Source organism: Scylla paramamosain, chromosome 10 (genome assembly GCF_035594125.1).
Source record: "Scylla paramamosain isolate STU-SP2022 chromosome 10, ASM3559412v1, whole genome shotgun sequence".
Lineage (NCBI taxonomy): Eukaryota > Metazoa > Arthropoda > Malacostraca > Decapoda > Portunidae > Scylla > Scylla paramamosain.
The window spans coordinates 26589768-26661856 of NC_087160.1; the positions used below are offsets into that span (position 1 = coordinate 26589768).

The window sequence follows — 72089 nt, forward strand, 5'->3', positions numbered from 1 at the left end:
GCCAACAGCGGACGGGGAAGCTCCATCAGAAATAGTTTTTCCAAAAAGTTGTTCTACACAACAATAATTCGCCGGTGTCTGCTGGGATCTGCTTCTTATAACCACATTGAAAGGGTAATTTCTATACCAAACATAATGCACAAACTTACCAGCTACCACCATCTTACCATAAATTGTGAATACACGTTTTGTGTAACTCTGGGTATGCACGTGTGGAGGACTGCTGTTTGACAATATCCTCTTGATTAATGATCAGACCGCTTGAGAATGTGTAAATATTTTCACCGATATATGTATTCATGTATAAGGTTAACGATTAATGATTCATGGTACATATGTGTTATCGCGTGTGATTATTTTTTTTTTTTTTAGCTTTTTTCATCTCGGGTATCAGCATCTTAAGCGTCAGGTTGCAACTAGTGTTGCCTAACGCCTTACATTCGCTTTTTCCATTAACAGCTTTCCTAGCTGGATACACCATTACCTTCCTTCTCAACTATGAACATCTCGGTATGGGTACGCTGGGTCGTGTTACATCCTTGTGTTCTTTGCGCACGTCTTTGTGAGCTGTGTGCTAACCTGTCACGTAACACTGGCTGGTTGTTACGCCGTATAAGCATATGCGATATGTGAGTAGAATGCGATGGTGAAAATAAACACAGGAAGCACTATTTTGTTTAACTAACGTTTAATTTTGTCTCTTCTTCACAGAGTTGCCTTTTTCACTCACTGAGAAAGGCAACAGGCGGAACGTTAGATAAACCAAGTACTTCAGCTACATCCCGTGTCTCGTGCTTCCATTTTCCACTCAGTATCACAGTATCGATTTCTTTGTAGTATTTCAACATGTCATTGTAGGATCTTATCAAGAAAAAGATTGATACTTTTCGTTACGAAGGGGTTATAGTTCATTTAACCACTCATCTAACACAATTATATCTTATTTACTATATTATGAGTATCTGATAAGATGATTTAATTAACCTTGGGAGCTGTCTGTAATAAATAATGACTTAAATGCAGTGCTTATATTGTTATTTTATTTCTATTTATTTATATATTTATTTATTCTATTTTATTATATTTTATTTTATCTATTTTTATTTATTTATTTATTTTCATTTTTATTTATTTTTTTTTTCTTTTCTTTTTTTGTATTTACTATTTTGAGGTGGCATTGCTGGTGCAGAGTCTGATGAAACCTGCTGTTGTCAGTCACACGTCAACACATGAGTGCACTTTCTCAGAAGTGACTTATTATCACTGGACGATTTTCTACAACACCAGCGACCGTGTGATGTGTATCTATCCTGTAATCAACTTGTCCAGTCCCCGTCAAAACTACCAATATTAATCAAAACTTTTTTCTCGCAGCAAATGCATTGGTTACGTAATAACTGCTTAGTGTGTGTGTGTATATATATATATATATATATATATATATATATATATATATATATATATATATATATATATATATATATATATATATATATATATATATATATATATGCAGTAAACGACTCAAAATCCAGAAAAAAGCCTAGATTAACGACGAAAAGTGGTTTATTTCGTTATTACATACGTACTACATTACTGCAGCGCGAAATTATGCCTCTCTCGTACTTTGTTTATTTAATTATGAAACCTACAAACGTAAACTACCTTAATGTTGTGTGCATGAATTTACTTTACTGCCACGAGCATGTTTTTTTTTTTTTTTTCTTTTTGGTTAACGTGCTCTGACTGTATAATGCTGGCAGGACACACACACACACACACACACACACACACACACACACACACACACACACACACACACACACACACACACACACACACACACGAATCTGAAGTCTCCAAATACTTCTCAGTAATTTCCTTTGCGTCTCCATTTTCCATGACGCTCATTCTTTTTCAGCCTCTTCGAACTTTCCATGGCACACTCACTAGTCTCCTCTCGACCCAGATGTCCAGGCTATTTTTCAAGGTATTATCGATCGTTCATGCCTCGCACCCACACTTCAGCATCTTCGGTCGCATTTTCAAACATACTGGCACTGTATCTCAACTACCTTTAATAAGTTCTAGTGGATATTATTAGGGTTTTCGTTTGCTTTCATAGCGTTACAGTTTCAGAAGAATTGTGCACCATTAGCGAGAAAAGAAAAAAAAACATAATAATCTGACTAGTCATCTGTGGCCTTTGAAAATTTTACCAGCAAGACCCCAAAACGCTTCAAATTACGACTCCTTTTTGCATCGACTTGTTCCTGATTTCTCGATCTCTTGCTAACGTTGACACCACGTGAGTCTATTGTACTCCTGATCTCAGGATACCAGAATACTTAGTTTTCCAAATAGAAATATCCCGCACCACTTTACTTTAGTACAATCTGTGATTAAAAACAATCATTCTCATTTTGTTTGAGCTTCCTCTGGCTTAGTTCACTTAGATATTCAAATGAACGTACTCCGCGCTATCTCACTCTTGCATGATTTGTGGTTAAAAACGAGGGTCCTTATTTTTCTGGAATCAGAACATTTATGTTATCTTGTGAGATTCAGACCATTTGTATATAAGTGATATTTACGTAGGGCAAAAATACAATCAATAAAATAGCTGTTTTTACTGCTTTACTTGTTACTAGAACTTGACTGCGAATTTTTTTTTTTATGCGATATGGTGTTTTCAGTTATTAAACAGCGCCCTTAAAAGCTTAATGTAACACTGTAATAAAGAAATATTTTAAAGAATGTGTTTTCATTCACCATTTCAAACTGACAGTAATGTACGCTAAACAGATACTCATTGTGGAACCCAGATGCTTAAGTCGGTTCATGAAACATACAGGATACATACAGGATACAAAAAAAAAAAAAAAAAACACACGAGGAAACACTGCACCAGAAACAGTTATATCTTGCACTACCGTTGACAAGATCTGACGTCAGATACCTGTTGGAGGATACATTTTCCCACGCTCCAAGTTCAGTTAATAGTATTTCATGGTTATACTCAAGTCGGAGGAGCCCTAAAGATTCCAGTATCTGAACCGCGCAAGATAACGATTGAGTACACGTGCAGGGATCCCAACAGATGGCAGCACCTATACCAGAAAAGACTGTTTTATTCATACGTCTCCAATATTCATATCACACTTTGTCCTCTTACATTTCTCCTCCAAATTGTCATATTTCATTACATACACAATGCTTGCGGAACCATCTCCCTCTCTTTCCTTATCTCGTTATTTATCTGCAGATTTTCCCATAAGTCTGTAATGCACAGTAACATCAGCAGTTGGTCATGCATTGTTTCAACCCTGCCTCACTCTTCTATATCGCGTCCACATCTAACTGTCTTCTTTCCAATCCCTCTATGTGGCGGATACAGCTCACAAGGTACGTACGCCATACATCGCTGTCTTGCAGTACACAGCTGAGATGAGTAAATATTTCAATGAGGAAAATACGACAAATCTAAATCTTCATTTACAAATATTTGTTCATATAATCCGCTAAGTACATTACATTCTATTATGCATTTAAATCATGTAAACACTACTCTACTGGGAACAGTCACAACGCGCTAATTGAATAGATGCCGAAGCCGTGAAGTTAAATGTGGGAATGTTCTCGTGGAAATCCTGCGAGAGCTTCCATACATGCCGGTAACTCTTTGGCGGCGAGTACTAAGCAGAAATAAATAAAGGTAGAGATTGTGATGCCGCGTGGCGGTATAATACGCAGGCCTGTTTATAGCAGGAGCAGGAAGACAAAAGAGTACTTAGGCTAATATACGGGTCACTATTTCTTGCCATTTAGCACAGCAGAGACAGACTAAAGGTAATATACTCATAAGGGAAACGGCAGCTGCGTTACGCCACTCTGAAGCGTTGGATGAGAAGCTAAATTCTGTAGATTCGAATTACTGAAGTGACTTTATGCTCCATGGGGTTTCTTCTTTTCTCCTTCTTCTTCTTCTTCTTCTTCTTCTTCTTCTTCTCATCCTTCTCTTCCTCCTCCTCCTCCTCCTCCTCCTCCTCCTCCTCCTCCTCCTCCTCCTCCTCCTCCTCCTCCTCTTTCTTCTTTTCTTTTTGTCTTTCTTTCTCATTATTTCTTCATGTCTTGCAAAGAACATGAGAGGAAGATAATTTGCTTTGGAGAGTGTCAGTTGAAGGCATAAAGGAACTAGCAGGAGTCGTAAGTAGCTACTGTGGCTCAGTGCACAGAAGGTCCCGCGTTGTACTCGTAATCCCGTCCAAAGCGGAGTCTGCTGGATATTAACGAAGTTCAGAATATTATGGGCATTTAAGTTGCCCATTGAGTATATCCGTTTTCTATTGCTCTATTGCTCCCTTGACAGAACAGCTGTATGGGTCGGAGCTTTCCATTACGTACTTTAAACTCTTGTTCAAAGTTCAGTAATCCTCATCGGGGTTTCTTAGGAATGAGTGTGGCGCATCCTCTCAACAGGACACCCAGGGAAACAAGAGCCCTTATAGTGTGTTTACGTGGTTCTTTTCATTTGCATTTGCTCATTGCTCTCTGCATTTTGTCCGTCAGAAGATAAATCAATGTCTTTTTCCTCTTAGTAACAAAGTGAAATGAAAAGTAAATGAGTATATGGGATGATGCAGCGTTATGTTATCTGGAGTTATCGTGGTGCTTTGCCAGGTCACGTGAGGCAAGCCCGTGTATTGCAGGTCCTTCACTACCGCAGTTTCGTTAATATATTTCTCTTCTCCATTCAAGATAATGATCATTGCTTGTAACTGTGCAGAATGTCCGTTGCGCTACATGTACCTGATGTGCATGGCTGACGCATCTTTGTTACAGTGCAAGCAACACAAGAGGATTGAGCCTGAATACGATTGTACACTAGTATTCTGTTACGTCTCTATGTACAAGAAGGAAATAACGGTTTTTTACGTAAGAGGGGCTCTGTTCAAAGGCTAGAGAAGGGTAAAAAATGCCCATTTTGGTGCCGACACCTAAATAATAGAGCCAAAAAGGATTATCCAAAACAGAAGAATAGAGATGATAGGTGGAAATGGGTAGATATATTTACTGCCACGTGTAGCCCTGACGGTGACTTGCAGCTTCCCTTATTTGCTCATGTTCTCACGTATTGGTCAGCTTCATCACAGCGCAGAGAATGAAAACAATGTGCACTGCTAAATGATAATGATAATAATAATAATAATAATAATAATAATAATAATAATAATAATAATAATAATAGTTTTCAGTTCATCTTCTGCTCCCATTCTCTGTGTGTAGTGTTTATACGTACATACATAGCTTCGCTGCTATTCATCTTCCCATCTCATTCTCAGTTGGTCCCTTGATCTCGACCCAAGAGACACCTTCCAATCTATTGATAGATCCCCTGTCTCTTAACTAGACCACCAGACCAAACCTCTGCAGTATTTAGTAATCATGCAATATGCCAAATCCGGTCGTTGTATCTGTCTCCCGGCCACACGAATTTCATATCACGGCTAAACAAGGCCTCGAAATGCAAATGTACATAAAGCATTTTCGACTTAGAATTACCTGTATCTTCACCGCTACCATTATCCGCAGAAACTCGGGCTGCACCCTATAGCTTGTTCATGTTCTCGACTATTGTTTGTTTAATGGTGCATGTTTGGTTCAAAACAGACGTAGAATAAATTGTAACGTTATCTAGAGACTTCATTGTCCTTCACGCGTGCCCGCCATCACAACAACGCCTCAAGGTCGCAGAAGTGAAGGTTATGCTATTTACTATTTTATCCACCATCCGTTGTGTTCCTTCGTCAGTGCGCGCTCAGTCAGTGCAACCGAAGGATCGGTCGTCTTGTTCTCGTCCAGCTTTATAACCAACAGTACGACATTACGTAAGGAACTTTTCATCCATTTGGCTTCGTGGCGCAGTGTTCATTTGTTTATTTCCTGTCCCTATAGGTCCATTTTGTAGTTACAGTGATGCCAGATGTATGGAAATATCTTATTGTGTGAACATCGCAACACTGTTTTGCAAAAGAAAATGATAAATACTTTGAATGTGTAAAATATAATGCAAACAAAATTCAGAAACGTAACAGTCACAATTGATGGAAGTGGGAATTACAACAGGTGTATACTAGTGATGTATCGGATATCCGCCTCCTCATCCGCATCCGCTGAGCATGCACAATGAAAATACTATCCGCATTACTACCCGCATCCGTGTTTTAATATAATATAATAAATGATCCGCCTCCGCCTCTGTCTCCCCGTTGTGGTTGCCGATCTGTGTGTGTGTGTGTGTGTGTGTGTGTGTGTGTGTGTGTGTGTTTGTGTGTGTGTGTAAGGACGAGTTGAAGAGACCAAATGAGAGTGTGAAGGATGCTGAAAAAGTAAGAGAGAGAGAGAGAGAGAGAGAGAGAGAGAGAGAGAGAGAGAGAGAGAGAGAGAGAGAGAGAGAGAGAGAGAGAGAGAGAGAGAGAAATTCAGAAATGCTTTGCTTTTTCACCAATTTTCAAAGACCACATAGATGATTATTCGGGTTCTCAAGACTGTTTCTCCTGTTAATAATACAGAAATCTTGTTAATCTGTCACTAGAATCATAGACAAAAAAAAAAACTGAAAACTGTGCAATTTCAATCAAAGCCTATGGAATGTGGTGAAGGTGCGGCCAAAAGTGTTTCAGAATATGCCCCTAAATACTATGGAAAGAGTGAGGGAGAGAGAGCGGTATCATTACTTTGCCCCTTTATCTTGGACAGATAAGAGGAGAGGAGGTCATAGGGAGAGAGGTTTGAGATAAGACGAAAGAGGAAGGGAGAGGAAAGAAGCACGGGGAGGAAGGGACGTATTGTGGAATAGAAGACTGGAAGGGAGTTCGTAACGGGGGAAAGAAAGTACATGGGGCAAGGAAGTGGGGGAAGGGAGAAGAAGGAGGATGTGAGTACGGGGAGAAAGCAGATAGAATAAATATAACCAGGAAGGATGAGGAGTGAATGAAGGGAGAGAGAAAGTAGAGGAGATAAGTATTCTCTTTTCCTGTTCCTTATTCTTTTTTGTCCTTTCCCCATCTACCTCTTCCCACGTCTACTCCTTCCATCTCCTTGCCCCCTGTACTCCCCCTGTACTCATTATATCTAACTTCTTTTTATTTTATGAGAAATTTTATGAGGTTTTATGGGAAATGCATATCTGGCTCCGCCTCCGCATCCGCGGTGCTCTAAAATTTAGTATCCGAATGTGAAAATATAAGGCGATGTATTAAAAAATCATACGGGAAGCAGGCTGACTCCAGCTAAGGGGCCTTTGCAGGATGGGGTGGACTTACTCGTGAAAAAGACGCGGTTTAATAAGGAGAGGATGGAGGGGAGACGAAATCAATGAGGAATTCCCAATGAAACATTAATCTCATCAGGGAACAAGACGCAGGGGAACGAAGGAGGGTAGGCAGGGGCTGGGAAGGGAAGGGGAGGGGAGGGGAGCGGAGGGGAGGGAAGGGGAGGGGAGGGGAGAGAGTGTCGACAGGGACTCTGGCAGGAAAGGAGAATCGAAGTGTATGAGACATTTTCAGAACTTTTCACGTATTTTCCAGATTCTTGCATATTGAAGGGTTAAATGAATGAGGCTGAAATACGTAAGTAAAACAGGGAAGCATCATAATTCAAGGTTATCGGTGCTATAATCTCAGCCTTCCTCGATATTGTACGTATGGCCTTCCATGTCATTGTTTTTTTGTTTTTTTTTACACTCTATCCCTCCCTTGCGTTGAGGCGACTTAGAGTTCATGAATGAATCAATCAGTGCGCTCTCTCTCTCTCTCTCTCTCTCTCTCTCTCTCTCTCTCTCTCTCTCTCTCTCTCTCTCTCTCTCTCTCTCTCTCTCTCTCTCTCTCTCTCTCTCTATTTCAACACTGGGTTACACATAGAGACACGCATACGCCTTTTTTTTTTTCTTTTCCTTTAAGGTAGCTAACTTTGCTGATACATAATATCGTTGACACATATATTTCAGAACTTAATAGAGATACCAAGAAACTCCCCGAGGGCTGCATGGCCTGGCCGTTTTGTCGACGGGAACAGAACCTTAGCACAATACGCAAGTGCGAGTCCGGCACGTTTATTTTGGTCAGCCGTAGTCATCCAGTATATTATCACTTTCGCTTACAACAGAAATCCGTGTCCTGTTTATTCAATTTCAAACATTTCCCAGTTTTTTTTTTTTCTTTTCTTTTTATGTCTTATGGCATTCCTTCATACTCTTCGAATAGCGTGAGTTTTTTTTTTTTCCTCTCTCTCTCTCTTTTACTTCCTTTGCACGCAGATGTCACTCAGGACTCACTCAACCGCTGATATACTCAACATTTCACAGCGAAGGGAATAAACATTTTTCACTCAGGTACCAGGTAATAGTAGCGCGCCACAGGTAAGACGGTCACATTTTTCATTTCAGCGGATTGTTAGTAAAGGTGGTGAGATTTCCAGGTGTGATATCACAAGCAGCGGTGATTAAATCACTATCGTTACCAATAATTTCCGTACACTATGAAGGCTTTATCATGGTGACTATTACAACGTGGCGAGTCATAATCAAGTTCTTTGGCATTTATTCATTAAAACACACACACACACACACACACACACACACACACACAGAAAGAAAGAGAGAGAGAGAGAGAGAGAGAGAGAGAGAGAGAGAGAGAGAGAGAGAGAGAGAGAGACTTAGACTTAAATAGGAGGGAATATTGAAGTTTTGAACACAATATTCACACAGATACGTGTGTTAGGATCAACACAGACTTGTTGATCCTAACGAAATGGTCTCACTTAAATAATAGGCGACTAATTAAATCAAACACTGGTGTTGTCACGGCTCCTTATGGAAGCCGACGCGGAAGAGTGTCTGCCGTTTATTACCACTTTTGTGCGCGGGAATGGAGGGAATGGGTGCTGCGGTGTAAGAAAAAATGGTGAAAAACAATTAGACTGTTAGTTAGAAATGTAACGATAACGCGGGGAAAAATATCGACTTGTTATTTTATATTGATATGTCTCTCTTGCTTCTTTGCTTCTTTTTTTTTTCCCCCGAATCACGTAGGGAGCGAGATCAGCATGATGGACGTACCTTTATTTATTTTTTTTTTTTTTTTAGTTTTAACATATTTAGTATGTGTAGTTTTATTTACTTGTTTATTCCATTTTCTTTATTCACTGTATTCCAATTATATACTCTGTTTATACATTTATCTATTTACTTATTTATTTATTTCATTTTTTTTATTTACTTTATTTATCTATTTATTTTTTTTTTTTTTAGCCATCAGAATCGACTTTGTAATAATATGCAGGGAAACACTTTAATTTATGTTATACGTTGAACTGAACAGTGAAGCTTCCCCTGAGATGGTGAAAGTTTTCCGGTGTGCCTGAGTTCGGTAACTGATCATGTCCCGAGGGAGTGAGTTGCCTGCATGAAATTTAATATCTGAAAGGATTTTTGCAGCCGCCTGCGTGTGTTTACTCTTTTTTTTTTTTTTTTTTTTTTGGTATTGGACGCACCCATAATGGACGGTATTTACCTACAGAATGTAGGTCAGCTGAGGGAGACTTCAGATTTCGTGAAGTTAATGGATAGTTACAGTATACGAGTAGTCCCGTATTCCATCAGTGCAGGCCAGTGAGAAGCATGAAACTCGTCGAGGTATAGTGATTCTGTACATACATAAAGCACACAAAACAGAATGAATGTGACTTCTGTAATCCCCAAATATAGCTTCTGAATAAACTTTTTCTTCATTTAGAAGCATAAAAATGCACCTTCTGAAAATGTGAAGTGAACTGCCTCCACCAGGCTTTGATGCATGTACATATTCCCTGGGATGCCTTTAATTCGTATCCTTTTCATGGCAGTAAATACATAAACATCGATAATATTATTCAGCTAAAGAAAAACTTTATATCAGAAACTCTTATTTTCTTCCTTGCGTCAAAAGATGAAGGTTCAGTCAAGGGAATATGAAGGGACACGTAGAAGTGTTGGAACCGCTGTCTTTGGCACTTATGTGTGACAGGAATTTAAGTAGCGTGGCTATGTGAAAAAAAAAAATGTACCATACGAACACATCCACGGTTTTTTCTCAGTTGCTAAAGAAGAGAACAATATTACTAGTATCACGAAAGACATTATTTGTTCCCCTCTTTGAGAAACTAATTCAGAAGGCAGCTAGCAGAGACAGTGCACTGAATTGATTAATCATATACGAGTATAGAGAGAGAGAGAGAGAGAGAGAGAGAGAGAGAGAGAGAGAGAGAGAGAGAGAGAGAGAGAGGTTTCTCTATCGTTATCTTTATGTTTAATCGGCAAATCAAATTTTCTTTCCATCTCTTAAGTAATGCCGTAATCTGCTACTGATAGCGGTACTTATAGATTACGATTAAGGTCATTACTCTAATAAAAAAAGACAGACCCAGTATTATAAATAACGCCTTCATATTAATAATTGTCGTATCCAAATTGAATTGTAGAATTGGCACAGAAATAATAAAATAATAGTGACAACACGTAACTGAATCATTCACGTACTCAAAATGTCACTAAATGATTCGTAAAGACTCATGTAACCATCCCCGCAATGATGTCACCTTTGGGAAGTGTTGCCTTAACTCTCTCATTGCTAGATACATTTCTACCATAAGAAACTGCAACTTCCAAACACCTATTTTTGCACTACGTTGTTTTGGATAGTCTTGAAGATTAGAAAAGATAAAATTAGCTTCCTGTTCTCTCTTTTTTCCTTTTTGTACGTCCATACAAACCACTTTACTCTGTTCTCAATGGCCCGAATTGCTCTCTCACCATGACCATTTTCAAAGGCTACACAAATGATTAGCCGGGTTCTCAAGAGTGCTTCTTCTTGTTAATCTGTCGCTAGAACCATAAAAACCAGTGTAACTTCTACTAGAACTTTTTGAATGTAGTGTAAGTGCGGTGCAGAAGTGTTTCATAATATGGCCCAGTGTTTACAAAAGACGACCATATCAGTGAAAGGATTAATACCATGCAAGCTATTGACTTCAGTTCTCAAGCACACTCTTTTATTCCCTCGCCAGTCGCACCCTCCCTTCGTGCATAGTGGTGTCTGCATTGACTCCCCAAATCCATCTCGACTCTTCACATACCCACTATGCTACTGCCGCCAGCTAAGTACAGCATGGTTCATGGAGACTCAGCAAGACATCCTACTATCATCTCGCTAGATAGAGACGCACACAGAAGTACATGGTTTATTGGAGGTTCCTGACGGTGATGGTTTGATACCATCCCTCTTGAGGTTTAACACTGAATGCTTGTGTGTAGCCGGAAAGGCGTTTTCTTGTTGTTGTTGTTGTTGTTGTTGTTTGTTGTTGTTTGTTGTTGTTTGTTGTTGTTGTTGTTGTTGTTGTTGTTGTTGTTGTTGTTGTTGTTGTTGTTGTTGTTGTTGTTGTTGTTGTTGTTGTTGTTGTTGTTGTTGTTGTTGTTGTTGTTGTTGTTGTTGTTGTTGTTGTTGTTGTTGTTGTTGTTGTGTGTTGTTGTTGTTGTTGTTGTTGTTGTTGTTGTTGTTGTTGTTGTTGTTGTTGTTGTTGTTGTTGTTGTTGTTGTTGTTGTTGTTGTTGTTGTTGTTGTTGTTGTTGTTGTTGTTGTTGTTGTTGTTGTTGTTGTTGTTGTTGTTGTTGTTGTTGTTGTTGTTGTTGTTGTTGTTGTTGTTGTTGTTGTTGTTGTTTTTTTTCCTTTTCGCATGAAGAAAACCGGATAAATGTCCTTCTTTTTCCCACAAAAAAGTCAAACAGATAAGGGTTTTCGACTTTCTACCTTTATTCATTATATACTTTCTTGATAATTTTCATCACTATTTTTTTTTGTGTCCCTTTTCTAAATTCTCTCATAAGGAACGCTAAGCGTTGTTCTCTCTCTCTCTCTCTCTCTCTCTCTCTCTCTCTCTCTCTCTCTCTCTCTCTCTCTCTCTCTCTCTCTCTCTCTCATTCGTCGTCCTTGATGGAGAAATTTTGTTTTATGATCGCTTTTGAATTTATTTATTTGTCAGTTGCTTAATGCGAACTTAACTATGCCCCTCTGCCCTTGAAGCAATTGCAGTATTATTTTCTTGTGTGTGTGTGTGTGTGTGTGTGTGTGTGTGTGTGTGTGTGTGTGTGTGTCTGTGTAATGGAGTAGAGATGCAATGATGCGTGTGGTGTGTCGGCGGAAAGCTCCCGAGGGACAGGCGATGGTAGCCAGTTACAGTAACATCAAGAGAGGTGACGTGATCTCTTAGCATCCTTTAAACATACCTCTCTCTCTCTCTCTCTCTCTCTCTCTCTCTCTCTCTCTCTCTCTCTCTCTCTCTCTCTCTCTCTCTGCTGTTCTCTGAGTATTTTCTACCATTGCTTCCTTAACTGCAGGTCTTTTTTTCTAGTTTTTTTTTTTTTTTTCCATGCAATATTTTTTCCTCCATTACTCCCGGGCCTGAGCGTCAAAGAATTAGAGGTAAACAGGTAAGCAGATTTATCATCACCTCATATTTATGTGAGGACTCCCTTCGTGCATTGCTTTCCCAGTCTCATCAACGGATATTATTTGTTTCTATTTGAGGAAAACCAAGAAACGTAATATCAAGCTCTTCGGCCCCTCATCTCGACGCCTTCCAGCAGCCGCTCTAGTGGAAGTTGTTTGGGTTGTTAGCTCAGAAATTTTACTCGTATTCTCCTGGAGGGAGTTCACCTCTTTAGACTTAGTTATTTCCTCCTTAATAGCACTTTGCCGGGCCTTCACAATGGGTGGTGTTACAGGAACAGGTCACGTGATGCAATACAGCTGAGAGGCTCGCAGATCTCTCTCTCTCTCTCTCTCTCTCTCTCTCTCTCTCTCTCTCTCTCTCTCTCTCTCTCTCTCTCGCTTGCTTTCTAACTCGAAGCTAATTGCACAAGTTGAAACAAATGTTCGCTAATGTCACTCCCAAACTTTGCATTGTTTTGCACTGGCTCTGAAGTGCCTTTGAAAGTATCTAGCGCGTATGATGAAGACGAAAATAAATCCTACTTTGTGGACCAAAAACAGATCGTAACTTTGGACAAAACTGCCAAAACTCTGTAACTCCCCCTGATTCTGTTTTTTTTTTTTTTTTCTCCACCTTGACTTGTTTTCAGAAAGGAGTATTAAGGCATCCCGAACTTGATTTTCTCAGGTGGACTAAAAATAAAAGTGAATAAAAGGTTATTTAAGAATACTTTTAGGCTTAACTTTATCTTATCTAAGAGACTGCAGTGCGAGTATAAGTATCTGAAAAGTTGTAGGTGATTAAGAAGGAGAAAAAAAATGTTGAGCAGTGAAAAAAAGTTGAAAGAGTAAATCACTTCCATTATAAACTCCTCAATGAAGCGAGGGAAGAGATAAGCTTAGGGTAGCTTAGCACTTCTCCTCCCTGCCATTGCTTCAGTGTTGATCCCAAAACCCAAAGTGTTTTGCATAAAGTTACAACCATCAGGCCCAGCTGTGGTGGCAAGAGCTGACCCACACTCCCTCCTAAGTCCCCCACGCCGCTCTCCCCGCCTCCCCCGCTAAGCCCTTCCCATCACTCCTGCCTTGTAATCTCTCCATTGGATCACAGACTTCCACCCAAAGCGTCCAATATGTCTTTTTTTCCTATCGCATGTCTCTCTCTCTCTCTCTCTCTCTCTCTCTCTCTCTCTCTCTCTCTCTCTCTCTCTCTCTCTCTCTCTCTCTCTCTCTCTCTCTCTCTCTGACCCACAAGATAAACACACGGAAGACCCTTTGTGAATGCAATGCTTTTGTGTCTTCATCTGGTAGTCTCTCTTACTCTTGCCTTTGACAGAGAGAGAGAGAGAGAGAGAGAGAGGGGGGGGGGGGGGATGTAGGGTGTTCGGGCTCACACCAGTATACAAAGAAAGAGATCAAATAGACTGACAGGCAGGTAGACAAATAGAAAATCGAGTAAAGAAATCAAATGAGATAATGAATTTGTTTCTAAATTCTGATGTTCTCCATTTTCATTTTTTTTTTTTACATGTGACAGATTTGTCAGTACAAATCTATGTATTTGCTCGAATCATTAAAAGTGCTTTGCCAACATTTATTTTCTTACATTTAATTAAAACTAGCTATAAATCATCATTTCTGATTAATCAAAACCAAACTTCACTATTCATTTGTTTATTTTTTTTCCTGTCGTATTTCTTCCCTTCACACCTCACCCCGTTTCCAATCCTGCAACCAGTGCGCGGTTTTCTGGTCCCAGGCGAGGCGAGGGGAAGGGTTGGGAAACAAAAACAAAGATAAAAGGCCTCCTTGCCTTCGAGACCCTGCACAAAAGGTCTTTCTGGGGATGGCATGTTTAGATTTCACCTCACCCCATCCTGCCCCACCCCGCCACGCGCAATCTTTAGCCATCCAGAAAAAGTCCCTCCTACAGTAAAGAAGAAACGAGGCAGTCTGGGCGGAATGATCGGCAGAGAAGCGTCTTAAGAGCACGCAAGTCTGAACGAGGGACAAAAAAAGCGGCCGTGAAGGAAAGGCAAACGCTGTGTGTGTGTGTGTGTGTGTGTGTGTGTGTGTGTGTGTGTGTGTTACCCTGTTGCCTCGTCCTGCAGACAGACAGTAGTAAATTACATTTTTCTTTCTTTTTTTTTTTTATACTGTAGCTCGTTTTGCTTTAATACTATAACTAGTATAGAGTAGCGTATAGTTCATTCATGCAGGCTAACTAATATCTAAAAGTATGTTGCTAGTTAAAATTCACTCTATTCACTTGTGTACGCGTAGACCAGGTGTGTGTGTGTGTGTGTGTGTGTGTGTGTGTGTTAGATTTCCACCTAAGATTTCCTAGGGCTAGGTGACATGGACCTTCAAGTTTGAAGACGGCCCACAACAGAAATAACCACAACTGTATATGTTTAAAAACATCTCGTTCTTTTATACAGCTCTTTATTCCCTCACTTTCTCGGAATTGAGTGCTGATCTGCTTCAATTAATGTTATCTCGAGTTTGCTGAGAACATTTGTTTCAGCTGCAAACGATTTTCCTTCACCACCACCACCTTCCTTTGTGATCCAGGCGGTGCAGTGAATGAAAGCCTCGTAAGTCTCATATTCCATTAATGAGAGGGCCGATAGTACATAAATGAGCCTTGCTGCGCAGTTGTATCTTCTATCTGATCTGTCTGTGAAGACTTTGTGCTCGATGGTTCTGGATGCAAAAGTCAACAGCTTTACTTGATGACCATTTTTGTAACATACATAACCCTAAAAAATACGAAGCAATAGCGTGGCTGTCATTTTTGTATTGTGATCGCGCTTTTCAGTGGAACAGCCTAACAAGGATGGGGTGTCAGGAATACAAGTTCCGAATCCTTGGAAAGGTTGCGCAGAGATGAAGAGTGAGATCTGATATTTCTAATGACCTATAGGAACTCCTCTCTCTCTCTCTCTCTCTCTCTCTCTCTCTCTCTCTCTCTCTGATATTTCTTCCGTTAGGTTCATTGTCATAAATGAGTGCTCGCTGCTTACGATGTTTTAATTTCCTCTCTCTGGTTTCGTCCGCTACAAGCCTATCAAACTCTCGCTCACTCGAACCCTCCTCTAAATACGAGTCTAGATAAAATTTTCCAGTGAATGAAAATGGCGTATCCAGATTCAATTTGTGAGATCCCATTTTTATTTCCTTCTTTTCCGTAGTTCGAACTTTTTCTATAAACATTATGTATAGCCAAGCCGTAGCACTAGCCCCCACACAGGATTTCTTTTTCTTTTCTTCTTCTAAGAAGAAGAAGAAAAGAAATCCTGTGTGGGGCTTCTTTATCCCCCAATCAATGCATCATCCTTTATCGGAAAATCCTTTCAGCGCTTTAACTAAACGTAAATCAAGCTCAAAGAAATAAATTAATGAAGACCTCCAAAGTACTGTTATTCGTGCGGTGCAGCCTGCGCTTGCTGCACACAGCTGTTGCCATCACCCAGACGCTGTTCCTATACTGTCATAACGTGGCGTCCCCAGGTCACCGTGGCCAGCAGCAAGTGATATTCATGAGGCTTTCACAGCAGATTAGTCTCACGCTCAACCATTAGCGCCGCATTGGTGATGCACGGACGCGGATTGTCACATCACCCAGGTTCAGTACATAATCCACGTACCCAGCCTCTGTTTGCCTTCCTCACCAACCTCACACTGCATCCAATTTGTCATGACTGGAGTATCGACTGTCTGAGTTCGTAAGCTGCGTTGTTGTTAGTGTTCTTGCCGTTTTATTTTTGAATCACAAGAAGATTGGTTAAGAATTATACAGGTAACTTTAGAAAAGAAACGCTCTCTAATTGAGAGAGAGAGAGAGAGAGAGAGAGAGAGAGAGAGAGAGAGAGAGAGAGAGAGAGAGAGAGAGAGAGAGAAATGAGGGTAAGTAGGTTGAATCGCATCCATATTTATATTAGCATCGGTATTGTGTTCTATCTGATAGAGAATTTTCTGAGAGGAGTGGGGAAGGGAAGCTTACGGTGATAACCACGAGGTTCATAATTCAATAATGTTGGTTAATCGTGTCGAGAATCGCCCCAATGAAGGATGTCAAAATGAAACCTTGCCCCGGGAATAGAACGTGAATGGAATCAACGGTTATGTGAGAAACATCGCATCCCAAGTAAGCTGCAGCGACTTGCCTCTTTATGATGATGAGATCCACATTATACACGATTAAGTGTTGATGAGATTCTCGTGTGCCGATCAGCATATGTGTGACTAGACGTTGTAACTCCTCATCAGTTCCAAGACCAGTGGCCAGTCGGAAGATGAACTAAGACGGGGTTGAGGTTATTTATTTATTTATCTTTTTATTTTATTTATTTACCTATTTTACTTATCTATTTATTTATTTATTTATTCATTCATTTTTATTTATTTGTTTTATTTTATTTTATTTTTATTTTGTTTATTTATTTATTTATATTTTATTTATTTATTTATTTTATTTTATCTATTTATCTATTTCATTTATTTTCTTATTTATTTTATTTTACTTATTTTATTTATTTATTTATTTTTATTTATTTTTATTTATTTTTATTTATTTATTTTTTTTATTTATTTATTTATTTATTTTTTTTTTTTTTTTTGACATCTCCAGTTCTTGCGTTCGTCGTTCTCCAAGTTGAGAATGCAAAGGTGAAAAATAATTTGCGTGCTTGTTTATGCCGATGATTATACTTGTCCGTCCGCCTGTTTGTTATATTCGTTCGTCTCTCTGTCCGTCTGTACCATCTTTATTTTGCCAGCAAGACTTCATGAAAGCAGCGGCACCAGGAAGCAAAGTTTCTCCGCTGTCGTAATTACCTGCCAGCTGATGCCGAATGATTAAGGGAATGTCTGAGTTAGAACTTCGCAAAAAAAAAAAAAAAAAAAAAAAAAAGAAAGAAAAAAAGAAAATAGATAAACAAATAAATAAATAAATAAATATATATATATATATATATATATATATATATATATATATATATATATATATATATATATATATATATATATATATATATATATATATATATATATATATATATATATATATATAAAATTGGTAGTGGCTTAGTGTGTGTGTGTGTGTGTGTGTGTGTGTGTGTGTGTTATTCACTTTATCATAATCTTTGTTTGCGGTTCAACTACGTACAAAGAATTGGCTTCCTATACTGTGATCGTTATTAAGGATTTCAAGGGTGTTTTCTATTTAATTTAATTTCTTTATTTTTTGTCCCATGACAGTTCTACTAATCTCTCGGAAAGAACATACGTGTCTCAATCGTTCTCCTCTAGTAATGCAAAACCAGCTTGAAGTAATGGCTTAACAGAATACCAACTACAACCGACTAAGTGGGGAAAGCTTGGGATGCCTTTCTGGGAGTTTGCAGACTAACACCCAAGCTTAAAAAGAGATTGATTGATTGACTGATACATTTATTGTTGCATTAATAATGAAATACAACAAAGGAGGAGGATGGACCTTGCCACCCACCTCCTGGGCAAAGACTTACGGGTAGAGTATCAAAAATATAAAAATAAATAGTATACATTGCAAGAATATAAGTAAATAAATAAATACAGATATTGTACACCTTATTGCATAAATATCCTACAGTCTGGGAGCAAACGTAGGATATTCCTTGAGTATATCCCTGAGAGTGGCTGAGTCTAAGAAATAGTCAATGAGGGTACACATGTTGACTTTGCAGCCTAAATTTAGCAATGGGAGGACATTCCGTGACATAATGACGCAGTGTGTGTCCCCTTGGTGCAGCACATAGCACACAACATACACCAGAAGCACTGACTTCCTAAAAGTATTTACAACCTAATATGAGCCTCGTTGCCATCCTGTCGTGTGATGCAGTGTGTCTCCCATGAGTGTAAGCACAGCTCTGGTGGGACACGTACATAGTGAAGACTACTGCCATTGCCCCTATGGCAACAAAGCTCCAACTGATCACTAATGCTACTATGTACAAGGTCCTTAATGCTACTCAGCAATGCTACTCTTAAATCTCTATTAACATAGAGTGTACTCAGCGCCAGGTTCCACTGTGTCATCCTGAAGGGCACATTAATTTTAGCAAGGCGGTCTGTCTTTTCATTAAGCGGGATACCCACATGAGAGAGTATCCAAGTGAAATGGACCGTAGCACCAGCACCTTCTAGGGCATGGATGAGATCAAGACATTAACTAGATCACAGTCCATGGGGGAGGTAGATTGGAGAGCATACAGTGCAACCCGACTGTCAACAAAGAAGTATACATCCTTATGGAGGCGCCACAATATGGAGCGCCTCCAGAACAGCATACAGTTCTGCCCTAGTGGAGGATATTGTGTGCAGGGAATTATTATCATGGCCTCACTCTGAACAACCTCCAGGGGACGGAGCTGGGTGGCACTAAACTGTATTAAAATAGGGGCTGCATAGTCAATGAGGGACCGTACGACAGATATAGAACATCCTTAGGACTGGAATGCCAGCTCCCAGTCCCCTGTTTGCTGGTAGCCGAAGTGGCGTTATCCGTGGCAGACAGGTCTCGAACATAATGTACAGCTTGGAGTGACTTCCTGAAACTCAGCTAAACACCCTGGTACTTGTGTGTATGAACTCTAGGGATGGGAAAATTATTTACAGTGGGCGGTCGAGAGTCCCATTTGAACACACAATGCTGCTAGTTGTGACAGCTACCTGGAGAATCTTGGGTGTGGGGGCATTGGAGTATGTCAACATAGATGAGGACCCGGATGTCCTGCGGGAAGGAATAACGCGCAATTTTGTCCATTAAAACATTGAAAGAAATTCTTCTGACTTCTAGAAATCAGGCCCTGTTAGAACTACAGAAGTCGGTGTTGTTTGTGTGGGCGACGGCACATAAGTAAAGGGTAAGCAAGCATAAGTCATACAGGGGAGACTCGATATAAATATACAGTTGGTCAATGGCGTGGATTCGAAGTACTGCCATTCATTTGTCCGATAGATTGTGAGAAAGGTGCTTGGTATGATGAAGTTTGTTGCCAAGAAATGCTAATAGCTTGTATAGTGATCTTTAAGTATATGAATTCAAGTAAGTATATGGACGCTGCCTTGTATTCATTCTTTGGATAAGATTCTTTGGATTCATTCTTTGGGTGTTTGGCTCTATGTTAGCTTTCCTCACCGGAAAATCCCGGTTTTCCACAGGTCTTCAACATGATAAAGGTTGGAGCAAAAAAAAAAAAAAAAAAAAAAAAAAAAAAGGCCGCGTGACTTTTAATATTTACCATTCTTTGTAATAACTGATGTTTGTTGGAGTGAGCCCGTGCTAATTGTCTGACATACTGACCTCTCCTTACCTCAAACTTATTATACCAACACTTCCGATACATGACTACCTCCATCAGCGTCTTGTGTGTTAATTCACAGAAACCCTGCTGTGCATAAAAGGGGCCAACATCGGAATGTAGGTATAGGTGGCTGATTTCACCCCTCATCATGTTCTAATTACATCTTCCAATGGAATCTTTTTTTTTATTTATTTATTTTAGTACAGGGATGCCTCCCTCCTGCAAAAATAATGCTGACAACATATACTCGAAGTACATTGAAATTGGTAAAATTGCAGCTTAACAAAATACACCTTGTCTTGTTTTGCTCTTTTCCTATCCTCAACAAGCTTGGGGAACTTGTGGGAAAGTGGAGATTTTGGGTTGAGAAAGCCAAAATGAGGCATTTTTGACATTCTGTAAAGTCTAAGAATGAGAAACAGCATATTTTGAAAATGTAAAATTTCTAAGTTATCCTAACCTAACCATCCTAACCTAAACCACCCATGGGAGGGGACTTTGACCCCTCTGGACCTGCCCCCTTAAGGTCACTAACCAAACATAACCAAAACTAGCCAGGGGGCTCTGTCCTCTCTGGACTTAACCTAACATTACCTAACCTAACCTAAACTGGCCTGGTGGATTTGCCCCCTCCCCCCTGGATGCCCTCTAATGGATGCTGATCTAACCTAATATTCCACCAGCACACCACACAAACAAGAATGATTTGGAGGTACTCACAAAATTAAGATGTACAGATCCCTGGGTTTCCCACTGTAGCACAGGAAAAATTGAGTAGACCCAAATCACAATCTGCACATCTGTCTGACGCCATGATGAAGGTAAAACTGACATGGCAGCCCCCCCTGCTGCCTTTCATACCCTCATGGAGGACTACTTGCAGACTGATTCCAAACTACACGGACCATTTGAATTAGTGGCATTACGTGCATTACAAATGTGTCATGCATAAAGCCTTATTAATATTATTAATCATATTAATCTGACAATTAATTTACTTCCAGTGCAACAAAAATATCAGGCGGTAATACAATGCTGAATAAAATACCTGTCACAGGACTAGTTTCTGTGGCAATGTGATGCAGTCACAGTACCTCCACACCAACATACTAACACATACACAGTACCGATTGAGCCAGTGCAGAATCGAGAGGGAGGATGAGAGCTAGAAAATCAAGATAATTTTTTTTAATTTGTTTGCAAGTTATTTGTTATTTGACACATGATGTAACCATTAGAAATGCTCCAAATGATGTGATCTACAACTTGAGCATGATAGTAAGTGCTATGGGTGTATTGTGTTAAACTGCACTAGAACCTTGAAATCTATCAGGAAAATAGTTTGACAGCAAACTAGAGGGATGTTGCTTTCCAAAATATACAACTTTAATTCCATACTCAAACATTTTTGTCTTATAAGCTCATTTTGTGATTCCTTGATTTGTCTCCTAGTTTTGGCAGATGTGTTTCTTAAGGTCTTCCTATCCACATCTGCCAATTTATTTACTGCCTCTGAGGTATATGTACTGTATATCCAGTGATTGAGGCTACTGTAGCAAATGCTGGAGAAGGTTAGATTGCTGATAGTGCCTATATTAGTTTTTAAATAATTCTGTTAAATATATTATTATTGTAGCACACTCTCCTGAGAAAGTAATGCCTTAGCTATATATTTTTTGATCCCAGCTTAATGAGATATTTTTCCTGCTAGTTTTGGCTGTGGTATCTTTCTTTAACTGATAAGCCACAGACAACCCCACATGGCCAATTTCAGTAAGTTTACAGTCTATGAATTTTTCATTTTATTTATTTTTTTTTTTTTTTGGGGGGGTGGCTTTCATTCAGTTTTATATACAAATATACTTTTTTTTTGTGATCAGTATTTTTTTGCTTTTGTATTATCCTTTTCTGTTCTTTTTCCCAGTATCAACTGCTAATAGTAACTGCTAATAGTAGGGCACACCCCTATCCCTGAAATCTTAGATATAGGTGACAAAAATGTGACCTGGATATTTACTGTGCCCCAGCAGCAAAAGATTTTTTGATGATGATCAGCTTAAGCCTGTGTTAAGAGAAAAATATGGCCTGGTCATCCTCTGGATAGGAAGCAGTGACATCAAGCAGAGCAGCCAAGTCAGAAATAGCACAGAATATAAAGCGGATTATTGCTGCGCTTGAATCTAACTGTGAAGCTGATGTGCTTATGCGCCAGTTGAGCTGCAATGACCAAGGTGGGCTGGCACGTTCAGGGTAGATGAAGAAACCTATGCGAAAGTGGCTAAAGCCACTAACCGTGTCTTGCAGGAGTTAGTGAGCATGGGATGAGGCTTTCACATGGTGCTGAGACAGGGTGGCAGCAGAGGTCTTGCCTCAACAACTGCAAGAACCACAAAGATTGCAAAAATCTGGGGCAACCCACGGTGTCAAGTCTCTTCCTCTTCCTCTACTTTTGGCACTGTTCTAAGTGGCTGTCTCTCCCTCCATGGGTTTTCTTATTCACTTTGTTTGTCCTCCCTTCTTTTCACTATTCTATCTATCCCTAACTCTCCTTGGTCGGTTTCTATTAAAATATCACAAGTACTCTATTCTTGGATTAACCCTGAACATAGACTCTCACTAGTCTAATCAATCACGCAGAAGTTGAATAGGAGAGACGTATAGAGGTGGGAGGATTTTTGGGGTAACTGGTGCAAAGGTATTTCAAAACAAAACCACAATACATTATCTATTCTCTAGTAATGATTTTAATATCTTTAATCATACATGGTAACTGAGTAGTCTGTTATCATTAGGCAATTTACTTTTAACAGAGAGAGAGAGAGATATTCAAAAGCAAAAAATCACTCCTTGATTGTTTACCTCCCATGGAGAATTACCATCTTTGTTTTTTTCAGGATGGACTATTCAAAGTTTATATCCAAACTGTCCTCCAGGAGGAAGCCATCCTGTATCAGCGAATTACGTGAGTGTTCTTTGAATTCTTCACAAGTGCTCACACAGCTTTATAAATGGGGAAGAATACATCAGCAGCTCCTTTCTAGGATTTTCTTGTGTTTATGAAGTACTAAGATGATTTTTTTTCCATACTTTCTACACCCTCTGTCACCCTGGAGTTGATGCAACATGTTGAGAAGATGGTGCAGAGGGACTGGGTGAAAAGAGATAGATAGAGATCTTTATGCAGCTGGTAGAGATTTTAGAGGTAAAACCAAGCAAATTTGAAATGAGATGGTCCTGAAAGATGTCAGTGATTTTGGCCTTTACAAGAAGACTAACACAGCTTGGTGAACCACCATTACATATGTAAGACCAACACATGCATACTGTGTCTTATTCTCTTTTGCAGGTAGAGCTTTAGATAACTGCTCTCCATCACTGGTATGGCTAGCTTCAGGAATGCCCAATCCTGAGAAATTTCCATTCCGGGAGATGACTGTGACTCTGGAAGGAGGTAAGAAGCTGACTCTCAGCAAGGAGACTTTGTCTGCTGGTCTGCAGTACGGACCTTCACATGGGTCAGTGAAATGATCTTGTGACTTAGCTTTATGATATTTTCAATAATCAGTGTCACCTCTTCATAAAAAAAAGTATTCAGTCATTGACTCTCTCTCTCTCTCTCTCTCTCTCTCTCTCTCTCTCTCTCTCTCTCTCTCTCTCTCTCTCTCTCTCTCTCTCTCTCTCTCTCTCTCTCTCTCTCTCTCTCTCTCTCTCTCTCTCTCTCTCTCTCTCTCTCTGTATTTCCTGATTCCTGTGAGTTTTCTTTGTTAGATTATGAATGCCATCCTTCTTACCTAATCTATCTCTGTGTATATCAATCCATAGTATCCATTCTATGAGTATAATTTGTCAGATATATATTTACTTACATATAATGGGCACATGCATTTACGCACACATATTCAGTCATAATCAAACTCAGAAACATTGCTCCACATCTAAAACTTCATGCCTCTTCATAATCACTGATAACTAATTTTGGCTGAAAAACAGGTATCTACCATTTCGGAATCAGCTGAAGAGAATGGTGGAGCAGTGGCATGCACCACCTCGTTGGGCTGAGAGTGACTTGATAGTAACTGTGGGAAATCAGGATGGTATATCTAAGGCACTAGACATGCTTCTAGATCCAGAAGACTTTATTGTTGTTCCAGATCCTTGTTATTCAGATTTTCTGTGCATGGTGAGTCATTGATTAACTTTAAGAAGTATACAAGATGTTGTTATATTGGAGTGTCCTCATCTCACAAAGAACTGAACATTTTTTATCCTGCTTCCCTCCCTGAGAAAGGTGAAAGGTTTATAGTTTAATGTCTTCATGACTTCAAATTTAATTGATTTCTCTCTAGATCTAAAAATAATTCTAGAAATCCATCAATTTTATAATTTAAAATTTTACTGTTTTACAGCTATCATCTCTAGCACCACAGATTGTGGCTGTTAGTGTAGATGATCAAGGAATGCGACCTGATATTTTACAGTCAGCCCTGGAGAAAGCCATCAGTAGTGGATCAACAGGAATACCTAAGGTGAGGTGATAGAACTAGTCATACCTCTAAAGATTCATGAACATCCAGCATACTGTTCTCCTAAATCTATTAACAGTGGTGTTCCTCAGGGTTCTGTCCTGTCACCTATTCTCTTCCTATTATTCATCAATGATCTTTTAAACTCCTTGCCCTATCCACTCCTTTGCTGGTGATACCACCCTGTACTTTTCCACATCTTTTCACAGACATCCATCCCTTCAGGAAGTAAACAGTTCACGCAGGGAAACCACAGAATGCCTGACTTCTGATCTCTCTAAAATTTCTCATTGTTGCAGAACAAACTTAGTATTGTTCAGTGCCTCAAAAACTCAATTCCTCCATCTATCAACTCGACACAGCCTTCCAGACAACTATCCCCTCTATTTCAGTGACACTCAACTGGCCCCCTCTTCTACACTGAATATCCTTGGTCTGTCCTTTTCTCATAATCTAAACTGGAAATTTCAGATCTCATCTCTAGCTAAAACAGCTTCTATGAAGTTATGCATTCTGAGACGTCTCTGCCAGTTTTTCTCACCTCCCAGCTGTTAACTGTGTACAAGGGCCTTATCTGTCCATGTATGGAGTATACTTCATATGTCTGTGAGGGTTCCATTCATACCACTCTTTTAGACAGGGTGGAATCAAAAGCTTTTCGTCTCATCAACTCTTCTCCTCTAACTGACTGTCTTCAGCCTCTTTCTCATCGCCGGAATGTTGCACCTCATGCTATCTTCTACTGCTATTTACATGCTAACTGCTCTTCTAATCTTGTTAACTGCGTGCCTCCCCTCCTCCTTCAACCTTGCTGCACAAGACTTTCTTCTTTCTCTCACCCCTATTCTGTCCACCTCTCTAATGCAAGAGTTAACCAGTATTCCCAATCATTCATCCCCTTCTCTGGTAAACTCTGTAACTCCTTGCCTGTTTCTGTATTTCCACCTTCCTATGACTTGAACTCTTTCAAGAGAGAGGTTTCAAGACACTTATCCTTCAATTTTTGACCACCACTTTGGACCCTATTCGGGACCAGCATCTCATTGGGGTTTTTTTTATTAGATTTTTGTTGCCTTTGACCAGTGTCCCTTCTCATTGAGAAAAAATACAGATGTAATTTGACAAATATGAAAGTACTTCAAAAGTTCTTGAGAAAAGAATACAGTGGTACCTCAGTATATGTAAACTTTGGAATAAGTCCAAATTGGTATACGTTCTGTTTGAACATGAAAAAATTTGTTTGGAATACAACTCACATGCTAGAACTTGTATGGGTCAAAATGAGTCACAACACTGTGCACCACCCTTCTTTACCTCTCTCAAGACAAAAACATTTCCTCCCTTCTCAGCACCATCCTAGTAGGCATTCAGCTCTTCTCAGCAAGGTAAAGTGAGGTTAGATTTTCATGTATTTCATCTATAGTGGTATCTCAGTATATGTTCTTAATCCATTCCAGATCCCTGGATTTATACCAAACAGGGTGTATACCAAACAGATTTTTCCCATAAGAAATAAAGGAAAAATGATTAATCCATTTCCATAAAAAAAAAAATCATATTGTTATTAGCATATTATACAATACACTGATGTGGTTATATAAAATAATTTAAACACTGCTTAATACTTAAATACATACCGTATTTTATGGCATATAAGACGCATTGTCATATAAGACACACCTCCATTTCAGCAGGGCATATTTAGGAAAAAAAGTTTTTTTTATGCACGCATGTAATACTTAAAGCAAGCTAGCGATACAGCTGAACAAAAAGCAAGCAATCGCAATAGTAAAAATATCCTATATGATTGCAGTAATAAAACAGAGGGAGTGGACTAGTCACAGGCAAGGCAAAGAGCGCAGCCCAGCTGCCAAGATGCGGCACACACTTGGGTGATATAGCACCTTTACCTATAAAATGGTGGTGTAAATCTTCAGGTATACAGATGAAGGAAATTTCAAAATTAAATCTACGGGAGGCCTCACATTCACACATAACACAGTGTGTTTTTTTCAGCCACTTTTATGAAAAAAGATGTGTCTTATATGCCATCAAATACAGTAAATATTAAAGCAATTAGATGAAATAAATTCAAGTTTTACCTCACTTTACCTCAGTGAGGAGAGTTAAGTGCTTACTAGGATGGTACTGAGAAGGGAGGAAGAGTTGTTATTGTTGAAGAGAGTACCGCCAACCTGGCAACACTACTCGTGGGGAGCCGTGACTTTGTCTCAAGAGAGGTAAACAAGGGTAACGCTCAATGTTGTGACTCATTTTGACTCGTGCAAGTTCTAGCATGCAAGATGTATTCCAAACAAAGGTCATATACCAAGTAATTTTTTTCATGTCAAAACATGATGTATACCAAGTTAGACTTATTCCAAAGCAGACGTAATTGCTTTTGCATTTACCATATTTGATCACCATCCATGAATGTTATTATTATTCTAAAAATTTACAAGCTTTGATAAATCCTGTTTAATTTTGTTATGTTGAATATTTATTAAGGATATTAAGTGTTCTTTATCTTTTCATGTTATTGAAAATTACAGTTATTTCAATACTGAGCTGTTGACTGAATATCTGCATTATGAAACAGGCACTATACTTGGTTCCAAACTCTTGCAATCCAACTGGTACAAACATGGGGGAGGAGCGACGACAAGAGATCTATGCCATCGCACAACAATATGACCTCATCATTCTGGAAGATGATCCTTATTGCTTCCTTCAGTTTAATGACAAGGTAATATTTTTTCAGCTGACTATGAATTGTGTATTTAAAATGTAACTTATGAACATATGTTTAGAATTTCCAATAGCAGAAGTTAAAAATCTTTAATTGAGGACTGAGTCATATGTGCTGACTGCCTACTTTACAGTACCTACCAAGTTTCCTGAGTATGGATGTAGATGGTCGGGTGCTGCGTTTTGATTCCTTCTCCAAAGTTGTGAGTTCTGGGCTGCGTATTGGCTTTGTGACAGGTCCGCCTCCATTGCTGCAAGGAATAACCCTACATATGCAAGCCAGCTGCATCTGTCCTCCAATGCTTTCACAGGTAGATGGAATAATTGATGTTTTGTGTTGTACTAGTGAACACACTGAAAAAGAGCATGGGAGGGTTACAAAACACACACACACACACACACACACACACACACACACACACACACACACACACACACACACACACACACACAAAAAAAAAAAAAAAAAAAAAATTGTGGAAGTCAGAAAATCTAGAAGGGCTGAAGGGACCAGTATGTATTGAGTTGGATGAAAGACTATGTGCAAGATAGACAAAAAAAACAATTATCAGAGACAATAGTTAAAATTAGGGTGAAGTAACAAGCAGTGTACAGCAGGGTTCTGTGTTGGCACCCATTATGTTTCAAATACAGTATACATATTGATATGACAGTAGATTTGAGTAGTTATATTAACTTATTTGCAGATGATGCAAAATTATAAATAACAAGAATGAGCCAAGAGGATTGCAGTGAGTCATAAAGGGATATTGATAAGGTTCATGCATATGGAAATTAGACTTTAATGTTAAAAATACCATGTATTGGAAATAGGAAAAAGCAAAAACAGACTCTCATAGAAATACGAAATGGAAGCAGAAAGGGTAAAAAAAAAAGCAGGGAAGAAAAGACTTAAGAGTGATTATTTAGGACATCCTGTTTCTTGAAAAGCACATAAGTGTGATATTTGGTTCCATATACAGGATGTTAACAAATACAAGAATTGGATTTAATTACTTAGGCAAGATATGATGAAGAAAATAATAACCAACATGGTACATCCCAGGTTGGAGTACACAGCAGTAATATGGTCTCCACATAGGAAGAAAGATATGAGGAAGTTGGAAAGAATACAGATGACAGCTACAAAGATGAGTCCAAACTTGAAGGATCTGAACTATGAGGAGAGACTGAAAGAAATGGGATTACCAGCATTACAAGAGAGAAGAGAAAGAGGAGACCTGATAATGTAAAAACTAGTAAACTGCATGAAAAAGGTAGACAGACAAAATTTGGTGACAAACAGAGGAAAGAAAGAGATATATGAGAGGACACACAAAAAGGATCAAGAAGAGTGTGTGTGTTCTGAAGATATCAAGAAATAGTCTCCCCACATTGAACTGTAGACATTTAGAATGACTTAAGTGAAGATGTAGTTATGGTAGATGGCATACACATATTTAAAGAGAAATTGGACAAATATAGTAAACCCTCATTATACCGGACCCTGTTATAGCGGATTTCTGCATTTAACGGACATGTATGGCCTACAGACTATCAATCAGATTTACCAGAAAAATGTCAGTAAATGAGGTGGAACATCTGGCCAGTGGCCAGAATATCAATTCTGTATTATTATTATTGATAATTCACTAAATGCTTACAACACATATTCCACAGTATATTACATCAGGTACATGTTTGTCATCATCACAAATATTTTATTATACTGTGGCATGTTGACATGTTTGGAGCTCCCTTCTAGTGGAGTTCATCCTGGTAAGAAATCTTGGTAAGCAGCGGTGGCAGTGAGGGAGTGAGTGAGGGGTGGGAGGGAGGGAGGATGTGGGGTGGTGATGGTGGTGGTGGTGAGCACACACTGCACTGACCAGGGTTGTGCTGTCTGCCATAATTATGGTATTTCTATCATAATTTGGTGTTTGTCTGCCATCTGACATACATTATCTACCATAGACTATGCCAAAATGTGTAGAAAAAATGTCATAATTTTCACATTGCTGTATAATAATTTGGGCTGGCCAGCAGCACAACCCTGGCACCCACACATTGCTTCTGTCTCAGTATTGCAATGGCAGATGTTATTAGAGATTGTAGTGCTCTTGACCACTCACCCCCCTTGATCAAGATGGCATCTTCCCCCTTCTCCTGCTAGCACTGCTAGGCAGAAAATTCTGTCCATGGCGCAGAAGATGGAAGTTATTGTCGACAGCAAGAAGGGCATGGGCAGGATGCAACTCATGGAGAAGCATGGGTTTAAGAGAAGTTTGCTTCATGACATACTGAAATATACCAAAATAAAGTATATGCTGAAAGTGATCATTGGAGTTCCACAATGGTCAGTACTGGCTCCAGTAATGTTTGCAGTATATATTAATGACATGACAGAAGGAGCAAACAGTTATTTGAGTTTGCTGATGATGCCAAGTTACTTAGGAAGGTGGGAAGAGAAGAGGATTGCCAAGCACTGCAGGAAGATTTTAACAGAATATGGGAATGGAGTCATAGATGAGAGATGGAATTCAACATCAGAAAATGTGGTGTGATGGAATTTGGGAAGAGTAAAAGAGAATATTAGTCAACTATAAAATGGGAAACGAAAAGATTAAGAAAATGACAATGAAAAGGACTTAGGAGTAATTGTATCCGATAATTTATCACCAAAGAAACACATAAATAGGATTATAGGTGAAACTTACAACCTTGTGAGAAACATAAAAGTAGCATTTAGATATCTAGATAGGGAAATTATGAAGAAACTGATTGTAACTATGATACACTTAAGGTTGGAATATACAGCAATAGTGTGGTCACCAAGTACAAAAATGAATATAAAGAAATAGGAGAGGATTCAGAGATTAGCAACAAAGTTGATTCCAAGTCTTCAAGGCTTATCATATGAAGGGAGATTGAGAAGTTTGAATCTACAGACATTGGAATAACAGAGGGAAAGAGGAGACTTGATTGTGTGTATAGGCTGATGAATGGAATTAGCATGACATGAGATGTAAGAAATTCAAGAAGACATGGAAAGAAATTGAAAAAGGCCACCTGTATAAGGGATATTAAAAAGAACAGCTTTCCTCAAAGAATAGTTGAGACATGGAATAGCTTGGAAAAAGATGTGGTTCATGCAAGGTCGATTCATGATTTCAAGGCCAAGTTGGATGATAGTAGATACAGAGATGGGACAGTACAAGCATAGCTCCCCTTCCCATATACCAGAACAACTAGGTAAATATACACACACAGAAGAACATATAAATGACAAAGTAAAGAACATGCACCACTTGTTGGCATATATGTGGATAACATTTAAATATATAGATGAGGAAGTTATTAGGAAAATAATTACAATATTTACAAGACAACACTCAAATATGCAGCAGTAGTTTGGAATCCATACCCCAAAAAACATGTTGAAAAGATAGAGAAAGTGCAAAGAGCAGCAACAAAATTGGTACCTGACTTGAAAGATCTTTGCTATGAAGCTCTACTGAAGCTCGCATCAGTAAAGGAGAAACAAAAACAAGGTGATGTGATCATGATGTGCAAATGTGTAGAAGGAAAAGATTGATATCACAGATTTTGTGGTGTCACAACAATCTAAGAGGACAGTAAAAAACTGTACATTAAAAGAGTGAAGAAAGATGTAAGGAAATGTAAGTTTCCAGACAACAGCAATCAGCCAATTGGCTGACAAAATCATGTAATCATGTGTACAAGGAGTATTCATAGCTTTAAAGATAAATATGACAAATTATCTTTAAAAGATGGGACATTATGATCTTGACTTAATCATGTAAAATTACAGTTAGGTAAGAACACACAAACATAAACACACACACACACACACACACACACACACACACACACACACACACACACACACACACACACACACACACACACACACTGCACTCATGCACACACACACAGATAAAATTCACAGTCTAGTGGTGACATCTCTATCACAGGGAAAAGTACCGAAAGATTGGAAGAGAGCAAATATTACACCAGTATTCAAAGGAGGAAATAAGGGAAACCCACTAAATTACAGACCAGTGTCCTTGACTAGTGTTGTAGGAAAACTATGTGAAAGAACAATAAAGGAAAGATGGATAGAACACTTGGAAAGATAAAGTTTTGATAAATTGTCAATTTGGATTTAGGAGGGGAAGATCATGCTCCATGAACTTATTGTCCTTTTATTCAAGTGTAATTGATATTGTGCAGGAGAGAGATGGATGGGTGGATGGTGTCTACTTAGACTTGAAGAAAGCGTTTGACAAAGTACCACACTGAAGATTGCTATGGAAGATTAAAAAAATTATGGAAAAATTGGAGGAAGACTGCTGGAGTGAATGGAGGATTATCCTGATGATAGAGAGATGAGAACAGTAATACTAGACCAGAATTCATCTTGGCTGAAAGTAACTAGTGGTGTCCCACAGGGGTCAGTGTTGGAACCGATAATGTTTGTAATATATGTGAATGACATAAATGAAGAAATAGACAGTTATGTGAACTTATTTGCAGATAATGCTAGGCTGATGAGAAGGGTAGAAAATGTAAATGACTGTATGGTACTGCAAGATGATTTAAATAAGATAAATAGATGGAGTAAATCTTGGCAAATGGAATTCAATTTAAGTAAATGTAAAGTAATGGAGTTTGGTAAGAGTAAGAAAAGAATACAATATCATTAGGAGATGGATGGTGTGAAGTTACAGAAATCAAAAGGAAGTGGGTTTGGGAGTAACAGTTACTGAAAATTTGACTCCAGACAGACACATTGATAAAATTACTGGAGAGATGATGAATTTGTTAAAAGAATAAGAATGGCATTCTCATATTTAGATGAAGGAATGATAAAAAAGTTGTTGATTTCCATGATAAGATCAAGATTGGAATATATGGCAGTGATGTGGTCTCATATAAAGAGGAATATTATAAAATTAGAAAGAGTACAAAGAGCAGTCACTAAAATGGTTCTAGAGTTGAGTAAGTCAACCTATGAAGAGAGATTAAGGATGTTGGAAATTCCTACCCTTGAAAATAGGAGAGAGAGAGGGGATTTAATAAACATCTATAGAATGATAAATGGTATGGAAAATGTGGACAAAGAATGTTTTATAAATTTAGACACACAGAGTACAAGGGAGCACAGTAAGAATTTGAAGAAAGTTAAATGTAGAAGAGACATCAAAAAGTATAGTTTTCCTCACAGAAGTGTGAACAAATGGAATGAACTCAGTGAAGATGTCAATGCTGTAACTGTCCATGCTTTTAAGACCAAACTGGATAGACATAGAGACAGGATACTATGAGATTACTCCCCTCCTGTAAACCACAACTAGGTAAAACTAGGTAAATAAATACACACACACACACACACACACACACACACACACACACACACACACACACACACACACACACACACACACACACACACACACACACACACACACACACACACACACACACACACACACACACACACACACACTGATTCCCTCCCATAAACCACAACTAGGTAAATACACCCACCACCACCAGAGAAATATACTGATAGTTACCTGGAATAGATTAGAAGAAAAGGTGACAGGGATGAGGAATGTGCAACAACTAAAGGAAAAAGCTGGATAGCTATAGATATGAAAACGTGACCATTCAGATGTTGCTCAGGCCATTTGTGTTACAACTGGGTACACACACACACACACACACACACACACACACACACACACACACACACACACACACACACACACACACACACACACACTATACAAGATGATATTTATTACAGCTCTTGTAATTTCTTTCCCTGTGATATACATGCACATATTATATGTTCAAGGCAATGAATGGAATTTGATGTAAATAGAAAATATTTTTACCTCACAGGTTCTGATCCATGAGTTGTTAACATCCTGGGGTGATGAAGGCTTCAAGAAACACATATCAGATATTTGTCAGTTTTACAAGGAACAGAGAGATGCTATGATCCAAGCCCTTAAAACCCATCTGACAGGTGAGTCGCTTTTGAAACTATATGTATGGCAGAGGGATTTCAGTTATTGATTTGCGAACAATGAGAATCAGTTATATAGATACTTTTAGGTTGTGTATGGGGGACTTCTGCCAGATACTTTTAAATGCATACAGTGTGAGTACTCTCAGCCTTAGTGATACAGTGTTATATTTTCAGGTATATGTGAATGGATTGTTCCTGAAGGAGGGATTTTTGTCTGGCTGAAGGTGAGCATTTTAATTGTTAGGCCTCATTTTAGTAATCTATTAGTATTATAAGATTTGCTTTGTCAACTTCACAAACATTTATTTTTATTTCTTGTACAGCCCTTAAGAAAATACTTCCTTGTGTCAAACCCTTCCATATATGCACTAATACTGCTTATCAAACCAAAGCAGAAATAGAAAGATGCTATAATGACCCAAGGTGTCCCTAAAAGGTTTTTGGCCATACCATAAATCAACCCTACCACCATCTTCCCCATCTCTTTGATAGGGACCCTCATCCACTAGCTACCATAAATCCACTTGCACCTCTTTCCTTCTTTGGGGATACCTTAGAGCTAAGTTGGTATCCTTACAAGCATGTGCATATGAAAACTTCATAATTAAAACATTTTATAGACATCAATGTTACAAGGTACATTGTATAATGTGTAATAATGCATATAGTGATTAATGGAAAAACAAATACCTCAATATAATCATGTACACAATATAGGTAACTTGATTGGTATTACTAGTGCCATACTTGAACCTTGCTTACTACCAGCATTGCACCATTCTCAGCCGCAGCCACACCAGCACCTCTCCATATTATTTAATTTCATTATTATGTTTAAACCATTATAACAAAACTACAATAACACTCATGCACATTTCTGATGCTTACTGTAGTAGAATTTCCATCAGAAAGAAGCGAAGATGATCTTCAGTCCAACCAAAAGGCATCTGATGTTGTCATGGACTTATAATCATAATAGGAGCATAAGAAAGTTCATTAAACCAACATTTGTTCAGTCATATTTGATGAGATATATTTTTTGATAAATCATAAAGTATTTGCTACTATAATGTCTATGTAAATCACTGGATTAGTCCATAAATATATGAAGGAGAAGACAAAGAGGCACATATCTGCACCCCTTCCCAAATGGCAACAATGTTGCCTCCTGCTGCTGTCCCCCCCACCACACACAGGGACCCAGCACGTTTATAGTACCCCAAAACAGGCAAAGGAGTCGCACAGCCGATGGGACAGATTTATAGTATGGCTGTTTGACACTCCTCCTTAGGTATCTCAGGAGTGTGGCAAGCATCAGCTCAGACAACTCCATCTCATCACCTTTAAATGTTTTCATTGTTCCTGACATACAGAATGTGACTGCTGTTGTTACAGAAGTTCAAGCTTATGTGCTGATCTATAGCAAAGGTACAGATTTTAGAGAAGAAATATGTATAATATGCCTGATTCTCATTAGAAATAAAAGGAGCCCCTATAGAGAACTAGGTGGGTGGAGCAGCACAGTTCCTTAAGAACATGCTGGTACCGGTAGTGATGTTTATACAGTGTACTCAAAGGATAGAGAACAGAAATTTGCAGTAAAAGCTTCTTGCTTTCTGACAGCCATCATGCATTTTGAATTTATTGTCAGCCTACACTACAGATCCCAGGTTTATTGCTCAGAATTACTCATACTTTTTCCAGAATCCCCATGTGATGCAGCCATGTAATCCATGGAACTATGTACTTCAGCATTTCATCAGAGCAGTAGCAGCAAGTTGAGGTTAATTTTCTTCCATGATAAAGTGATAAAGTTGACTGAAGAATGTAACGTCCCTGTGCCCATCCCCAGAAATCCAACATCACAGGTGGATAGGTCAAACTGTTGCTTATTCCCTGACTCACACAGTGGATATTCACACACTCAACACAGGGTATCACTCTGTTCTTTCCTGTACATTCTTGCTCAACAATGCCATTTATCTGTCATCAGATATTTTCCTATTCTGAGCTTTATTGCTTATATTGAGCATTAATTATAGTTTCTCTGTGTAGTGCAACATCAGCTGTTAGGCATCTGTCTGTTGCTCAGCAAACTTTCCTACACTTCAAATGTGCATTACTACTTTACTACTTCCTGGCTTCAAGGACATCTTATTCATGAACTCTTTCCCTACCCCCACTTTCATACACATGAATGTCACTGTTGATTTTTTTTTTTTTTTTTTTTTTTTTTTTCTTTTTTTGCTTTTATCAGTTTCAAGAAAGATATGATTTTGCATTTTAATGGTATTACATCATTAGGTTTGTAAACTTTAGCAGAGGTTGTAGTGGTGGAAAAAAACTCTTTTTCTTCCAGCTCATGTGAAAGTATTGTGTATTTTAATATGAAAAATGTAGCATTTGATATTTGTTATCTATTCATCATGACTATATTTCACCACAGTGACCAGTTTTGATTTCATCATGTAGTAGAGAAAGAAAAAAAGAATTACACCTACCTCCACCTAAGACAACCCAGGTCTACTTCAGAGGAACAATGACCAGTGACCTTAATCACCTCTTTGCTCTGTGCTATGGACATCCCAGACAGACTAAATCACCAGGCACCCTTGAGACTCATATAACAGCCACAGGAAAATCCCTTCCAACATGCTGACACTGTACCAAACTTTTATATCAAGGCCCATGAATCACCACAACAACAGGGAGCCAACACCAACAGACACAGCCTTGACAACCACACCTTGGAACAATGACCAATAGACTGCCTGCCTGCTGCCAGCTTGCCTTCCTCCTCATGTTGTCATCTGTTGCCAATTCCCAAATATGTCTAACCCCTTGTGCCATAATTAACTCAAAACAGTCTATTTACACCACACACCACAATGACCAATGTTGCATTTCATTGCCATCTTCAAAATCTGAATGTGCCTATATTACTGCACATTTGTTTACAGTGTTCCTTCCATAGGTCTTACATCTGAGTGATACTAGTGCAATGCTTCTAGAGAGGGGAGCAAAGGGAGACATTGTGCTTGTTCCAGGGAGAGAATTTATGGTGGACTCCACCAAGCCGAGCCCCTACATGAGGGCAGCATATTCCTGTGTCACACCAGAGGAAATGATGAAGGTATGGTGTCCACTAAAGTGTTAAGGATATCACAGTTTGAATTATGATGTTTGTGTTTGTGATTTTTTTTTCTTTTTTTTTAACTATGGTATATATACTAATATTTACCATATACATGTTTCAATATTCCTTTAGTTTGTTTTATGATGTAGAATTTGAAGGAACAAAATCATTGGATGGGTTGGTTACTTCTAGAGTGCTGTTAGACATAAAGAGCTGAATGTGGAAATTCCCATATACTTTCAGCTCCAGAAAAGATGACAAAACTCTCAGTCAGTGTCAGCGTCCACACACCATTCAGCTAATTTTATCTGGTTTCATGAAAGAGCAGAGCACTGATAATATCAGACCTGGCAACTCAACATAGAAAAATGCCTTGGGTATTCTCACACATTAATGATTTTAGCATTGATTTGAGTGTTGATGGATAAGGAGGTGTTTTTAATGCATGTATTCCCAAGTTGACTTTGCAAGTTACTGTTATATATCTTTCCATATCACCCACCAATGACTATTAAACCACCCATTACTGGTGACAAAATAGTATGTCCCATTTGCCGAGGAATAAAAACAGTTAAAGAAACAATTAGTGTTACTGGAGTTTGAGCAAGGACTGTGTACCAGTGGGTAAAGACTTTCAGAGATGGTGGTAAGACGTTAATCCCAGATCATGAAGCAAGGCCTGGGTTAAGAAAGAAAGTTGCTCAGTGAACCTTAAATATTATGAAAAGAGAAATAGAATGTCATCCTTACCTAACAGCAAAGGAATTGAAAGAAAAGAACCCATGCGTGGTGATGGGTCTCTAAAATTTTAATGACATCATAATCACATCTCTGAACTTCTTTACTCACCAGTACACAGTTATCACTAAAATCCAGTAATACTAATTGTTTCTTTGTTTTTATTCCTTTGCACAAGATAACCATAAATGCTATTCCATCAACAGTAATGGGTGGTTTGATAGCCATTGGTGGGTGATATGGAAAGACATGCAACAGTAACCTGCAGAAGTCAACTTGGGAATGCACTCACAAAAAAAATTTTATCACTCAACTGTCAAATCTATACTCAAACTGTTCATGTGTGAATGTACCCACATTCACACAGACATTATCTGTTTTGACTTGCCAGATTAAACATTATCAGTGCTCTGTTCTCCCATGCAACCAGATAAAACTAGCTGAATGGCATTCAGATGCTGACACTGACTGAGAATTTTGTCATCTTACCTGGTGCCGACTGTATATTGTAGCATGTGTTAATGTTTTATTCCCATATTCTTTTTTCTTCCAGGGGATGGAGAATTTGGCAAAACTCATTCAGAAGGAAATTGAGCTTCAGTCTACACATACCTGAATGCTTAAGATCAGCAAACTAATGCAGATATGAAGCTAACTGTTGTTGTTGATAATATTTAGGAATTCTGTCTGTGATCTTTTAATAATAGAGTTGTAAAATCTGGTCAGTAAAAGATGTCATATATCTTAAGAAGGAATAAACCACTACATTTATACCATATCTCTTACCAGTAGCTATGCCACATATTAACACTATACTGAGAGTAGTAACTGATGAGAAAAGTAAGGAAGCAAAGAGAAATATGTACAAATTAAGTAAGTTATCACTTTATTCAGCATCGTTAATATTACAATCTTCCTTTCTCATCCCTCAGTCTTTTACTGTTTTACACCATTACTGTGACCAGTAGCTATCTAACATGTTAAAGAAAAGACTGACTGAAGCAAGTTGGGAAAGGGAAATGAGTACAGATCATACATCATACAAAGTCGCAAATGCCTCAGCCTTCCTTTCTTGGATCTTTAGATCTCTCGGTCTTTTACTTTGACGCCAGTAGCAGTCCAGCAACACACAAATAAAAAGAGTAATATTGACTGATGGAAGAAGTAAGGAAGCAGAAAAGTGAGTACAGATAAAGGAAGCTATCATACAGATTGACAAATGCCACAGTTTTCCTTTATTTGCTCCACAGGTCCCACTGTCTTTCACTTTTAAACTATGTAGTTGCAGTCCAACAACATGTAAGATGGGTATAAACTGTTAGAAGTGAGGAAGCAAAGAGAAATCTATTGTACTAAATATCCACTGCCTGTTGGAATTAATGTACATTCCAACAAAATAATGATAAAATGGTGATGGGTGTTTACTATCAATTTAAATCTAAAAGCCCACCTCAAAGAATGGGTCAGTTGGCAAGGATCTGGGATCAAGTAAGATCTGAACTCCTAGACCCTAGTGTTTATAGGCCTGTACTGAGTGCAACCAAGGCAATCACAGTTACACTCAAGGATTAGTTACATGCAAGCTCTCCAGCACAGCACCCAACCACTCCACCTCAGCCTTCTCTCTACCCACACAGACAATTCAGCCAAGTTCCTAATAAATCTCAGGCCTTTGTACTGTTGAGTGCTTCATGTTATAGGTCTACTACACCTTTGAGTTAAGTACCACATATAACCTGGGCTTGGTACACACCAAGGTTTCCTTATGCCACAACCTTTCTATGGTTTTCTTCAGATCTCTCAGTCTTTCAGTTTCTATGCACATAACTATTTTCTGCCATCCCTGTGTTTCTTGCTGCCTGCCACAACTCTGGAAGGACTTGAGGAAAGAGAAAAGGGAGAGGTGTAAAGTGAAATGGTTTTGAAGAAAGAGCTGCTGTCTGTATATCTATTTTTTTATGCCATCAAAATATTTTACATCTAGGAGGCATTCGTGGTTTGGGTAGTATTGGTACTATTATGGAAATGTTAGAAGAAATATATATATTGAATGAATTAAAGTGATTATGAGAAAGTGAGTTTATTTGTATCTTTATATTTATGTGTGTGTGTGTGTGTGTGTGTGTGTGTGTGTAAATGGGAGGAATATTTTCAGTGTTCTTTGTCTTCTGCTGCTCTCTCTCTCTCTCTCTCTCTCTCTCTCTCTCTCTCTCTCTCTCTCTCTCTCTCCCCCATATGTTCGTAACTCTTTTATTAATATTTTTCTTTTTAATGAGCCACAATTATGATTATAATATTTTTTTCTTTTAATCGCCTCGTTAAATGGTTATTCATGTTATACAGTATTCTTTGTACCAACATTTGTGGAAAACCTCATTACTTCTAAATACATCTGGACAACTACATAACCCGGTCAGTCAATTAGATGATCAGCCAAGTAGGTGGTTGATTTGCTCGTACACGGGTGTGCCTGACCTTCCTAGGTTCGAGCGACCAGTAAGTGAACCAGCACACTGTACATAGCAATTTTTGCATTAACTTCGGGCACATACATTCCACTTTTTTTTTATTTTTTGTTTGTGGGGGAGGGGCCGTATATTTTTTATATTGATATATATGAACAAGATTAATGTATACACCAATCGCTATTGAAATGGGAAGAAAGAAATAATTTAAATTGCGTGGTGAATCTTTGGAACCACCAACCTTGTTACCTCCTCACCAGACGTGCCCCCAGTGCCAGTATCCTGCTGGCTGCCTGACGAGTAGGAACTTTGTGGTTGATTTCTCTTGCTCTCGTCCACGTCTTTAAATACTGACTGGTGGCTCATCTTGGTATGGTAAGCGTGATATGTGTGTGTGTACCGTGTTTCGGTGTGCTGCGTGGCTATTTGTTAAGCTTGATTTTGCTGTTCTCTCAGATTTGTGCTTATCTACGTATTCACCTTCTGCAGACGTGTTCCTGTTACGGCAAGAGTGTGTGTGTGTGTGTGTGTGTGTCACCCCTTCTCTCATATGTCCCCCTTCCCATTAATCACCACTCCCAGTTTAGTACACGTTTCAAGTCTTAACAAGCGGTAGCCATCATGCCTCATTATGGTAAGATTACTTTTTGTTAATTTGTTACACGACGTTATACTACGTTACCTTAGTGCTGAACGTAGGTAGTTCCTTCACGTTAATTACGTTTAAACTTTACACGGTTCTGTTAAGTTGCTCAGGTGCTAACCAAATTGGAGAGCGCAGTGGTTGGGTAGTTAACGAAATGAATGAAACCGCCCCTAGTTGTGTGCAATATTTGTGGTTACAAAAGTACAGGATTAAGTTGAATTTAGATTTGTCAGCCGGCCTTAGTTGTGCCCGATATCTGTGGTTGGAAGTAGAGGATAAAGTTAAATTTAGATTCATTAATTAGGAAGTACTTTCGTGTTAGTGCTCAGCACTGGAATATTGTGGGCTTATTTCCTCGGATAACTTGACGCATCGTCCTGTACTTAACGAGCGGTATTTTTTTTTTTTTTTTCCTCTCCCTTAAAAATACGATATGTATAAGTTTAAAAAAAGCTTAATCCTCAAACATACAACAAATCAATGCATGTAGTAGTTAAGACGTTTACATTTACTGTTTTGCCATTGCCAAGTAGGGGTAATAAAGAAACGGGTGTTGTATTGTCATTAGCGACGAAATAACCGGTTAAAGGTTTATAACTCATTCGGGAAAACACTCACGATAACCTGACCATTATATCTTCGCTACTCAAATTAGAGCCAATCGTATCCGAGAATATGGATCCAGTAGTATTAGTGGTAACATGCTACCACTCACCTGCTTTTGTTCTCCACAGGTGACTTGCGTATGGAGGTGATACGCGCTTAGAGAATACGATGATGTCCAGACGTTTTTTTTTTTTTTTCCAACCCTTTGAATGGCGTCTTTCTTGAGCTTAGTTTGTCTATAGAAAGATTAGAGCGTACTTTCCAAAGACAATCCTGACAGCAAAAGGAGTGATGGAGCAAGTGAAATATTTATTGCCTGCAGTTTTAGTTTGTGCAATAAAAAAATAATTAATTCAACAGGTATGTGATTCATCAAGCAGGTTTCATTGAGTCATTCATTCAGCAAATATTATTGTCATTAGCAGCGAAAAGGGTTAAACTATCCACCGTCTTGCTGCTTGTTTATCTGCTCGCATCTGATGACTGTGGGAGCTTTCCTGAACTGTGATCTATCCCTCGTCTTCCATATTGTTCCCCCTGTAACGCCCCCAATCCACCCCGCCTCTTACTATTTCTCCTCTGGGCATGTTCCCAGTCCTCCCTCGTTGCAGTTATCTCTCTCTCTCTCTCTCTCTCTCTCTCTCTCTCTCTCTCTCTCTCTCTCTCTCTCTCTCTCTCTCTCTCTCTCTCTTTTATATTTTGGCTTGAAAACATTCGAGACGTTTTATTAATTTCTGATGAGCCACTATGATTATAATTATTTAAAGAAAAGCACGGGGTGATCTTTAATTAATCACCTCGTTAGATGATTATTCGTTATACAATTTTTATGTACCAACAATTGTGGGAAAACTTCATTAATGTTAAAAATATATTTCGGCAACTACATAACTCAGTTAATTTAATCAATCAGATAGATATTCAGCCTGGTATGTGGTTGATTAGCTCGTTCACAGGTGTGCCTGACCCTCCATGGTTCGAGCGACCAATAGGCGAACCAGCAAAGAGTTTAAATTTTTACATAGCAATTTTTGCATTAACTTTGCGCGGACATTTTATTTATTTATTATTATTATTATTATTTTTTTTTTATTATTATTATTTTTTTTTTTTTTTTTTGAAATGACAGGAAGAAAATCATTTAAATTGTGTGGTGAATCTTTGGAATCAACACCAACCTTGTTACCTTCTCACCACACGTGCCTCAGTATTCTGATGGTTGCCTGATGAGTAGGAACCTTGTTGTTGAGTTCTTGTCCTCGTCCACGTCTTCAAATGCTGACTGGTGGCTCTTCTTGGTATGGTAAGTGTGGTGTGTGTGTGCTTACCGTCTTTAAAAGTATTGTGCGTGGCTATTTGTCCAGCTGCGTTTTGCTGTTCTCTCCGATTTGTGTTCACGTATTCACCTGCTCCAGACGCGTAGCTCCTATTACCTCCTATTACGGAAGTGTGGTGTGTGTGCGTACATGGCTTATATTTATGAAGAGGGCTTGTTGTGCATGGATGTTCTACGAAGTTTTCAGTTCCGTCCCGGTGAATTTTATTAGCAGGTGGGTTTGGGTTGTTCAATGCTTTACTGCACTCACTTGACAGTAGTGCTTAACCTGTCATCCACTTTCATTTAATTTCCATGAGTTATTGGGTCTCTCTCTCTCTCTCTCTCTCTCTCTCTCTCTCTCTCTCTCTCTCTCTCTCTCTCTCTCTCTCTCTCTCTCGTATATATATCCCCCCACCTATTTATTATTTTAATCACCACTCCCTGTCTAGTAGTAGTACATGTTTCAAGTCTTAACAAGCGGCAACCATCATGCCTCATTATTATGGTAAAGGCTATTTTACCTTGTAAACTCCAGTTGTACTACGTTATACAACGTTACCGTATTGCTGAATGTAGTAGGTAGTTCCTTCACGTTAATTGCCATGCTTGAACTTTGCAATATTCTGTTCATGCACTGAGACCTCTTCAGTTTGTTCAGGTTCTAACCGAATTGGAGAGCGCAGTGGTTGGGTAGTTTACGAAACGACTGTGAAACGGCCCTTGTGTGCAATATTTGTGGTTACAAAAGTACAGTATATTAAGTTGAATTTAGGTTTGTCAGCCGGCCTTAGTTGTCAGGTAAATTCATTAGTTAGGGAGGAGTACTTTGAATATTGTGGGCTCATTTCCTCGAATGATTTGACGCATTTGTACTGTACTTGTGCGGTATTTTCTTCTCGCCTCTCCCACTTTGAAATACGCCTCTCCCACTTTGAAATACGATATCAAAGTTTTTAAATTATAATCCTCAAACACTGATAACAAATCAATGCACGTAGTTAAAACGTGTACGTTTAATGTTTCGCCATTGTCAAGTAGGGGTAATAAAGAAGCGTGTTTTGTATTGTCATTAGAGGTGAAAGGGTTTAAAGTTTTTCTATCTCACTGGGAAAACGTTCATGATAACCTGACCATTATATCTTCTCTTAACCTTGGATGACTACCCAAATTTAGAGCCCATGGTATCTGAGAATATATAGATCCTGTAGTATTAGTGATAACATGCTACTTGCCTCGTTTTGTTCTCCACAGGTGACGCAACTTGCTTTTGCTCTTCATAGGTGACTTGCGTATGGAGGCGATATTACCGCCCTGAGAGAATGCGACGGGGATGTCCAGACGGTGAGTTTTTTTTTTTTCACAATTTTCTTCAACCCTTTTTTGGCTTTTGTGGCTTTTCCTTGAGCTTGATTTGTCTATTAGATTAGAGGGTACTTTTCAAAGACAACCCTGGCAGCGAAAGGAGTGATGGAACAAGTGATATATACATCTTTTAGTGCTTGCAGTTTTAGTTTGTGCAGTAAAAATCACATACAACACAGGTGTCAAGTCATTTATCAAGCAGGTGTCAAATTCATTCGGCAGGTATTATTGTCATTAGCAGCGGAAGGGTTAATTAAAACTACCCACCGTTTGTTTCACTCATCTGAAACATTGATCCCGCCCCTTCTCTTCTCTCCTCTCCTCTGGTCTTGTTCCCTTTCCTCTTCTCCCCCACTGTAGTCATTCATGTCTTGCGTACTTATTCCACATAGTTTCTCTCTCTCTCTCTCTCTCTCTCTCTCTCTCTCTCTCTCTCTCTCTCTCTCTCTCTCTCTCTCTCCATATATTCATGACTTACTATTTTTCATGAGCCACTATCCCTTCCCTCTTCTCCCTCATTGTAGTCATTTATGTCTTGCCTACTTGTTCCATATAGTTTCTCTCTCTCTCTCTCTCTCTCTCTCTCTCTCTCTCTCTCTCTCTCTCTCTCTCTCTCTCTCTCTCTCTCTCTCTCTCTCCGTTGATAATATTTTTTTGCCTATCCCCACACCCCCTCTCCTTACTGTTCTCGCTAAGAATTACGTCTTTCACGATCTTTCTGATGTTGGCAGTGTGTAGAGTCGCTGGTCTAGTATGATTGATGATGTAACAACGACCATTACAAGAAGTGGGGAAATAAAATTGGTTTAGGTAGTAGTAAACAGTTTATTATTATTATTTATTGTGTACGTTCTGGTAAACCGTTTATTATTATTATTTATTATTATTATAATAAAAGTTCTGGTGATCTAAATTTCGTATCGTAAGTGATATATATATGATTGTTTAGCTACATTTACTAAAATAAGGTTTTTTGACTACCTTGTTTGAATTATGCCCACCACTGCCTCACCGCGCCAAACCATGAAAGCAACCTCTCTCCACCACCGCCGTTGATGCTGATTGATTTGCATAGCGTTTTATGGTGGTGATGTCGGTAAGGCTGAAACAGATTGAGAGCCAGCCATATTCATAAACTGGAAAAGGTTAGTGAGGCACAAGACTACAGTGACCACTTGACAACTTATATTTTTTATAGTAGTCGTCTTCCTCCTGCTCTTGTTTAAGAAAAAAAAATTCTGCCTTCCTGCCCACTTGATGCTGATCATGTAAAGTAGTAAAACCGAATGATGGAGCGAAAAGGAGGAAAATTTAATACAATAACAACTCCCTAATAATTATTCACTATGTAACAAAATTTCACTTTTTTGTCCTTGGCCTCAAACCGTACTTTTCCAGTTATTTTGAATTTTACTTGTCTTACTTCATTATAGTATTGAATTTACATTTTTGCCTTATTTCGTACTTACTACTATTGTTTTGTTTTTTTTATAAAAGTCAGTTAAAAGACCTTTAGTGCAAAATCTCAATTGCTTATCTAATTGTTTGTTGCAAATAAGTTAAAACAATGAAAGAGAATACAATTTTTTTTTTTATTAAAGATCATTCTAGTAATATCATTTTTGAACGGACCGGTTCTAGCATAAGAAATTTGCTTACATTTCAGAAATCTTTTTAAATTTCTTCTATAATAATTATACAATAAATGTGCTTATATTTCAGAAATCTAAACTTTTAGTGTACTGCTTGACAAACAATATAAAGAAGAAAGTAGGGGGGCTTGCAGATCACCAATCAATTCTGCTTTGGCTGCCCGAGAAGATACATCACAAAAGGTGAAATAACACCAAGAGGCTGCAGTCAGTCTCAAGATGCATTCTGCTGCTGCATATGTGGTCAATTCATCAAAGCAAGAGCAACAAAGTTCTGGGACATCTGGAAAAATGGTGAAATTTTGATTTTTTGCCACAAAAGCCATGGATGGATGGAATAATGAACATTTTATTGTTTTGCAGGGAAGTGAAATTACACTAAATGATTTAATGAATGAAATTCTGGTGGGAATATTAGATGAAACTGGAAAGAAACACTTGCTTTAAAATTTTTTTTTTTCTTCTGCAGGTGGCGTGCCGCTCGCCGCTCTACCTTGCTATACTGCCCAAAAAAATACCTACTACTACCCGTCACCTTTACGTAATAAGACTTTGGGGCCAGTTTGATGTTGGTTTAAAAGCTGCCTTGTGTGTTAAGAGTTCGAAGGACTCCTCAAAAAAGTTTTTTTTTTAATAAAAATTTTCTTCTGGAATGGGGCTAGTGTTTCTCTCCGGAGAGTGTTCGAGGTAAATTAAATTCTGGCTTATATAATGTTTCTCTCAAACCCACAAGCTCTTTTTTTCCCAGCTAGCTCGTTTCAATTCTCCTTTGCTAAGCAGATTATTCCTGGCCACGTTCATGCTGCCAGTCCGGTAGATTTTTTTCAGATCTACCAAATGCTTAATCTTAAATTAAAATTATTTATCTTGAATCTAAATAATACATTATTAGATTCATTAAATTTAAACTTTATAATAAATATTATAAATATTTAAAATTTATAAATTAAATTTTATTTACTATAAATTATAAATTAAATTTTTTTATTTAATCTTGAATCTAAATAATACATTAAATATTTAAATAATTAAATAATATTTAAATATTATTTAAACTATAAAAAGTTTATAAATACTCCCGAGTTTTGCGCCCAACCTAAATTCTTACCATCCTGAGTATCGCACATTATCACCTCGAGATTTGCGCTGCTTTGACAAGTATCGGTCACATTTACCTACTGTCGCCGTCATGCGTATAGATACAGTAAATCCCACCAAGTCGTAGCACTCTGTGTGTGTGTGCCTGTGAGAAAAAAAGAACAATCCTAAGGATTGCTAAGTAGAATCGAGACTGATTGAAAATTAAAGTGGTATTACGTATACGAGAGCGAGACACGAAGTGAAAATGACAAAATGAATGAGAGAGAGAGAGAGCGCTTTATCCCAAGATATTACTTTGGCATAGCGAAGGCAAATCACTTGCGATTTTTTAAAGGGTAATAATGTAGCGAATAGCCATCAGATCCTCACTATAAACAGTCTCACTGCCCTTATAAGACGGTTTATAGTGAAGATAACGCTTTCCAAGATCACATAGAGAGCGAGCGCAATATCACAAGGTGTTAGTTTGGCACACGGCGCATTGCCATGGTAATAGTGCTCTCTCTCTCATGTGATCTTGACAAGCGAAGGCGAATCACTTGCGGACCTTTTAATGGGTATAAGAATGTTGAGAATAAACACCAGATTCTCACTATAAACTGTTTCAGGGCAGTCCCACTTTGTTAGATGAGGGATTTTATTTTTAGTATAAATATATGGGAATATGATACGAACACTATGTTCAACTAATCACCTGCCTCCCTGAAGTAAGGGGCAGGGCCTAAATATCAGTTTTTGTGCGGGGACCATTGTTGGAACGTATGAACGCCTATTCTATTGGAGAGGTTTTGGTCTCACGTGTAGGGAGTTTTTATAATAGGCAATACTATTATGTATTTGATGTTTTATGTATTCCTGAACGCTTTAGTACTGTGAGTGAAAAAACTTAAGGCGTGAAATTTGAAAATTTCTCCAAGACATGTCCATCATGTCCCGAGTTAACGAAATGCTGCTGCTGTGTTATGAGAGAGAGAGAGAGAGAGAGAGAGAGAGCGAGGGCGTTGTCTACCAGAAAGAAACTCTCCGTTTGTAGACAAGCATTTACAGCAATTTTTAGGATTACCAGGAAACGAGCTGTGTGTGCAATACAATTTCTACACATGTTCCAGTACTGGATCAACGAGGACGTCACGAACCTGCCGGAAAAATTACTGGAGAAAAAGCGCAATGTGTTTGAGATCACATCAGCCATCTACAGAGTGACAAGCCACTACGGTCGTGCCAGAAATTCTCATAAGAAGTACTTGAAGAGCAACTTGACCATCTCAAAACTTTACAAATCTTATGAAGAATGGACGTCTGCCAATCATCCTGATATCGAAAAGGTGACTCAGTTATTATCACAAAACATTCACAAAGGAGTTTAACATTGTCTTCCAGCCACTAAGTTATTATCACAAAACATTCACAAAGGAGTTTAACATTGTCTTCCAGCCACTAAGATCAGATACATAAAGCACAAGATAAATTGACCACTTCCATCAATTCAGCCACCAACGAAACTGACAAACATTTGCAAGATCGACTTAAGCACCGCAAGAATAAAGCATCACAGGGACAGGAATTAATGAAGGACAAGAAAAAAGACATACATGATAAAGTTGATGTTATTTCTATAGACCTATAGCAGACTATTCCCATTCCCAAACTCTCCGCAAGCTGTGGATGTATAACTTTTGCATTCATAACCTGACGACGAATTAATCAACAATCCTCGTGTTGAGACGAGGTTACAGATGGGCGTGGCTCCGTTGAAATCACCAGCTGTCTCAAGAAATGGACTGCAATGGAGTATGATGAGAAGGATTTCGAACATTTAACTGTGTTTGGTTTTAACTGTGAAGACCAAAACAAAAATACAAACATCGTCCAGAATTATCTTCATGAAGTGCGCAGTGGACGATTAAAGAACAATGAACATATTAATTTTATTTCATGCCAGGCCACTCCTTCCTGCCATGTGACAGTGCTTTTGGAAGCATTGAAAGAAAATTCATCCGGAAGATTAACATCTACGACTTTGATTCCTACTGCAATATTATTCAGAATGCAACGTCCTCCTGATATTGAGTAGTGGGGATATGCCAACAAGACTTCTTTGACATAGATGTGTTGAAATAGTTTGTGGTGAATTGTAAACCAATCAATGAGCCTGTTTCCTTCATGGAAGTCAGGATGTTTGTCTTCAACCAATCATACAAGGAAGGGTACTTTATTGCGAAGACATACTGGGATGCCCCACTCACTCCAGTCAGGTTAATGCCGGCTAGAAGCAGCATCTCCCAGAATCTGTTCGACCTCAGTCTAAAAACACTCCCATAAAAATATGATGTACCTATTATCTTGAAAGCTGGAAAGTTGGCAAGCCTTAAAAATATTTGTTAGCTTTCATAGATACAGTAAAATACCCCTACATCAAGGAACTAGTTTTGCAACAGGAAAGAGAGATTTCTACAAGTTTACCACCTTCACCAAGCAAAGACGACGACACGGAACTGGATGTAGATAACGATTTGTTGGAATTTGATTAATAAGGTGGGTTGATATTTTTATCATCACAAAAAAATCCACAATGAACAAAATAAGCGCAAAATTATACTGATACAGGTAAATCCTTATTTAACTATTGTGGGTGTTATTAACTAACCTGTTTGCGAATAATGATTACTTTATTATTATTTTACAAATTACTTTTTTTTCCGGAAAGCTGCAGACGATGTACGATCCTGCCAGAGCAGTACAAATACAAACAACTTGATACACACACACACACACATAGTCGGCTGTTAAGTGACTCTGGTTGAACCACTACGAGGATTGGAGATGGTAACGCACAAACATCATTATACACTTTTATCTTTGATTATAATACAATTAATAGAAAACTCAAGGTTGTTTCAGTATTCCTACTATGAACCAATTTTATCTGAATTATACATTTATTTTGCACTTGACAGCCAGAGTAATGATACGACTTGGCGTGACCTGCAGGATAGTGAGGCGCTGCTTGACATCAGTCCACTTTCAGACTTGACAAACAATCTATGTACTGATGATGAATTAGCATCAATGATTGTTCTTCTGAGTGTTGGGGGCAAGACTTCTGTGAGGTTGCTTCTGCCGAGTGTTTTGTACTATAAGGATGACAGAATTGAAAGATTCACAACGTGGTGATAATAAAAAAAAAAAAAAAAACATGAGGATACGTACAACTACAACACTGTCAAGGAGTTTAAAATGTGTTGTTTCACCAGTAAAATTTATGGCAATAGCAAGAATGACTGAATGAAATGAATAACAATAATAATAATAATAATATTAATAATAATAATAGTTATTATTATTATTATTATTATTATTATTATTATAATAAAACAACAACAACAATAATAATAATAATAATAATAATAATAATAATAATAATAATAATAATAACAATAATAATATAAAAAAATTAATAAATTGTGGTAATGGTAAAACCATTCTGAAGGAGAGAGAGAGAGAGAGAGAGAGAGAGAGAGAGAGAGAGAGAGAGAGAGAGAGAGACGAAGGGGAAAGAAATAGGGGAAGATATACGTCTGGCAGCGCCAGAGGGGAATTCCCCCCTGGTTGAGAATCTCTGCCTTATAGGGTTAGAGAAGTAAAATCCCGGAAGAATTTAAATAAGAAAGAATGAAAATATATGAAATGAGGTGCCCCCATTTCCTAAAGGCAAGAAGTTGATCTCTAACAAACATACGGTGTTAAACGGGGATTTGAGGCAAAATATTCATCAAGACGGTGTTTAAAAATCTCTAGGGTGTTGCAGTTTATCCCGTCTCAAGGAAACACAATCCATAGATTGATGACACGAAAGAAAAAGTAACTTTGATTCGTGTTGAAGGATTTCCCAACAATTTTACAACCGTTTCCTCCCATGTAATTTGAAAAATCTATCGTTGAATACTTAATGCAGTCCATATTATTATCAACGCCTTTGATGATTTTAAACACATGTATTAAGTCGCCTCTTGGTATTCTTTGTGTTGATGGGAAAAGATTCAATTTCTTAAGATGCTCTTCGTATGATTTGTTTCTTAGGCTTGGTATAATTTTTGTTACTCTACGGATACGCTGAACTCGTTCTAAGTTATCCGTCTTTCTGGTAATAGGGGCGCCATGCTTGAATGCAATATTCCAAAAGGGGACGGACCAAGAAATTATGTAGAGTGAGTATCAAAAAGCATTATATTATATATCTTATTCTTCAAAATACATTCCTATGGCAACTTAAATGATGTTCTTATCTTCTACTACTCGCTGATTGGTTGTTTGCCTATTGGGCCTGGAAAGGCAAACGCTCTGCTCGGCACGTATGCTTCTGTTTGTTTTGCGAGCAAAGCGTTTGACGTCGGTATATGTACTCGTACACATTTCAAATTCTCATTATTATTAATCTTGTGCCTTATGGTTTTTCTGTGCATTTTTTTTTTTTTCTTTTTTGCGTGTGTTCATTTCCATATATGTCTTGCCTTCATTTATTAATTTGTGTCTTAGATAAGCACACAATTTTCTTCGGATGTCTACAACTGACTTTGAAATACTTTTATGGTTGGTGGCTCCCACTGGCTAAAATTTCAGATTTTACAATAACTAATTTCTTAAATTCTGACAAAAGATAAAAATTTCAGATCTCCAGAAATTACTGACAATCTGGCAACACCGATTCATCGTCACCCTCGCCGCACACACGCACGCTCGCACACACTTTCTCATTGGGATGGGAATCAAATACAATTGAAAAATGTTCCAGTTTGCAAACAATGTTTCCAAACAATGTTTTCTGGTGTGGACAGGCCCTAAGTGTCAGCAGCTGGGATGGGGGGAAGGAGGCGACGTACGGAGTGTAGGACTCCTCTTCCTCCCCACCTCTCCCCAACCTTTTCTCGTCTTTCTTCTCTCCATTACACCTACCCCAATTCCTCTTGTTCCTCTTCCCCAATAAACCCTCCGCCACCTCTTCTTGTACTTGTTCCCACTAACCTCTGCCCCTCTGCACTGCTCCTGGATCTCCGTCAAACAAACTACCTTCTCAACTACCTATTATCACTTATCAGATCTTTCAGCTAAGCATGTTAAGTGCAATAGTCAAGCACATGTCAGTACCACTTATACACTCACTAATCAGTAAGGGATGGCTATCAAATGCCCTATCACGAGACATCACTTGATCACAAAAAAAAAACATCAGCCAGTGAGCGTCACCTCCCCCTTCCCATTACTCATGATGACGTGGCAACTGTTACCCATGGATCCTATTACGCTGGTTGACGTCATTTATGTTATCCTAAACGATTACAAGATCAGCCAATCTAATCACGATAACTACCGAGCTACGCTGACCAATCGAACACCTTGAAAAAAAATTACCGTTATATTAAGACATAAGAACTACAGATGGAAACCAGTTTAAATTCCTACAATGAAATACCAATAGCAACGCTCACACTATTACCTTGAAGAAGCGGCAGAAGGTGGTATCATTTAGGACAGCAACACGACGCGCAACCATCCTTCCTGGTGGTCCTCCTGCTACTGACTGCCTGGGATTACCTGACTCTATCCCCCTTCCCCGCCCTCCCTAATCAGCGCCCTCTTTAGTTCCTGCTTCCTCTTCCCTCTCATTTTAACAGGTATCATTCTAGTTAACTATAAAGGAACCTCGCAAGGCGATGCCGATGCACTAACCTTAGGGAAGCTATGAAGCTTTTCAAGATGTTCCTGATAACCTGCATGTTCTACATGTGCTTCAGTACTTGCCTTCTTTTTAACGGGTGACATAGTTAATCACAACACAGCGTTGCTGGGTCGTTAAGGCGAGGCCAAAATATCCCTTGAGGAATCCTTAAACACAAGCTGGTGATACCCTGCATCTTTACTTCAAGATCTCCCAATATTGGAATTTGATTAAACTCGCAGCAACATTATAAACTTTTCATTTAACAACCGGTACAACCAAAAGTAAGTGCGCAGTGATGAATAAGTTGCACGAACATAACAACGAATGAGGCAAATACTCATTACATAACCAGCAGTTGCCTACCACCGTGTACATAATACTTGTATACTGTTATTATGACAAAGAAAAAATGATAGAGCAGATAACACTGAAAATACTTGAAAACCCACTTAAGGTTTCGAAGAAAAAGATAACAAGTGCAGAGATTGTGTCTGTTTGTCTTTATCTGTATTTATTTGATTGTAGTGTACATAATCTGAATCAGGCTCGTGTTGTTCTGTCTGAATATCTAGTTATTATAATTTTGTCTGAAGTAGGTCGTGGACGTGTGTGTGTGTGTGTGTGTGTGTGTGTGTGTGTGTATGTGTGTGTGCGTGTGTGTGTGTGTGTGTGTGTGTGTGTGTGTGTGTGTGTTTCAAGCCCTTCGTAAGGTTTCTATATAATTATTGAGCTTGGAAACTTCAGCAGAGTACTCTTCATCATGCAGGAAGCAGGCCAAAGTGACCAGAGCACCTCGCACCTCACCCCGTGCTCGCCCCAAGCCATCTTCAACTGCCATCACTGCGCGTTCCACCTCCTCGTCAAGCTTCTCTTCATTCTTCTTGTTGTTATCATCTTTCTCGCTCTTCCATGCTTCCTGTTCTACACTGCGTATTTCAGTCAGTTCCTGTCCTTCTTTTACTTCCTTTCTTTTCTTCCCCAATTCCTTCTCTGCGTAGTGCGGGAGGAAGTAATCAATAAGCTTCTTGACGTGCTTCATTTCCCCGTCAACCTTGTGGAGGAATGTGATGGTGGTGGAGGCGGGTGCCGGATTGATATGAAAATACAAACCCGTCGTGAACTTCCCCGAGGCGTCACGTCCCAGCAATATCCTGAAGTAGAAGGCCAAGTTGCGTCTTTCCGTCACATCCACTCCAGAGAGGAACGGGCGGGAGACGTGGATAATGCTCTTGAACAACTTGATGCTTCCATTCCTGTTTTCCTCCACTTCCCAGATGACGAAGGGTGGGGAAGAGGAGGAGGAGGAGGAGGAGGAGGAGGAGGAGGAGGAGGAGGACGGAGGAAAGTAATACCTGAAGGTTCTGACAACACCAGAACGAGCGGTGGCGGCGTTGACCGGGCCGGAGTGAGGGGGCAGTCCATCTTCCATCACGGTGACAGGATGAGATAAGTGGTAACCCGGATCTAAAAGCGCAACCCCAGCACGTCCCTCTACACATATACGCACACACAGAAGCATGTGTTCTTTAATGCATTTGGTCGGGGTAACCTGCCCTGAGGAGATTACACTCTTGAAGTAATCTTCCTTGACATCTTCCTCGCAAGATACCTGATGGAAGGAGAGAAGCACATAATGAGAGAGAGAGAGAGAGAGAGAGAGAGAGAGAGAGAGAGAGAGAGAGAGAGAGAGAGAGAGAGAGAGAGAGAAACATTCTGAAACACTGCCCGCGCCTCGACTACATTCAACAGACTCTAGTTGAAGTGACAAGGTATTTTTACGGTTTCAGTGAAAGATTAACAATATTTCTATATTATCAACAGAAGAAACACTCTTGAGAATCCGGCTAATTATCTCTATGGCCTTTGAAAATAGTAGTGGTGAGAGAAGAAAGCGTTTCTGAAAATGGGTCAGAGAGACGGATAAAGAGAAAGCATGCATGCAAGACTGAAGTAAACAAAACAATCCAATCCAAACGAGAAATCAAGAGAATGCAAAGAATACAACAAGAATACAATATTCATTACATTAGAGGAATACCATGAAACAAGAAACAGTAAACGACAAATACCGGGTAGATGGCGTCCTTGAAGCCTGGGTAGTGCCCCTCGAGGTCGGCGAGGCGGGAGGCGAGATCGGCAGCGAGACCCACGCAGGAGTACCGGCCAGACACCAGCGGCGGGTCGTAGTAGCGGTAAAATTCCTGCAAGTTGGTGAATTCCGACGCCATGTATTCTTCTGAGAACCTGGAAGAGAGAGAGAGAGAGAGAGAGAGAGAGAGAGAGAGAGAGAGAGAGTGGAATACACGATATAATCTGATGATGCGGTGCAGATTGCTTCAATGCACCGCGGCAACGGCTTCACACACCACGGCGCGATGGGGAATAATAAGAAATGTAGTATTAAGGAAAGATAAAGGAAACGTGAGGCAATACACATAATACTGACATGGCAACAAAAATTATGATGATTAAAGCTAGGGAAACCAAGAGACACGTGAAAATAGATGGAAGAAGAAAACGTAAACAAGAGGGATAAAGGAAAAGGAGATATGAGATGTATACATAAGTGTTTCACTGTAAAAAGTCATCAAAACTGAACAAACTAAGGAAACATGACAATGAAAAAGAGAACATAAACCTTCAATTGAAATACAGATAAGTACATGAGACGGAGCATTATCAGAACCACTCGACAGACACGCACACTGACCCTGCGAGGGAAAAACACAAATAAATCAATCCTCACGCGATAAAATTGGACACGGAGTCGTAGGGCTGAAGGGCGAGGGCGCGGCGCTGGCGGCTTGTGACTCTGCTCAGGAAACTCTTGTAGTCGCGTAATGAGGCAAAGGCTAGTGATGGCCGTCCACATCCCCACTCCGGCAGTGGCAGCGGCCGATCCAGGGGCCACTCATCCAACCCCCAAGCACTGTCATCGTCGCTGTCTATGTCTCCGTCGAACAATGGCCTGTAGCAGCTGATCTCCGAAGTGGTGGCGGTGGTGGTGGCATGCTGGGGCTGTGTCTGGCTGTGGTACCCCAAGGACGAGCACCACGTGACCGAAGCCTTCTCGACACTCCTGCGGGTGCGTGGGTTTACTCAGAACATATATATAGTAGATTTTTTTTTTTTTTTTTCATAGACATTTCGTAGAACACGGTACTACATTCAGCACTGCAAATCTTATGTGGTGGTCACAGGTAACAGAAAAGCTACCTTCGATAACCTCCAACTCAAAACCTACCTTCGCCAACGCTAAATTGAAACTGATAACCATGGACGTGTTGTATGAATGTAGCTTCGATTTTGTACTGTACAATAAGCTCTAATACAGACCATACATGAAGCTTACAAAACGATAAAGAAAGGTCAAATGAAAGTCATGGCATAAATACTATTAGAATTGGTATTAGATGCGGTCCCCTGCTTTGGGGTTCAATCAGATTCCCGTGTGAGGTCCTTACATATGAGATGCAATATAATTATGTATTCAATTCACTACGCAATAATGGAGATGAATCAGCACTATCACTTTCAGTACGCTACCAACAGAGCTGTACCTTATATTACATACGTATTAGATCCATTACCATTACCTATCTTACACAGGTATTCTAGCAGAATCATGTAGTATTAGCTCCACTGCCTTACATGACTGTTGTATCAGTCATAACAATTATTATTATATATATATTCATTATTTCATATATCCATTGCACATGCGGTGTGTTCATATATTTCATCCCACGTGTGCCCACATGGCCAGCCAGTCTGTCCTATTTTTAAACCTTTCTTCTCCTCTCTCCCTCACAAGGGAATCCACACCTTCCTTCCCTACATTCCTGCCAGTCCTTAGGGAAAACACCTGCAGCTTCTAAGTCTTCCTCCCTGGTCATTGGTCGAAATAACGACCGCTTTTATTGGTCAATTCACCCCATTTCCTGGCATCTCACTGGTCATTCCTTCACCCCAAAAGTTGTATCGTGATACACTCTCTCACATAAATAGAGCTCGCATGCATAGCTTGATCAGTCTTGAGAGAGTCAAAGAGTCAGTCTTGATCAGTCTGTCGAGAGAGTTCACATCAGTCTGCTCAGCCATCATCAGTTCACGAGCAGTCCAGTTCATATCAATTCAGAGAGAGAGAACACTTCAGTCGTCACGTCTGTAATCAATTGTGTCTCGTATCACGCGTGTACATTCTATCCATTATTAAATCAAGAAGAACTCTTATAAATCATGTCTTTTCCTTGCACACATTAACAATATCAACCGCTACCCACGACCTCCACGCTACCAATAATATAAGCTATACTACCCGGTCATCCAGACCAGCCACCATTACACCAAGCTACATCATTTGATCCAGAGGCGGCAAGTATCTCATCTATCTAAACAGTGCTGGTAACGGGTGGCCGAGGCGCTCACTCCACCGATACAGTGGTGGCCAGCAAATTTTGAACAGTGTTGTACCTGAATTCCACATCTGATCCGATACCTTAACTAGAAATTTGATCCCCTACATTTAGTAATGTCCTAAATGCCATAACCAAAGTTCTTCGTTAGGAGGCATCGTCTTAGCCCTAATAGACTTGGGAAACCGGACGTAAAAGCGAAAAAACTTTGTGCCGCTGCTACATACTCTTTGTCGCTGCGGGAGTCATCAGCGGGGGCAGAGGCGAGGGCCCAGTTCCCACCTCCTGCTCCATGCCACCACACTTCTTGCCCCTCCCCCGTGTTCTTGTAGAGTCAGCTGGGCCAGGTATTCCCGAACTTGAGCAGCGTGTCAGGCAGGGGCACCTCCTCCTCAACTTCCATCACTGGTGGCAGGAAGGGCGCCGCCATCATGATGTCCACGTCTCCCTTCCCTGCCGGCTCACTTTCGCTGCGTTTCGAGGGGATGCAGTTACTTGCTGGAATAAGAATGATGATAGGAAATGTTAGTTCAATTTCATTTGCATGTATGACTTTTAAGCGATAAGCCAAGATTATTATTATTGTTGCTGTTGTTGTTGTTGCTGCTGCTCCTGCTGTTTTGTTGTTGTTGTTGTTGTTGACGTCGTCGTCATCATCATCATCACACTCCTTTAAGGCGCTGTCATCTCACATGGCAACAATCACCTCTGCTTCAGTGGCAGTGCGTTGTAGCAACAACCACAACCACAACAAAAATTAAAGACAAACTAACGTCCTACTCTTCTCGATGACTTTACAGAAGGCAAACATTCATCCAATACAATATCAAAGCTACATTACAGTCATTACTAACACATATATGTAATATTCCTCGCTGGAGCAAACATTATCACACTCACACAAGGCAAATCATACAACATTAAACCCATATTCCAGTCTCTTCGCCAGTGCACACTCACTGTCATTATTTGCCAAACTATTCCTGGACGGCAAACACTAAAACAACAGCACCTGCATCTCACTCATTACTCACCCATGTTAACAACGTCAGTCTGCTGCCATGGCTTGCCTCAGCCACTATTATATACACATACCAGTTCGTGTTCTCTCAAAGTTGCCACTTATTTCTCTCAAAAACGATCACATTTTATCACTACGAAAAGTCACTTTGTTATCAAAACACCACCAGAGAGAGAGAGAGAGAGAGAGAGAGAGAGAGAGAGAGAGAGAGAGAGAGAGAATCTTATTATTATTATTATTATTATTATTATTGTTGTTGTTGTTGTCGTTGTTGTTGTTGTTGCTGTTGTTATATATATATATATATATATATATATATATATATATATATATATATATATATATATATATATATATATATATATATATATATATATATCTTTTTTATTATGTAACTGCGTGTTGGTGCATTGTCTTTCCTGCTTTTGTGAAATCGTCTAATGAGTTATTCATTTATTTCTTAATTATGGCTTTAATATTCGATTGTCACAAATTGCTTCATTCTCGCCTTCTTGGCTTGCTGATTTCACTAACGGTCACACACTCATTTGCGTTCACGTGGTTATCACAATTATCTTTCTGTATAAAAAATATTCAAGGAGGTCCAAGAGCGAAGCATGATTAGGTTTGTTTAATAGGGATGACAGTCATTTTCACGTACACGTACTTTTATAGGCAGTTGTAAATCAGTATTTGATTAAATCATGTTCACATTAAAAAATAGTGAATATATATATATATATATATATATATATATATATATATATATATATATATATATATATATATATATATATATATATATATATATATATATATATATATATATATATATATATATATATATATATATAAAAGTTTTGAGGGGAATTGAAAAACTTCTGATTTCACCCTGTCTAAAACAGCAGTATGAGTGGAAACTCCTTCTCCAATACATGTGAAGCACACTCCTTACATAAATGCATAATGCCCCTGCAAAGAGTTATCAGCTGTGGGGATGAGAAAAAGTGACGGAGACGATTCAGAACGGCTAACTTCATAAACACTGTCTTAGCTAGAGATGAGATGTGCAGTTTCCAGTTTAGATTAGGTAATGGACAGATCAAGGACGTTCAGTGTAGAAGAGGGGGACAGTTGAATGTCACTGAAGAAGAGGGGATAGCTATCTGGAAAGTTGTGTCAAGTTGATAGATAAATTGAGTTTTTGAGGCACTGAACATTACTAAGTTTGCTCTGCCCTAATCAGAAATTTTAGAGAAATTAGAAGTTAGGCATTCTGTGGCTTCCGTGCATGAGCTGTTTAATTTCTGAAGGGTTGGGTGTCTACGAAAAGATGTGGTAAAGTGCAGAATGGTATCATCAATATAGGAGTGGATAGGACAAGAAGTTTGGTTTAGATCATTGATGAATAATAGGAAGAGAGTGAGTGACAAGACAGAACCCTGAGGAACACGACTGTTAATAGACTTGGCAGAAGAACAGTAACCGTCTACCACAGCAGTGAAGTGACATGTTTAAAAATCTTCCTGTTGAGGATATATTAAAAACCTTATAAAAGCAGGAAATCAAAGTAAAAGAACGGTAGTTTGAAGGATTAAAGTAGTCACCCTTTTTAGGGACAGGCTGAATGTAGGCAACTTCCAGGAGGAAGGAAAGGTAGATGTTGATAGAGAGAGTTGGAAGAGAATGACCAGGCAAGGTGCAGGTACGGAGGCACAATTTTCGAGAACAATAGGAAGGACCCTATCAGGTCTATAAGCCTTCCTAGGGTTAAGGCCAGCGATGGTATAGAAAACATCACTGCGAAGGATCTTAATGGGTAGCATAAAGTAGTCGGGGGATGGAGGAGAGGGAAGAACAAACCCTGAATCATCCAAGGCAGAGTTTTTAGCAAAGGTTTGAGCAAAGAGTTCAGCTTTAGAGATAGATGAGATGGTAGTGATGTCATCAGTTTGAAATAAGAGAGGAAAAGTTGAAGAAGTGAAGTTATTGGAGATGTTTTTGGCGAGGTGCCAGAAATCAAGAGAGGAGTTAGATCTTGAAAAGTTTCGACATTTTCTATTAATAAAGGAATCTTGGTAAGTTAGGGAACAAACTTGGCATGATTCTGGGCATAAATATGAAATGCATGAGTTTCATGAGTTTCAGGTGATGGAAGACTCAAGTACCAGCAGTAAACTCTCTGCCACGCTTGGAATAAATTACTCAGTAGCAACACCTCTCACCTTCCCACCAAGTGAAGGCTGTGATTGGTTCAACCTCCTCAAAAACTAACCCTTGAGGCTCCACCCGTTTGACCTTCCCCACCTCGTCCATGCTCTGTTCCTTCCAGTAATCAGAGCGTCTCCCCCCCCCCACCCGTCATCCTCCTCTCCACCACTCTCCCATACACCTATCTCTCTCTCTCTCTCTCTCTCTCTCTCTCTCTCTCTCTCTCTCTCTCTCTCTCTCTCTCTTGTTTATATATATATATATATATATATATATATATATATATATATATATATATATATATATATATATATATATATATATATATATATATATATATATATATATATATACTTCCTCCTCCTCTTTCTTCTCCACCACACTCACCTTATACACTATGAAAATATGGGTGTGAGTCCCCCCTCAGATGTCTTTCAAGTTAAATATATCGGGTGTAACACGAGTTTCTGCGGATATTGCCAGAGGTGAAAGTAAAGGTTAATCTAATATATATATATATATATATATATATATATATATATATATATATATATATATATATATATATATATATATATATATATATATATATATATATGCATTGTAAGGCTTTGTTTAGCCATGGTGTGAAATTCAAGTGTGACCTACATAGCGACAAATACAACGGCCGGCCCAGGCACGTATTATGGCGGGATGTGTAAACCAGATGTCTGTTGGTGAAATTATGAATTATTCAGTCATGGTTTCTACAAGATATGCACGTTTACTGTGATGACAATGAACAGGTAATTCACCGATAAACATTACATAATGACAGTATGGATGTAATAAACAACAAATAAGAGGCTGCATGGCACCACGAATTTCCTGCCCAGGGGAAGGGGAAGAAGTGAGGCTAGCAGCAAATCAATTGATTGCTTGTCACACGAGGTCTCCCTCAGATATGTGACAATGAATACATTCAGACTGGCTGTTCTGGCTATAGATACAATGGCCGGGCCGTTGTATCATCATTACTTTAAACCATACAATACAGTAAGAACGTATTCATTGTCACAGTAGCATGTAACTGACTAGCCATCAGGTGATTTGCTGCCTGGTAAGGCAATTCATGGTACCACGCAGCCTATTATTTTATTTCTCGCTTATTACATCCATACTAGCATTGTCTAATGGTTACTGGTAAATCACCCGTTCGTTGTCATCACAGTAAAACTCCATGTCATGTAGAAATCATGACTGAGTAATTCACAATTTTACCAACGAACATCCAAGTTTGCGCATTCCGCCAAGGATATGCACCTGGCCCGGCCGATGTATCTGTCGTTATACCACGGCTAAACTACGTCTCAAAATGTATATGTGCATAGAACATTTTTTACTTAGATTAACCTGTACTTTCACCTGTTGCAATATCCGCAGAAACTCGTGTTACACCCTGTATAGCTAAATATTTATTATTAAGAATATTCACGAAAAAAAATATATATTGGCTATGATGTGTGTGTGTGTGCGTGTGTGTGTGACCTGACTGCAGTCCCTAAGGGAGACAAGGGATCAGCTGACTCCTCTCTCTCTCTCTCTCTCTCTCTCTCTCTCTCTCTCTCTCTCTCTCTCTCTCTCTCTCTCTAACAAAATAATAAGAATGGCAATAATAATATTAAAATAATTTACACGGACCTAATTAAGTCCGTGAGGTCACTTCCATGTCAATAGTAGGTGAAGCAGACGTGTGTGTGGTGATGGGTGTAAGGATGTGTTGAAAAAAATAAATAAATAAAAAAAAAATAAATAAATAAATAAATAAAAAAAAAAAAAAATATATATATATATATATATATATATATATATATATATATATATATATATATATATATATATATATATATATATATATATATATATATATATATATATATATATATATATATATATATATATATTTTTTTTTTTTTTTTTTTTTTTCAACACATCCTTACACCCATCACCACACACACCATATATATATATATATATATATATATATATATATATATATATATATATATATATATATATATATATATATATATATATATCTTATTTTATGTAGGAGTGACACTGGCCAAGGGCAACAAAATCCGATACAAAAAAAAAAAAACACTGAGATGCCAGTCCCAGAAAAGGGTACAAAGCGGTAATAAAAAATTGAAGGATGAGTGTCTTGAAACCTCCCTCTTGAAGGAATTCAAGTCATAGGAAGGTGGAAATACAGAAGCAGCCAGGGAGTTCCAGAGTTTACCAGAGAAAGGGACGAATGACTGAGAATACTGGTTAACTCTTGCATTAGAGATGTGGACAGAATAGGGATGAGAGAAAAGAAAGTCTTGTGCAGCGAGACCGAGGCCGTGGGAGGAGAGGAGGCATGCAGTTAGCAAGATCAGAAGAGCAGTTAGCATGAAAACTGTGGTAGAAGACAGCTAGAGATGCAACAATGCGGTGATGAGAAAGAGGCTGAAGACAGTTAGAGGAGTGGAGTTGATGAGACAAAAAGATTTTGATTCCACTCTATCTAGAAGAGTGGTATGAGTGGAACCCCCCAGACATGTGAAGCATACTCCATACATGGATGGATAAGGCCCTTATACAGAGTTAGCAACTGGGTGGGGGCTGAGAAAAACTGGCGGAGACGTCTCAGAACACCTAACTTCATAGAAGCTGTTTTAGCTAGTGATGAGATGTGAAGTTTCCAGTTCAGATTATAAGTAAAGGATGTTCAGCGTAAAAGACCGAGGATGTTCAGTGTAAACGAGGGGGACAGTTGAGAGTCACTGAAGAAGAGGGGATAGTTATCTGGAAGGTTCTGTCGAGTTGATAAATGGAGGAATTGAGTTTTTGAGGCATTGAACAATACCAAGTTTGCTCTGCCCCAATCAGAAATTTTAGAAAGATCAGAAGTCAGGCATTCTGTGGCTTCCCTGCATGAAATGTTTACTTCCTGAAGGGTTGGACATCTATGAAAAGACATGGAAAAGTGCAGGGTGGTATAATCGGCATAGGAGTGGATAGGACAAGAAGTTTGGTTTAGAAGGTCATTGATGAATAATAAGGGAGTGGGTGGCAGGACAGAACCCTGAGGAACACCACTGTTAATAGATTTAGGAGAAGAACAGTGGCCCTCTACCACAGCAGCAATAGAACAGTCAGAAAGGAAACTTGAGATGAAGGTACAGAGAGAAGGATAGAAGCCATAGGAGGGTAGTTTGGAAATCAAAGCATTGTGCCAGACTCCATTAAAAGCTTTTGATATGTCCAAGGCAACACAAAAGATTCACCAAGATATGACCAAGACTCAGTAAGGAAAGCCAGGAGATCACCAGTAGAGCGGTCTTGAAAGAACCCATACTGGCGATCAGACAGAAGGTTGTGAAGTGATAGATGTTTAAGAATCTTCCTGTTGAGGATAGATTAAAAAACTTCAGATAGGCAGGAAATTAAAGTAATAGGATGGTAGTTTGAGGGATTAGAACGGTCACCTTTTTTAGGAACAGGCTGAATGTAGGCAAACTTCCAGCAAGAAGGAAAGGTTGATGTTGACAGACAGAGCTGAAAGAGTTTGACTAGGCAAGGTGCAAGCACGGAGGCACAGTTTCAGAGAACAATAGGAGGGACCCCATCAGGTCCATAAGCCTTCTGAGGGTTTAGGCCAGCGAGGGTATGGAAAACATCATTGCGAAGAATTCTAATAGGTAGCATGAAGTAGTCAGAGGGTGGAGGAGAGGGATGAACAAGCCCAGAATAATCCAAGGTAGAGTTTTTGGCAAAAAAAAAAATAAATAAATAAAAAAAAAAAAAAAAAAAAAAAAAAAAAAATATATATATATATATATATATATATATATATATATATATATATATATATATATATATATATATATATATATATATATATATATATATATATATATATATATATATATATATATATATATATATATATATATATATATATATATATTTGACAAGATTCGTCCATCTTTTTCATGAGTATATTATCATTCATTTACAAGGTCTATCTCTCTATCTCTCTCTTGTTTTTTGTTGTTTTCTCCCTCTCCTCCTTCTCCACCTCCTCAGTGTGTGTGTGTGTGTGTGTGTGTGTGTGTGTGTGTGTGTGTGTTCCTTGTCTGAGCTTCTTTTTCCCTTACAGTCAAATTCAAAACTATTGCGGTAACTATGGAAAAAAAAAAAAAAAAAAAAAAAAAATATATATATATATATATATATATATATATATATATATATATATATATATATATATATATATATATATATATATATATATATATATATATATATATATATATATATATATTGAGCAGTAGGGTGGTGTGCTGTAGGGCATTTGGGGAGGGGGGGGGGAGTCACACCCTTATTTCTATAGGGTGGAAGATGAGGATGGAGGAGGAGGAGGAGGACGAGGAGGAATGAGAAGGAGAAATAGGAGGGGAACAACAAAAACAAAACAAGAAGCGACACACACACACACACACCCCAAAAAAGAGAGAGAGAGAGAGAGAGAGAGAGAGAGAGAGAGAGAGAGAGAGAGAGAGAGAGAGAGAGAGAGAGAGAGAGAGAGAGAGAGAGAGAGAGAGAGAGAGGAAACCAGTGACATAAGAGATGAAGTGCAGTGTTTGGAATTTGATTTTACAGTTTGTAAAGGACACCATGTGAGAGAAGTCAAGAATAATGACTCAGAGAAAAAATACCTTAAGAATGTAAAAGTTTTGTTATCTAGGAAATATGATTAGCACTGGTCATGAAGCTCATACCAGTTAAGTTGCACTAGTTATAAATGGTTGGAAGAGAATAAGAATTGTAACTTTAACTTAAGGTTACTTTCATGAGAGCATCTATGTGCATGTCTAGTGTGCTCACAGAAACTTGACCCCCTCCCCCTTATTTCATTTGTTTATTAATTTTCATATGATGTCAATGCACATTTTAGTCTGCTACCATCTCTTTTAGATGAAGGATATACTGAAGAATGCTGTTTGCTTATGCAGTAACTCAATGAAAGGAAGGACTGAGCATGACTGTCTTCTAATGCTGGGCAATCATAACAGATGTTCATGAATAAACAAACACTAGTAGCTGGCCAAGACATGTGTTCATGTTAGCTTGTGCATCTATCTGACATCAAGCGTGCCTTCAATGCCTGGACTGTAAGGTTTGTTATGACCACAAATCCCGCCACCTCTCAAAGCTGCCTTTATCTCAGTGAGCTTCCCTAAGTTACTATTTATACCTACATAACTTAGAACGGGGCACAATTATGGTATCTTGCATCCTTTAAACAGACAGTCATAACACCAGGTTCCACTCCTCTTCTTGGCTGCCACTACCTTGGTCAGCCTCCCTATAGTATAGTGTGGAGCCCATAATCACCTCTACAGGGTTCTTCTGGCCTCCTGGGGTGAATTACACAAATGAGGTTGTTCCCAGCCCATTTTGCCTCCTACAAGCAAGGGAGCACCACAAATGTAAAATCACTCCAACAGCAGGGAAAGAATTGATAGCCACATTCCAGGAGGCACAGCTACAACAAATGACAACACATATAATGATTATGATATTCTATGAACTACCACTGTCACAAATAACATGACAAATATCCACCCGTATTCATAGAGTATTATCTCTTCCTGCTGGACACTACTAAATACAGCTTCCCAGAAGACCAACCCAGCCACCCATGGAACAAGGTCTGGGGAAGGAGTATACTTTACTGCACAGCAGTGTAAAGGTAATCCTCTGGGCCCAAAATCCTTGAAAGAATACTGGAACCCAGTAACATTTAACAACACAGTCAAGACACCACGGATACAAAAAAACAAGCAGTCCACAGACAAAGGGAGGGTCTGCTGACTGCTCCAATATGACTCAAAACCCAGTCTTGTCTCCTGAGAAGCTGGCACACTAATGGTGGACACAGAGCAGGGATAAGTGAGGAAAGACTTGTCATCCCCCTGAGTCTGGCTTGGCACGACACACCCAGTCGATCCTATGACAAGCGTGTTACCTACTTAAGATGGCCAGGGCTGTACTGCCACTATCAAGTACAACCCTATCTATCTCACACCCTCTAAACTGCATGGATATTACTCTATCTCATGCTAGCCCTCCCTCTCTCTCGTCCACATGTCCTCACTCTAGTCGAGTCTCAGCTTGACTAGTGTGGGAATAGAACTTGAGAGCCTGTCCCAAGGCAATGACTTATGCAAGTGAGGGGATGGGGGATGAAGTAACACACATCCTGCCTGCTCACCTCATTCACGCTAACTTTCCCCCACAAAGATGGGTATCTTTCGAAAATGACTGTAAGTAAACTGTAGAAGCTGGAAGCAATCTGATTACTTTGGAGGTAAGACAAACTCTTCAACTTTATAATATGTGGGAATTAAAATGAAAGAACTAAAGGAAGCAAGGGAATTTAAATAGGGAAAAGGAGTGACTGTGTCCTGAGAATCTTATGGTAAAGTGGTTGGGGGGCAGCCAGACATTCATTGCACAGCAGGCACCCTCTATCTTCGTTTCTACTCTCTCTCTCTCTCTCTCTCTTTCTCTCTCACCTCCTTCCACCTCTCTCTCTCTCTCTCTCTCTCTCTCTCTCTCTCTCTCTCTCTCTCTCTCTCTCTCTCTCTCTCTCTCTCTCTCTCTCTCTCACCTCCATCTCTCTCTCTCTCTCTCTCTCTCTCTCTCTCTCTCTCTCTCTCTCTCTCTCTCTCTCTCTCTCTCTCTCTCTCTCTCTCTCTCTCTCTCTCTCTCTCTCTCTCTACTTCTCTTCATCTTTTTAATTTGCTGCAAGCAACACGTTCCACTTCACTGCAACTTTCTAGAATATATGCTTTACAGTGCCTGCACAAAACTTGTGCAAAGGTTGTCTAATGATGTGGACAGAGTGGTTGCCTAACAATGGGCAGCACAAACAGGTGCCATTAGATAAACAAGGCAAATATGCAATCATATGCAGATCTTTTCAATAACATGAAAAAGAATAAATGAAAGGTTTAGATACAAGCTTTGTCATGTGAGGTGCCTGTTGGCTAGTAATGCTGTTAAATTGGAGGAAACATCTCTACCCACTATATTCATTTATTGTTGTCATATTAATAATACTGACTGTTGTTAATATATTATTATATTTATTATTATTTCAAATGTGTGTTCATAATGATTCTAAAGACAGTTTGTAGGAAGGCAAAGGAGAGGGAGCTTACATTGTGTCAGCCAGAGTGAATGGCCTGCTCTTGATTGCTGGGGTATGGGTCAGGGTTGGACATGCCTTGGTTGTTGAGGAAGCTATAGAGTGCCAGCCAATGTGTGGCTTCCAAGTTTAGTGCTGTTGTCTTGTGGCAGGGTAGGAGGAGTCATGTCATCTGTTAGGACATCACTCCACTCAGCAGGGGTACTATTTACATTTGTGTTATCTTTTCTCCACTCGGCAGGAGTGAGTTACCTATCCATTGTCTTCTTGTGGCAGTGTGTTGCTCTTAATATTGTTAACTATATCACAAGTGTTTTACCTCCTCTTTCCTAAAGGCAGTGCTTTATATTTATTCTTGTGCCACATGGAGCTGGAAAAAGCTTTCATCATGTTATATGTGACTCTTTGGCCTCACAGCTTATGAAGGATCTTGTAAAAACTTCACCAAACAAAAAAGCAATTAAAATCATTTCATACTCTGTACTCAATAAATTCATTTCATAAGAGACAACAGGAGTGATATATACCTTAAATCCTATACTATCCCTCATTAAAAAACTAAGAGAGAAGAGCATGTGTAACTTACAATGAATGTGTGATATGTATACATGACTAAAGGATCTTTAACACAAATTTCAACAGAACATCAAATATCTCCAGCATACTTTTTCCAACAATTAAATCTAGCATTTTACATGTATTTACAAAACATATACATAAGTGAATGTGATTATAGTTTTTGTTGTAGGAAAATGTACATTATATTTCACCCAATGCATGTGAATAGCACAAGTTGTCATTTGCATAAATTTTGCACACTCAAGCATGAATTCATGAACTATGATGATAATGTTCTATCTCTTGAAAATTATCTTAAAACTTAACTTTGTGGATTCAATTACTAAACAGATGATGCATGTGGGAAAAAAAGTTAAAAAATAGATGATGCATGTGAGGAAAAAAAAAAAAAAAAAGGAAAATAGACAAAGAAAAGTAATAAAAAATTAGCTTCACAGTCATGACCAAGAGAATACAAATTTTATGAAAAGATCTGGAATAATGCTCCCTGCACTGATTTGTCTTGTCAGATAGTAAAGGTTAAGAAAAGGGATGGAAGAAGACTATTTCAATATTGGTAGTGATATTCCAAAACCTATGACAAAGATCTGTATCATATTTCTACTGCTTTCTTTTTCAAAGGTGTCATAACACTATGTGGCTACCAGCAGCCTATTTTTAGTAGTTATGCTGTGCCATGGTAAAACACTGTCCTCATACAAGATCAGTTAACACTGTAATTAAATATGCATATACCATACATCTTTTACCACCTGACTGTTGTACTATTTCTAAGATGCCCTTAGAATTTCATACAGTATTTCCATTCCCTGTTCCCAGTGGACATTAGCCTTTCCCTTGTTCTGCACAAGACCCATGGTTCTAGTTTTCTTCTCATCTTTTTTTTTTTTTTACTATTTTTTGATATATTTTTCTACTTTATACAGGTGAGGTCCTACTTCAAACCACTCCCTTGATTTAGGTTTTACTTCCACATTTTCGTTGAACATTTCTCTCTTTAAACTACTTTACTATGAAAATAACTTTAAAGAACAACACTAAAAGAAAAATTTGAGATACACAAATTGTAAATTTTTCACATCTATATATAAAACAATGCTGCATGAGTGTGTGTGTGTGTGTGTGTGTGTGTGTGTGTGTGTGTGTGTGTGTGTGTGTGTGTGTGTGTGTGTGTGTGTGTGTGTGTATGAAATGATATGCAGCTACTTGTTGTATTGCTAAAATACATTTTGATGAATGTTATAAAGCTGTGATGATAATTTTAATTGCACAAATATCTACATATATTTGTGATTTATTGCACTTGTACCTCACCTCTATAAATACAAATTACATATATTTAGAATTTGATTCTGGAAAATGTATCCCATTTTTAATACCAGCAGATAAACTGCAATGACAAAGCTAGTAGAGTGTCTATTTTGCAATCTATCTATATCTGAAGACTGTTTCTAAAAGCTATCCCAAGAGGAAGGCTAAGGCAAAATAAATAATTCATACATTATATTCAAAAGAGTTTCTGTGATGCATAAATTTTACCACATAATACACAGAAGTTCTCTTTATAGAATCATCACCTTCAATTCACACCTCACCTTATAAATCTTAAAAAATCTAGAGTCCTAAGAAATTTGCTAGTAAGAAGGCAAAACACAGAACAACAGTGGCAAGGATGGCAACGACCCATACTGGCACCATGCCTGAAATAAGAAAGACAATCTCAGAAATCTTCACAGAAAATCTTAATGAGGATATAAATGACAATAAATAAGCAATATCTAAAATACATAATAAAACTAATAAATAAACACAAATAAGATAAAATCTTTAAACAGATAATTATGAAATTACTGCATTATAAATACCATTATTGACATTCTGCAAAATGGAGTCCAGTTTCATAAAAGGATTAACATGTGTAGTTGCAGGTTATAAGGTGCAAGATGTTAGCATTTCTCATTAGAATAAAAATTTGTTTTCCAGATATTCATTAGTTAATGTGTGTGCAGTATTTTTATTTTATCCCAAAAGTGTGCTCTCACAAAAATTACTACAATTCAATGCAATTTAGACCTCAAAACCTCTTCATACAAGTTCATAATATTTTGGAAAATTTATTTATTTTTTTATTTAATTGTATGAATTAGCCTGGTGATGTTTGAGCTGATTTTCATTGTAACAAATGTTTTGTCCATTTTTCTTTGAGGTGGTACTTCAGCCATGTCCACAAGAGTGGTTGTGATTCACACTTCAAGTCCATGGGAATATGGTGTAAACAGTGGCTTGCATGTATGTAACTTCTTTACATTTTCTGGAGTTACAACATAACTTATAGTAGTTGTTGAGTCTTAAGCAACTGTGTTCAAACTGCAGTTCTTGTTTTTTTTTAATCCTTATTCTTAATTAACCATACACATGGACGCTGCCTCAGGAGATCAATAAAGTGTAGTGTGCTGACCCATGTCTAGTCAATGTTGTTGGTATCTGCCATGGTGATGGGTCAAAATGACAGTTATTTCCTACTTGAGAAGCAGACAGCTGCTAGCAGGCTATGCTGCACACAACACAATAAAAAAAATGCTTGCAACCACATTCCCAGAGAAGTGCACTGTGGGAGCCCTCCTCATCACCAGATTCCACATTCATGTACAAAGTGTGTATTCATAACCCCTAGTGTGGATGTAACTTTAGTAAATTTTATCTTTAATCCTCTAAAGAAAAAAAAAGGGGGGGGGAAAAGACATACCTGGTCGAGGAATGTGGTGTATTTTGAGGGAGTTATCACATGAAATGGAAAGAACAGATGCATCAGAGTATCCACGCACCATCTGTGATACTTTGTTCTGTGTTGGCAGCCATTCTAAGCCTGTTATAAACATGCTATGGGCTTCCTCCACCACAAGGAGTTGCTGAAATACAGTACGCTCAGTAAGAGCATGCACATATATCAAACCAATTGCAATGAAGTAAACATGTATAGAAAAAAATTCTATGATTTATAGATTTGAATCACCTGCATAAGAACAAAATATTTTCAGTCATTACAATGACTGAAAATCACTGCCATGTTAACATCAATATCTTCAGAAATCATTCTAAAATATTCATGTATCACAGGTAAAAATAATAAATCTGCAATAAAGCAGAGCAATATCTTAACTTATTATACTGATAACTGATACAAAGATTACAAACCAATCATGATATGTACTTGTAAACTGAAGGCAATGAGAATGTAGATAGAACCACCCATGGTTCCTGTAGCCAAGTACTGGCCATTGTCACTCAGAGCCAAGCTGCTCAAAGTTCCTGCCAAGCTTTTTGTTCGCTCTTGTTTATATGTTTTCCCACACCACTTTGCCACAATAGCTGGTTTTTTAGTTCCTCCAACTGGATTGCTGATTGTGAAGAGTCTTGCCTTCTGTATGCTTCCCTCAACAATGCCATATCTGCAAAGCACAGGCTTTGAAGAGGGTAACATGAGTGCTATACAATGCATAAGAAAATAAGAAATAACAGACATGTTAACTTTACATAATGCTATTTAGCATACCATAAGGGCAAATCTGTTGAAAGGAAAATATTAGAATGGATCTAGACCTATCTTGTAATAAAAAAAATGGTCAAATGGTGTAAATGCATTTAACAGGACAAAGCAGAGGAAGAAGCATACTTGGCACGGAAGCATTTGTATCTGACTCCATTAGTCTGCAATACCACATGTGTTAGTTTGCTTCCATCTTTGAGGTTCCACACACAACATTCATATGTTGGCTTACACACAGAGACAACCTGCAAGGGAATGGATAAATTTGGTCTTAAGTAAATGAATGGGAAAAAAAAAAAATATGAATATATATAAAATGTGATGTGACCATCTTACATATTTTAAGAAATACGAAAAAGTACCTGTTTACAATCTGGTTTGATGTCAAGGACATCAACTTCCTTTTCATGAGCTTTTATCTGCCTTTCTTTTTTCATATCTGGCAAACTCCAGACTCTTAAGTAACCATCTGTCCCTCCGGTCACCAAAAACTTGTAATCAGGAGATATTCCACAACACTTCTGGTAAGTCTCCTCCTCTAATGCATTTCTGGAAATAAACACAGGCAGATTTACCTCAGATGTGTACAATTTCTACATCAATTGGATATAAATATCAAGAACAAATTTTAAATATAAGTAATTACTTACTTAAAGACTGTCTCTGTGGAGCTCAGTTTTTCCACATCAAATGTAAAGTACTTAGTTCCTCGGAGAGTTGTATTGATGGATCGCCGTCTCTTTTTCTCTTCTGATACTTCTTCTTTTTCTGTTGATCCTTCTTCTGCACTCTTCTCACTTATTCTTCTTTTTCTCAGGAAGCCTCCTGCATGGCCTGGAAAAGAGTATGCAAGAAATGACACACTTTGCATTTCTGCCATTATTCTTAAATTCCTCTGACAAGTTTATCCTCAGGATAAAAATTAACCCAAAACTATATGTTGAATACTTGTCCAGTGGACAGTGAGGATCTGGAAATAAACACTTTCATTTAATACCTTTCATGCAGAAATAACAAATTCCTAACAGCTAAGGTGATACCTGAGAGAGAGAGAGAGAGAGAGAGAGAGAGAGAGAGAGAGAGAGAGAGAGAGAGAGAGAGAGAGAGAGAGAGAGAGAGA

At 38.6% G+C, this 72089-nt stretch overlaps 4 protein-coding genes and 1 long non-coding RNA gene across 11 annotated transcripts in view; 3 read left to right on the forward strand and 2 right to left on the reverse strand.

Moving 5' to 3' along the window:
• Positions 1–2766, forward strand: part of LOC135104446 (orexin/Hypocretin receptor type 1-like) — an 83316-nt gene extending 80550 nt beyond the window's left edge. The window contains exon 9 of the mRNA XM_064011889.1: positions 1922–2766. The gene's annotated coding sequence lies outside the window, so the exon portion shown is untranslated. The remainder of the gene's footprint in view (positions 1–1921) is intronic.
• Positions 2767–5742: 2976 nt separating this feature from the next.
• LOC135104447 (kynurenine/alpha-aminoadipate aminotransferase, mitochondrial-like) lies at positions 5743–39155 on the forward strand. Of its 7 annotated transcripts, none has more exons than XM_064011890.1 (11): positions 5743–5888; positions 22770–22837; positions 23222–23390; positions 23866–24055; positions 24282–24401; positions 26998–27144; positions 27281–27457; positions 33078–33204; positions 33382–33431; positions 36182–36340; positions 37635–39155. In XM_064011890.1, exons 2-11 carry the CDS (start codon positions 22771–22773, stop codon positions 37695–37697), a joined length of 1269 nt encoding a protein of 422 aa, XP_063867960.1. In that variant the 5' UTR covers positions 5743–5888; position 22770; the 3' UTR covers positions 37698–39155. The 7 variants fall into 7 exon arrangements, 6 of the variants coding, with proteins under 6 accessions (XP_063867960.1, XP_063867963.1, XP_063867962.1 ...); XM_064011893.1 differs by lacking the exon at positions 5743–5888 and adding an exon at positions 19070–19142; XM_064011892.1 differs by lacking the exon at positions 5743–5888 and adding an exon at positions 19199–19434.
• A 5316-nt stretch (positions 39156–44471) lies between these two features.
• Positions 44472–45842, forward strand: LOC135104448 (uncharacterized). Its single transcript, XR_010270449.1, has 3 exons — positions 44472–44574; positions 45201–45424; positions 45600–45842. It is a non-coding gene; the product is annotated as an uncharacterized LOC135104448 (long non-coding RNA).
• Positions 45843–52558: 6716 nt separating this feature from the next.
• On the reverse strand, positions 52559–55028 carry LOC135104450 (uncharacterized). Its single transcript, XM_064011899.1, has 3 exons — positions 54697–55028; positions 54020–54194; positions 52559–53559 (listed from the first exon to the last, which is right to left on the reverse strand). The coding sequence occupies exons 2-3, from the start codon at positions 54176–54178 to the stop codon at positions 52645–52647; spliced, it is 1074 nt and encodes a 357-aa protein (XP_063867969.1). The 5' UTR covers positions 54179–54194; positions 54697–55028; the 3' UTR covers positions 52559–52644.
• A 12930-nt stretch (positions 55029–67958) lies between these two features.
• Positions 67959–72089, reverse strand: part of LOC135104449 (prolactin regulatory element-binding protein-like) — a 6671-nt gene continuing 2540 nt past the window's right edge. Inside the window, exons 3-8 of the mRNA XM_064011898.1 lie at positions 71620–71803; positions 71332–71518; positions 71096–71214; positions 70634–70871; positions 70169–70331; positions 67959–69122 (exon numbers count right to left, since the gene is read on the reverse strand). Of these exons, the coding sequence (XP_063867968.1) occupies positions 69037–69122; positions 70169–70331; positions 70634–70871; positions 71096–71214; positions 71332–71518; positions 71620–71803 (977 nt within the window). The 3' untranslated portion in view covers positions 67959–69036. The remainder of the gene's footprint in view (positions 69123–70168; positions 70332–70633; positions 70872–71095; positions 71215–71331; positions 71519–71619; positions 71804–72089) is intronic.

Excerpts from the sequence above, each read along its gene's own strand:
- LOC135104447 (XM_064011890.1), top strand. The coding sequence starts at position 22,771 with ATGGACTATTCAAAGTTTATATCCAAACTGTCCTCCAGGAGGAAGCCA. Across the intron at positions 24,056-24,281 it reads ATTCAGATTTTCTGTGCATG|CTATCATCTCTAGCACCACA; the intron begins GTGAGTCATTGA and ends ACTGTTTTACAG. Across the intron at positions 27,458-33,077 it reads GTCCTCCAATGCTTTCACAG|GTTCTGATCCATGAGTTGTT; the intron begins GTAGATGGAATA and ends TTTACCTCACAG.
- LOC135104450 (XM_064011899.1), bottom strand. The coding sequence starts at position 54,178 with ATGGCGTCGGAATTCACCAACTTGCAGGAATTTTACCGCTACTACGAC. Across the intron at positions 53,560-54,019 it reads TCAAGGACGCCATCTACCCG|GTATCTTGCGAGGAAGATGT; the intron begins GTATTTGTCGTT and ends TCCTTCCATCAG.